Below are 72,089 nucleotides of genomic sequence, written 5' to 3'. Positions count from 1 at the left end.
ATGCGCACACAAGATTCGCAACCATTAGCTACCTGAACGTCTGTAATGAAACTTTAATCATAACAAAACTGATACATTCGTCGCTACATATAGATTGATGACTTATCTGAACGTAATGTACAGTATTAACGTAATGTAATTTACGTGTTGTGTTAACGTAATGTAATATACGTGTTGTGTTTACGTAATGCAATATGCGTGTTGTGTTAACGTAATGTAATATACGTGTTGTGTTAACGTTATGTAATACACGTGTTGTGTTAACGTAATGTAATATACGTGTTGTGTTAACGTAATGTAATATACGTGTTGTGTTAACGCAGTGGTTCTCAACCTGTTTTTGCCACATCTTGGAATACATGCAAAAATAGCGGCACACCTGGCTTAATATATATGAAAAATTTATGACACAGATTAGTCATAGACACATAGAATGACTGCAACTAATTAATGAAAAACACAACTATGAACTTACTTTATTACAGTGTTTCGAATTTCATCAGTCAAATAGCTGGCTTCTTTAGCGAGAAATTTCCTAAGTGTGCCGTTAAAAATTTTGCACACTGGTTGAGAATCACTGTGTTAACGTAATGTAATGTTATATGCATGCCGTATTAACGTCGCGTAATATATGTGCTGTATTAACGTCATGTTATATGCGTGCTGTATTAACGTCATGTAATATATGTGCTGTATTAATGTCATGTAATATTATGTGATGTGTTAACGTAATGTAATATACGTGTTCATATTTGTGTTAATGTGATGTAATCATTATATTTATTTTAACGTCATGTAATCATTATATTTATTTTAACGTCATGTAATCATTATATTTATTTTAACGCCATGTAATCATTATATTTATTTTAACGCCATGTAATCATTACATTTATTTTAACGCCATGTAATCATTATATTTATTTTAACGTCATGTAATCATTATATTTTTCTTGTGTTACTTGGTATAATATTAATGTGAGGAAATAAATACAACCTTTTGGGTCATTATCTTTTCAGATACGCTTAACTTGGCTCTAGGAAAATCGTATGAACCCGCTTCTGATTCAAGAATAGCAATATTACTGGACGGTGACATGGACACAACTACCGACCTAGGACAGTCAAACTTTACAAGTTTTTCTATTGACATAGCTGAAGAAAATGAATTTTACGATATTAAAAACGTTATGGTTTTCTTTAATGAATATGGTGGTAAATATATTTAAAAGATTTATAATATTAAATGGGGGGGGGGGGGTCGAATGGTTAGCACGTGCGCGCTGTATCATACGATCTGTCATTGAGTCAAGTGGCGTGGTTTTGATTCTTCGGTCCTCTGCCCAATCGCATGGGTATTCTCCGGGTACTCCGGTTTCCTCCCACTGCTAAAGACCCCTACGCGCAATCGGGTTATTGAAATAAAATTGAACCATGTGTTGGTCCCGAAATGACCTAGTTTGTGTGTCTCTCTCTCTTATATTAATTTCAATATGCATTATGTAAGATTTCCAAGATGAATAACTGACTGTTCTCGTTGTAATAGTTAAAAATTAGATAATAAAGGGGGAATATGTTGAACATTTAAGTCAAATTACTTCATTTCTGAGCGGTGTCATGGCCATTTAAACAATAGTTTAGTCTCGATTGTTTTGCTACTGTTGTTACGATAATAGCCAAAGTCTCGATTATCCATTGTTTAATTATATTATTAACAGGCAATCATGTTTAAAACCGTTGAAAATCAAAACCATCCGATGAACTAGAGAGTTCATTATGGGCTTGACATGTGAATAAATGTCTAATTAATAATTAATAATTTTTAATCCACACGAATGATCTGCATAAGGCAAATTTACCTCTTCCATAATACATCTTTGACAGGGGCTTACGATAATGCCACACCAAGTCATGATGCATTTGCAAGAAATTGTTTCTTAGTATTTTGGATAAGGCATAAACCGAAGGAACAGATGTGAACCACATGTTCATAAATATTGAATTATAACTATTATTGATATCTTCACGGTAATATTAAAATGGACCAATATCCAATTCTTATTCATGTCGTTTATTTCGAAATATTATGGATGATATTTCCACGCTTTGTAACTATGGAACCAGTTTTCAGATCAGTTTTGGATTTCTGAAGGATCGGCGTTTTGCCCAACTACACGTCATTCTAAATGGACCTATGTTGACTGGACGTCACACTCCATTTTGCGTATTTTCATACTAGTTCATTTCGGGACTAACATGGTTCAGTTTAATTTCAATAATGTGTTTGTGTGTAGGGGTCTGTAACAGTGGGGGGGGGGGGGCTGAAGGATCTCACTACAGGCTAGAATGGAAACCACACTACTTGACTTTATAGAGAAATTGGATTAGTTGTCTAAACTATATTATTATGGTACAAATGTATTGAAATAATTCGTTTGCGGGTAGGGGTCTTTTGTTAATTAGGTGCAGGACGGGGGCCTGGTAAGGAACAACGTATAGTCGTTTGGTTGGGACGAAAACACGAGGCCTCCTGTACACATTGATGTAAACGTACGAGAACCATTGTGAGCAGTTGGAATTCGATCTGAGTAGGCCGTGTCGCCGCTTTCCGGGTAAAATTGCCCTCATAGCACACTCGATGGCATATCCCTGTTTTCATTAGCCCAGTCGGAACTAAACTGTAGGACGTTAAACTTCATTTCATTTGTTTGTGCTTCTAATTCTAGAGATACACTTAACCACACTGAAAGTTTGTTTATATCGTAAGTTTCAACATGCTAACTTAAATCGGACCTGTGCTGAAACAGATAAACCTGGTGGAGTGATCGGGGATTTTATTCATGATGTTTCTTTTGATGGTCAGCTGGCTAACCAGGTTGAAATAGTTGCCATCATGGAGTCAGGTACCCTTGGTCGGTTTGGTGCCGATGAAGTGAGTGTGTACGGCCGGAAACGCATCCGTAAGTTTAGCTATTTGTTATTGTGGGCATATATTAATAATAAGACGGAACCGCGCAAGCAATTGATAATAATGTTATAGTGTATCTTTGTATATATTTTATTATATAATTTTAGTTAAAGTAGTTATTGACCAATGTCCGAATTGATATCTCACTAATCTGTCAAGTCTTTTATAAACATCTTATTTGCAATTTAACATTTTTTATCAAATATTATTATATAATAATGTTAATCCTAAGTATTGTATATATGTTCTATATTCTTCTGTAACTTTAATCTGGTGACCGGCTCGCAATAGCGATACCCATCTCGTTATTGTGACCGTAAGTCAGTTTATTAAAAGTAGAACTTCAACTATTTATCTGAGTTGTTGTCGTTAGTGTTGGAATAAGCTACAACCCCCAGAAAACAACATCTCGGCAACATTAACTAGATTGATGCACAACGTTATCGGGATGTCTAGTTTAGTTATAGTAGGCAATAATCATAAAGAACTATAAGATTTGTGAACTAAGTTATGGGGTACCCACTTTAAAGTAACAGAATCTGAGTTTCTCTCATCCAAATGATCAATTACTTTCACTTCTCACCTGGGAGAAAATTACTTCAGATAAATACTTCTATCGTTGACATACACAATCCTACAAGATCGCAGATAAAGGGTCAATGATGTGAGATTAAATGACGAACGTCGATTATTCGGAAGTATTCGGTTTACGGTCAAGACCATGTGAAAAAAAATTTGATGACGAAATATTGAAAAACTGTGATTCTATTGAACTTATTTAATTTCAAAACACTGCGGTTATAGAGGTTGCCAGGTAACGCTATTTCGGTAACAATAGAAATAGGGTTTCTCTCGGGTAACCATAAACACAGTATCCTTCGGGTAACCATATACATAGGTATGGTTTTTTTTTAAAAATGTATTTGGTATATTATATATTTTAGTTGATTGTGGAGAACCATTGTTTATTTACGGCGCGGAAGTAACAACAGATGTGAAAGATCATCTACCTGTTGGCCATTATAAATGTCGAGATGGGTTTTACCAGACTAAACAGTTTGATATGTCTTTTTGTGACCCATATTTCGAGTGGGTTTCCAGACCCCAGCAAATAGCTTGTACAGGTATACCGACCATCTACTCATTTAAATTAAACTTTATTTGTCCAAATACAAACGAGTACAACACATAAACAAGTGCACATAAACACGAAATGAAATGGAATGGGGGTTTAACGTCTTACAGTTATTATCCGATTGGGCTAATGAAGACGGGCATACACCATACAGTGTGCTGTGAGGGTAATTTTGCCCGTAAAGCGGCGCTGAGAGCTACACTTATATCGAATTTCAACTGCCAAGGGATATTTTACGTGTCAGGCAATGAGTGCACAGAACCTGGGTTTTTTCCTCCCATACGAACGACTAGACAGCTGTCCTTGTCATGTCCTCCGTCCTTCACCACTGATAAGGGTAAACAATGCTGGAAGCACGAAGCCAGTTAAAATTCGAAATAAGAGGAAGTCATATCGACGCTGTCCGGGCAAAATAATAATAATAATAATAATAATAAAAACTTTATTTAATGAGGCAACGTATTTAGTTTGCAAAAAAAACAACTAATCTTCCATAGGTCCCTCCTAAACTACAAAGACATATATACATGTAATATCAGGATAAATTTAAAATCATTAGAAATGCAATAGCATTTTAAAGTGGGAAGTTTGATAAGTCACTCCCAAACTACAAAACATATACATTATACAAGTAGAATATAGGAAGAACACTATAATTACACACAAAATAAAATAGAATGCAGTTGCAAGTTAAAAATAATAAGTATGTCATCAGTTGAATATTATGGTTCCTTCAGTGTGCAAAATAAATGAGTTTTCAGTTTAATCTTAAAATTTTCAACATTTTTACACATCTTTATATCAAAAGGCAGATTGTTCCATAAAAGACATGCAGAATAATGAAAAGTACGTTTCATGGATTCCGTTTTGCATTTTTGAAGAAAAAGAGATTTACTGGTCTGTGAACGGAGCAAGATATCCGTTTTAGAAACAAGAGATTTTTCAATAAAATGGAAATTTAGATAAAGTGGAGTATTAAATGTAATAATTTTGAATGATAAGACAATTTTATTGTAAAGAATCCTCTGTGTAAGGGTAAGCCAACCGAGTTTAGTAAATAAAGAGGTGGACGTAGTTTCAATCGGTGCATCAAGAATAGCTCTTGCTGCCCTCTTTTGTAATTTTAAAAGAATGTCTAATCTACTTTTGGTAGCATTTCCCCAAATAATAGAGCAATAATCAAATATTGGTAGTATGTAACTGTTATAAAACAAAATTCTTGTCTCGTAAGGTAAATGATCTTTTATCTTATTTAGGAGAAATATTTTTGATGCAAGTTTTTTAGACATATCTGCTATCTGTGCTTCCCAATTAAGGTCTTGGTCAATTTGAATTCCAAGTAATTTTGCGGTAGTAACCGTCTCAATTTTCTCACCATGGAATGATAAAGTTAGGTTTTTCTGATTTCTTTTGTGTTTTGTTGAAATCAGCATTGATTTTGTTTTCGAAGGATTGATTACCATCCCATTGTTGAAATCAGCATTGATTTTGTTTTCGAAGGATTGATTACCATCCCATTGTTTTCACACCATTTAGCAACCAAATAGAGATCATTTTGGAGATTTTTGGCGATGGATAAAATATCTTTGTGTGAACAATGCAGGGTACTGTCATCAGCAAACAAATCTATCTGACTTGATTCAATATTGAGTGGGAGATCATTTATAAAAATTAGGAATAGGAGAGGACCCAGGATCGAACCTTGTGGAAACCCCGCATTTGACTGTAGTAATTGAGGAGGTAATTGATCCTAAACATACTTTTTGCTTCCGTGAGTCAAGATATGATTCAATCAAAATTTGTGAATTATTATCAAATCGATAAAGATGTAGTTTTTCAATAATAAGCTTATGATCAATGAGATCAAATGCTTTGCTAAAATCAAGATACACTATACCACTCATCGCACCATTATCGATAGCATCAAGCCAATTATCTGTCATTCGGATCAGTGCAGTAGCACATGAATGATTTGATCTAAATCCAGATTGGTAATATCCCTTCATAGCACATTGCATAGTGTCAGTAGCCCAGTCGATGCTGACCAGTTAGACGTTAACTCCTATTTCATTTCATTTTATGTCGTCTAAAGAAGAAGTAAACATACCCTGTCTCACCCGATAGAATTGGACCAGGAAAGTCTATGATAACTTTGGAAACACAGTGCAATCTGGAGACTCACCACCATAGCACCTCGACTTGAATTCCTAGTACTGATTTTAAAAGACAAAATAAATCTGTTTGTACATCTATCATTGTATGTAAATCAATATTATTTTGTTTTGTTCTTGGAACAGATGAACCACTTCTAGCTTTGGATGAGGCCTTAACACCTGTACAATTGTTAGATGGTGATGACTCAACTTGCATCACATTAGCCACCGGCACAGCGGTGGGTTCATGGATCGAATTTAAAGATTCACAATATGTCGAAATAGATGATGTGCATATTACAATTAACGGTGAGTTATCTTTATTTAATGAGAGAGAGAGAGAGAGAGAGAGAGAGAGGGATTTCTTTACCATTGGCAGGAAACCAGAAGTACCGGAGAAAACCCACGGGGTTGGATCGGCAACTCTACTACTTGTAACGTACAAGCGGTGAATTAAATCCCCGCTACCTGACTCAAAGACGGAGAGAGAGAGACAATTGGGGTTTAACGTCCACTCGACACAAACTAGGTCATTTCGGGAATAACATATGGTTTAATTTTATTTCAGTAATTCGCTTGCACGTAGGGGTCTTTAGCAGTGGGAGGAAACCGGAGAAAACCCACTAGGTTGGACAGGCGACTCAAAGACGGACATTCTGATCTAAAGTGCACGCGTCATGACATTTGTGGGGAACTGCCGATTTTTTCACAACCCGAAAATTGCCAGATTTAACTTTTTTTTAAATTTCTGAATAAGAACTACTCTCTTATTTTCTCTTGATTTAATTTTACAGATGGAGAAAATTTTGACCGTGTTTCTGTTTATAGAGAACTTGATGGGGGCTACACACCCTGTGATCGAGTCTCTACTTTCGACATTCATCAAACAATCAATATATTCAACTGTAAATATCAGAAAGCTGGGGGAATTGTGTTTTCAAGGGCAGATCCAGTTGGAACAATGTCAATCTGTGAATTCAGGGTGACCGGTAGAAAATTTGATACAGGTACGATTCAGCTTGGTCCCAGTTTAAGGAAAACAATAGATCGGTGACGGTCCTGCACATTTTAGCAGATATAACGTGATATGTGGATTTTGTGTTGAGTTAGGGTAAGAGTTAGGACCTGCAGATTTCGTTGACGTCTCGAGATTTAAGCAGGGCTAGCCCTAACCATACCCTAACCCTAGACCATGTCTAAACCCTACCCTAAGCCTAGAGCACAAGCCACATAAGACGCCATATGTGCAGGACCGTCTCCGATCTAGCGTTCTCCCCAGTTTAGTTATGATTTATATCTAATGCTGTTACGGTATTCGATACCCAAGCTGTAATGGTAATAACCAACGGACTTAACTGTATCTTGACTACCCAGGACACACGCGGTAGTATACAAGTCCGTGTCCTTATTAGTTGACAGTTAATTTGTGAATAATCTCTTTAAATTAATTTGATAAATCGCCGACCTAAAATCCATTTTGAAATAAGGCAAATCCGTCAAATATAAGCAACATTGTATCTGCTTCCGGCAATTGCTAGCAAAATTGGATTTAACGTCCACGCGACAAAAAGTAGGTCATTTCGAGACTAAACGTGGTCCAATTTCGGGGTCATTCATGGTAGTGGGCGGAGACAGGAGAACCAGGAGAATACCCACCAGGTTGAGCATGTGACCATGGGATCAAAATCACGTCTTTTAACCCAATTAGACTATTTGACCACCCATACCTGCAGTGAAATTATATTATTGAATGTTTCAGCTCTAGAATGTTTTAGAATGGATGATGCCAGTGACTATAAAGGATCTATTAGTAGAGGTTCATCTGGTAAAATTTGTCTACCATGGGCAGGCCAGAATACTTACCAAGCCCCCGAAAATTACTGCCGTTCTTTCACCTATCCGAAACCCTGGTGTTTTGTAGACAACTACGCCACCTGGGAACATTGTCCTGTTGTTAAATGCGGTAAATAATCTCTAGTAATTGTAATCAATCAAATGTGGTAAATGGACTTTAGTAATTGTAATTAATCAATTTAGTCAAAAATGCTGAGTATACTTCTAGATGCGTGTGAAGTATATATTCCGCGTCCACATAACAAATTTGGAAAGGTATGTTGGCCCCTATGTGTATAACAGATGTGAAACGGAGTAGAAAAATAGTGTACTATTTTATCTTCGTTGATTGGCATTTAGTTATTGAACATATTAACACAAGGTACAAGTTTATGGATAAGGACGAGATTATCCTCGTCGAAACGTCGCTTATTATTAAACTCAGTAAGTGTGTATCCATAAAATTGTACCTTATGTTAGTATACTAATTGTTGGATATTGTCTCCATTCGGGGCAGATATCTATTTTCAAAGTAGATGGTTGTCTGTGTACAGAATGTCCGTACCGTTGCGGACGTGTCTTGGCATTTGGAATTCGATGAAATATAATTGAGACGCCGCTGACCTGACAACATGTCTTCTATTTCGTGTTCTCGTATCAATTATCCTTGTTGGTACAGTATCTGGTCTCATCAAACATCCTATCCATACCTGATGTTAGGTCCAGGAAACACTCCGTTAAAATAGCTGCAGAAATAGGATTGTCGACGCAAAAGCGGTGGGTGGGTGGAAACACAAAAATGTAAGAAAAGGACGCCAATTCAACAGAACACAAAGAGTGCATATACAACGACATTCCTCCATCCAAGTAAGGAATTTAGCGATGAGTGAGGATTGTTGGTAGATCACGAGACATTTAATAATAATAATAATAATAATAATAACTTTTATTTAAGAAGGGTAAAGGATTAGGCTGTAGAAGATTTTCTGCCATCCTGCCCTTCATCAAAAAATATAATACGAAAGATGATAGCATAACAAATAAAAGAGAAGAATGAACAGGGGTATAAAATAATCAGGATTAAATTATAATACAAAAGATGACAGCACAAATAACACATAACAAAACATATAACTTACAAAACCAAAATGCATAAAAATGTGAAACAAGGAAAAATTACCTATACATTATTTTTATATATGGACATGGAAGGTATCAGTATTATTCGTTGACAGTAAGATATTTAAAAAGTTGTTTGTTGAAAGAATTTAAGTTAGCGGTGAGTTTTAAGTAAGATGGTAAAGAATTCCATAGGTTCGAGGCTTTTTAAACGGATGCTGTTTTTTACAATATTAAGCAGAGTGATTATTTTGTTATTAAGGTTTTAGATGAGAAATGAAATGAAATGGGGTTTAACGTCCTACTGTTCTGCTCCAAACTGGGCTAATGAAGACGGGCACACGCCATACAGTGTGCTTTGAGGGAAATTTTGCCCGGACATCGGCACTACGGCCTACTCTTATATCGAATTCCAACTGTCATGGGATCTTTTACGTGCACGCCAAAGTGTACACCGGACCTTGATTTTCCGTCCCATCCGAACGACTAGACAGCTGTCCTTGTCAGGCCCTCCGCCCTGCATCACTGACAAGGGGGGGACCACGCCGGAAAATCTGGATGAACTTTCTCAGCCAATGCAGGGATATAACACCCGACCTCCAAGCTAGCGAGCCAGCGTCTTACCCACTTAGCCACCGTGACCCCCTTTTAGTTGAGAACGTACAACTTATATCTAACACTATGACTTTTTTCCTTCAGAGCATTTTTGTAAGCTGCGATCTGATGGGTTTGATTATAAAGGTCAACAATCGTTCACCGTATCAGGACATCAATGTCGTAATTGGAATATATCCGAGTCTTACTACGGACAAGTCCCCGCGGAGTTATCTTTTCCTGATAGTGATGGAAATCATTCGTTTTGTCGTAATCCAGGAAACTGCCATAGTGGACCATGGTGTTATATAGAAGGGACGACTGATGACTTTGAGTTATGTCCCATTCCAAACTGTCGTAAGTATTTCGTTTAGTCTGTTCACTATGGAAGCCTATAACTACCATTCATAATTTCTACTTTTCGCCTCTTCAGAACACGAAAGTCGAAAAGTCGAAAAGTAGAAGTTACGACAAAATGTGAGGCGACAAGACGGTATACAAGCCAAAATCAACTCGAAAATATTCACACAGAAACTTATAATTGCATATTCTAAAAATAAAAATCTGAACGACATCCTAGTGCACAGTAAATTAGATTAAATAAGACCAGTCTCCACCCTGACCCAAAACAAACCATATATCAAATCCTATGCCTAACCGTACTGTCGACTTTTCGACTTTTCTACTTTTCGCCTAGGAAGTTGTTGTAGTCTCTGCCTTCCAAGTCACATTTGAATACGCGCATACAGACATTTTTGTTAACGGGAATTGCGCGTATTCAAATGTGACCTGGAAGGCCTGATGGCGATTATTTTATTATCTCGATCAAGCTTAGATTGTAAGTTTTATAATATTATTACTGACGGCTGCATCAAATTTTCCGTAACATAGGGATCGAGATATTAATAAAATAATCGCCATCATTACTAGACTCTATCACACCAACATTTTTGTTAACGGGAATTGCGCGTATTCAAATGTGACCTGCAAGGCAGAGACTACAACAACTTCCTAGGCGAAAAGTAGAAAAGTCGAAAAGTCGACAGTACGACAGATCATAGGTCGCTAATAGCGCAGTGTGTTAATTTCCTAATTTCTACTTTTCGAGTTGCATTTTGGCTTGTATAGCGTGTTGGGGCCTTCTTACTGACATCAATAAATACAAAAATATGACTAAGTCGAAAGTCGACAAGACGGTATACAAGCCAAAATGCAAGTCGAAAAGTAGAAATTAAAAAAAAACGGGGGGCGCTATTATCGCGGTGTGTTATTTCTTAATTTCCTATTTTCGAGTTGATTTTGGCTTGTATACCGTCTTGTCGCCTCACATTTTGTCGTAACTTCTACTTTTCGACTTTTCGACTTTCGTGTTCTGAAGAGGCGAAAAGTAGAAATTATGAATGGTAGTTATAGGCTTCCATAGTTCACCGCCCTGGTGACGTGTTTTGTTTTCACTGTAAAGTTGATATCGTTCAGTAAGCAACAAAGATCTTTTATAAATGAATATATACTACACTAGCAGATCAAAGACGTCAGGTTCTATACATAATGTTTATTAGTTCATTAAAATTGTTAGAAATCAGACAGAAGTCATGAAGTGTGTGTTTTGTCATAAAGGTGTTAAAATAATACACACCACTATTGTCCAATAGTGATGGCTGTTATAAATAGTCACGCTTTTACACTAGTAATGACTGACATCTTTTGCAGCTAGTTACACACCTTCTAATTAAACATACATTATGCAAGAGCTAAATCAGTCTATACCCTTATTTACATGACAAGCTCCAAATCAACTCTGTAGACCCTCTGATGGCTTGGATTTAACAGTCGTCATTAAATCAAGAAATGGCCAACCAAGATAACGTTTACCGTTAGTCACTGACTTCACTACCTGAGACTTCCGATGAAAGGCCTACCAAGTGAGGGTACCATATCTGGTGATATTATGAAGCATCTTGCCATATTCGCAATCCGGGTTCGGACATGGTGTGGATGGTAACACAGGATGACTATATTCAATAAAGATTCGTGGAGAAAACGATAGCAAGTCTAAACATCTTTGCTACTAGGCCTAATAAGATGCTCGCGCGCTCTCTCTCTCTATCTCTCTCTCTCTCTCTCTCTCTCTGTTTATATTATTTATGTATAGCTGAAGGTTTTAATACTCAATACATGTTTATTTCTTTTATTTATAGCTGAGGGATTTTTGTCTGTAAATCTGATGAACTGTTCTAGTTTACAACCTATGTTATTACAGACAGCATATTATCATGATTCTACGGATGATATTCAGTTTGTTTACAATTTAACACTAGACTATGATTATACCCAACAATACTGTCAACAGGCCATACAATATGTTATATATGGTTACAGCTCGTCTCATTACCCACAGTGGATTCAGATACATATATCTTGTGGTGAGTAATACATGAGTTTTATTTCCGGTGTGGGTTCCCCTTGTCAGTGGATTCAGATACATATATCTTGTGGTAAGTAATACATGAGTTTTATATACGGTGGGGTTTCCCCTTGTCAGTGGATTCAGATACATATATCTTGTGGTAAGTAATACCTGAGTTTTATATCCGGCGTTGTTTCCCCTTGTCAGTGAAGCTGGATGGAAGGCCTGACAAGGAAAGCTGTCTAGTCGTTTGGATGAGACGAAAAGCCTAGATCCCGTGTACTCTTTGACGTGCTCGTAAAAGGTCCCTTGACAGTTGGAATTCGATATAAGGTAGGTCATAGCGCCGCTGTCAGGGCAACATTTCCCTAATTATCCCGGTCGCAGCAGAACAGTAGGAGGTTAAACCCCATTTATTTCATTTGATATACCTGATTTTAAAACAGTAGTTGGGTTCGGGTTCGTTGTCTTACCATACACACGGGGAAGCAAACCCTAAGTCTACGAACAATAGTTTATGTCAGAGTTATGGTTATACCTGGCTCATAATACACTAAAATAAACATCGTTGAAACGCAGCTTTTTTTATAGAAAAACAGTAATTGTTATCCATGGAACTGTTGTGTTTATTTTAGAGTGTCCAATTACTAAATGCCATTCAAACAGTATCGCATAGTAGACATTGGATATTGTACCATATATGGTTATACCTGGCTCGTTATACACACTGGGTATAGTACCATGTATCATCTAATACTTTACACATAATTTGTCTAACAACGTCATTGAGATCCCCTGATCCCCTACAGCTAGATCTTCATTTAGACAGCACAATATTTAGTTACACCTTTATGTTTCCTTATTTAATCTATGAATGAATGGTCTTCCTTTTTTGGAAACAACCTTGGCTATTTCAGTCAAGATATTGGTGAATATAGGTACCACGTGGTACAATTGACTTTGTATGTCAATGTTGATGACTTATTTAAGCTTAAGAAGATGATGAACAGAGCGAATCGTGGTTAAAATGACTTCTTTACAAGCGTCTTTAATTATTGTCGTCAACATGTCTAACTAATAGAAACGATGGGCATATGCATTGGGTGTATGGTTGTGGGCGAAATATTTCCCGGAGAACTGCTTTTTTTGTCCAAATGCCAAGGATTTTTTTACGTGTATACCAATGTAAATTGTCCGTCCCATCCGAACAGATTCGAGTGAATAATAAAATTGTTTCCTATTTTATAGTTATTGGAGATTTAATTCCATCACAAGTAAACACATCTTATTGTATGACATCATCAGCCACAAGTTCTGATATAACGTCAACATTAATAGAAGCCTCAACAACATCATTGCCCGTTATTACGTCAACAACTTTAGAAAATACGCCATCTTATGACTTGACATCAATACCATTAGATGACGTTTCGGTCACGTTACTCGACATAACCATATTTGATACATCGACAGAACTTCCGGGATTCTCATCAACTCTAGATGTAACTTTTCTTTCTGAATATATAACGATTGAATTGTGTTCAACGCCATATACCTCAGACTATCCTACTTCATCAACTCTATCTGACTTCACTTCATCTGTATCTGAAGCAAACCCAACGCCGCTTTACGTCACGTCAACTCTATCGGACTTCACTTCATCTGTATCTGAAGCAAACCCAACGCCGCTTTACGTCACGTCAACTGTATCTGACGTCACTTCAACACCGCTTTACGTAACGTCATCTGTATCTGACATTACTACACCACTCCAAACCACATCCTCTGTATCTGATGTCACTTCAACACCGATTCACGCCACATTACCTGTATCTGACGTCACTTCCACACCGATTCACGACACATCAACTGTATCTGACGTCACTTCAACACCGCTTCACGACACATCAACTGTATCTGACGTCACTTTCACACCGGTCCACGTCACATCACCCGTATCTAACAACACCAGTAACAATTGTAGTTGTAGATGTTATAAGAAAAGCGATTGGAACATTAGCCAAGAAGTACTGGAAGAGCGTATAGAAAGTTTAACAAGGCCCTTAATTGTCCAAACTGATACATTATCGGCTAATGTTCGTAAATATATAAGTGTTGAAGATCCGCGACCATCTGCTACCTATGTTGGATCCGCCGCCATATTTATATTTACTATGACGTTTGTTTTCATTATTCTACCAGATATTATAAATGTTGTTTATTTTTTAAAGAAATCAGCCGTGGCGACTAAAAGGAACATAACACTTCTTGAATAATATCGATATTTCTTTTGATCCTTGTTACAGGAATACAATTTGTTAATGTTTATGCTGAGGAAACACCCAATCTAATTAAAATACAGATCTATATTTCGTTTCGTTTTTTTTAAAATATATTTGAAAATCAGAGGTCAGGGGTCATACGAGCTTTTTTCCCTATGACGTCAGACATTTGATTAACCAATCAGCATTGACGTTACTACTGGATTACACACAGTTCCGTGCAAAACGCGCCTAAAGCTCGCCGTAACAGACCGTTTCATTGGCTAATCCCTCACGCCATTCAGAACACGTCAATGATAACAACTTTTCCAGATCCTAGTGTAGTAAAGACAAGTAAACGAAAAATTTTAAACTATAAAAACGAAACGAAATAGGATCAGATTGGGTAACGCTTAGATAAGTGAGGCTATCACATTAACAAAAAACAACTTCAAAGAGAGAAGAATTTAAAACACATGTACTATATAGATCTGTATTTTAATCAGATTGAGACGTATTGAAAACACGTGTACTATATTACAGGTAAAACACGTGTACTATATTACAGGTAAAACACGTGTACTATATTACAGGTAAAACACATGTACTATATTACACCAACCTGTCCATTTATTTTTTTATGGTTGACTGTAAAGACACATTATAGATATAATCATGGATATTTTAAATCTTCTTGAGCAAAACCTTTTTTTTTCACTTTTTTTAAATTGTTTGTTTATTTGTGTTTTTCTGAGTATGATGTCTTGTCCATGTATTTGTTTCTGTGTAAATTATGTGTGGTGCAGTCCCACTGCATGTACTGTTAATTATTACATTCGAGTAACCATTGCCATTTGAGTAACCATTGCCATTCGAGTAACCGTTACCATGACACTACGTTTGCTTCGAGTAATCATGACACTATGGGTTTAGTTCCCGTAACCGTTATTATGACGGTATAAATTTAGTTCTAGTAATCTTGATGCTATAAATTAGTTCGAATAACCGTAATTATATAGGAAGCTATAAATTTCGTTCGTATAACATTATTTATAGCACTATATAGGCTAAGTTCAGTGTGTACATTCTGTGCTCCAAACGATATATAACCAAAATTCCTAAATTTGTAAAACAAATCTTAGCACTTTCAAGGTCATACGACGGAGATGTTTCACTTTTTTGTTCTATTTATTTTGATAAATAGCCGATTGTATAAATGTATAAAACAAATAACCTGCCCACCTGTATACATTTATGAAATAATAAATTATTTATTCTCCAGATGACCCCAGACCAGTTAAAGTCGACTAAGATAAAGTTCCATACGGTGTACATATGGATAACACCAGTTTACCTTTATACGGGAGTTGGCAGGCCGAATGGTTAGCACGTTCGCGCTGTATCATAAGGCCTGTCATTGAGTCAACTGGCGTGGTTTCCCATCCTCGGTTGTACGTGACTAGGAGTAGGATCGCCTGTCCAACCTCGTGGGTTTTATCCGGGTCCCCCGGTTTCCTCCCACTGCTAAAGACCCCTATGCGCAAGCGAATTATTGAAATATAATTAAAACATATGTTAGTCCCGAAATGATCTAGTTTGTGTCAAGTCGACGTTAAACCCCATTTTTTTTCTCTCTCTCTCTCTCTCTCTCTCTCTCTATATATATATCTTACCTTTATACATGTGGATGGAAGGATATATAAAGCACGACAATATGTAAATGAAGTGAAATTAAATGGGGTTTAACGTCCTACTGTTCTGCTCTGACAAGGCTAATGAAGACAGGCATATGCCACGCAGTGTGCTATGAGACAAATGTTGCCTGGGCTGGGGCACTAAAGCCTACGCTTATATCTAATTCCATCTGCCACGGGATCTTTTGCCTGCCCGCTAATGCGTACGCGGGGCCTCGGTTTTTGTTCCATCCGAACGACTAGACAACTGTCCTTGCCAGGACGTCTGTCCTGAACCAATTACAAGAGGAAACCACGCCGGAAAATCCTAATGAGCTTTCTCGGCCAACACCGAGAGCGTAGCCGCGATCGCAGGCTAGCGAGCCAGCGTCTTACCCACTAGTTCCAGTTCATACATGTGGGTGGAAGTATACTAGACCGGAGGCTCAGCGCGGGGGGGGGGGGGGGGTCCATCAAATGGGCACAAAACCAGACCCAACTTTTCTAGAGTAAAATGTTGCGTAGAATACGATGCCGAGTGGTAATCAGTCCGCCGTTGGGGCGTTTTCGAGATATTCGGGGTCAAAGGTCAAATGAGTTCATTTGCACTGAAAGTGAATGCGCAGTCATTCTTGTATTATGAAAAGAAGCTGAAAATGATCGAAAGTAATCGCACTTTCAATAAAAATGTAAACTTGCTAAATTCACCTTTAGTCTTAGTGACCCTGGAGGTCAAAAGGTGAAATTTACCGTTTTTGCACTAGGAAGATTTAAAGCAATAAAATGTCAACGTAAAATATAAAAACTAAAGCGAAACCTGTTCTATTTAATAATAGGAACATTTAAAATTTATCTTTAGGTGGTCTTAGCACCGAAGTTTTACTTTGGAACGTCGAAAATGATCTTGCACAACAGAACCAAAACGCTTCGAAACTTGTTTCAAAAATACTTAAAAACGGTCAAATAGAAATCTCTCCGATTTATTTTCACAACGATTGTTATACATAATGATACTAGTTATCTGAAAAACAATTGAATAGTTTCAGTGTTGGACTCAAGCCTGCAGGCCGCGTGTATTTCCGAGAATCCCAGTCTAGGAAAACCGACGTTAATCTGTGACGGGAAAACACGTATCTGACGACGAGATTAAAAGTTTACAAATTTTTTATGAGTTTTTATGCATTTCGCCGGAACATGGACGCAGATAAAACCGACGAATGCATTGTACATAGTAGTTCACAGGATATATATGTCGTATTGGTGAATGTTAGCGGGGAAAATTTTGGCAGGCTTTGTGACGCGGCCTGCAGGCCGGAGTCCTGCCATGAAACTGTATCATTATGTATAGCATTCGTTGTAAAACTCACTCGGAGAGATTTTGATTTAACAGTTTTTACGTATTTTTGAAACAGGTTCCGAAGCGTTTTGGTTCTGTTATGCATGATCATTTTCGACGTTCCAAAGTAAAAGTTCGGTGCTAAGACCACCTAAAGATACATTTTAAATGTTCCTATTATTAATTAGAACAGGTTTCGCTTTAGTTTTTATATTTTACGTTAACATTTTATTGCTTTAAATCGTCGTAGTGCAATACGGGTAAATTTCAACTTTTGACCACCAGGGTCACTACGACTAAAGGTGAATTTAGCAAGTTTACATTTTTATTGAAAGTGTGATTACTTTCGATCATTTTCAGTTTCTTTTCATAATACAAGAATGACTGCGCATCCACTTTCAGTGCAAATGAACTCATTTGACCTTTGACCCCGAATATCTCGAAAACGCCCCAACGGCGGACTGATTACCACTCGGCATCATATTCTACGCAAAATTTTACTCTAGAAAAGTTGGATCTGGTTTTGTGCCCATTTGAAGGAACCCCCCCCCCCCCGCGCTGAGCCTCCAGACTATACATATCATATTTCAGTATGTAAATAGTCTATATATACGTCATGTGAGTAAAGTGTTTAAATAATATATTTTCCTTGTCTGAACATTTATCTTCAAACAATGGTTATATCACTCAGATAATGAATGCCCTGAAATATGATCAACGCGACAACCAAGTCTACACGCTTGTTTATCCAGACAGCTGTCATTTCATAAACCTGTTGCCAAGGAAATAAAATAAAATGAAATAGAATTTTATAACGTCCTACTGTTCTAATCCGACTGGGATAATGAAGACGGGTCTACGTCATACAGTGTGCTATAAAGGTTTTCGTTCCATCCGAACAACTAGACAATGACATCGTCAGGCGTCCTGCACCACTGAAAAGCGGAAACCGCACTGAAAAATCCTGTTGATGTTTTCTCGGCCATCAACGGGAGCGAACCCGATGCCTCCTCGTACGCGAGTTATTTCTGACAAGAAATGAAAAATGAAATGAAATGGGGTTTAACGTCCTACTGTTCTGCTCCGAACTGGGCTAATGAAGACGGGTGTACGCCATACAGTGTGCTATGAGGGAAATTTTGTCCGAACAGCGGCACTATGGCCTACTCTAATATTGAATTCCAACTGTCAAAGGATCTTTTACGTGCACGCTAATGTGTACACGGGACCTCGGCTTTTCGTCCCATCCGAACGACTAGACAGCTTTCCTTGTCGGGCCCTCCGTTCTGCATCACTGTCAAGGGGTAATCTGGTTGAACTTTCTCGGCCAAAAATTTAATGAAACGAAACAATAACTATACTGACACCGAGAGACAGGATGATTAAATTCAAAGAAATAAATAAATAATAATGATAATAATAATTTATTTTTTACAGTTAGTCACAAACGGACTTTACAGAATTAACACAAAATATAGAACAAACAAAGAAAAACTGAATAGCTATAAAAATACTTCAAGGTTAAAAAATTGAGGAATAGTATTCTTTAAAAAGTAAATTGTTAAGGAATTTTTAAAAGATGCCAAGGTGTCTATTGTACGGATGCTAGGTGGTAAATCGTTCGGGAGAATGGGTGCGGGATCCATGGAAGTCACACCCGTCATACTCCGGTACATTTAACCGTTTTAGTTTAACATTACTTTGCATTAGAGCGAACCAAGGGACACAGGATTATGTCTATAGTTGTGGTTTTTTTTTTGGGGGGGGGGGTATTTAATGCGTGCGCGTTGCATCATAAGGTCTGCCATTGAGCCAAGTGACATGGTTTCGATTTATCGCTTGAACGTGACAAGGGGTAGGGTCGCCTGTTCAGCCTCGTGGGTTTTCTCCTGGTTCTCCGATTTCCTCCCACTGTGTTAAACCATTGGCGTTTTTGTGAGTCGATTAGATTAGGTTTTGATTTGCTAGTACGATTTGGTATGATTTCGATTTGATTAGCTATGGTCCACAAATGTGAAATTTGATAATTACGATTTGGTACGGACACCGATCAGAAAAAAAAATTGTCTCTGCTAATTATTGATGACTTGTTAAAGACAGATGAAGGTTATCTACCCAAAAAAGGAAAAATTGTTGCCGTTAGAAACAATCTCCTTTGTCCAACAAGTTCAAGTATTTTTTGGAAAACTGAAGTGACAAAACATGTAAAAAGTGTCCTGAGAAAACCTAGGATCGAGGAATATATTGAAAAAACTGTAAATGAATAAAATTGCTTAGAGGTGATCTAACATTCTTGTGGACTATAAAGTTAACATTAAACACGTCAAATGCGTTTTAAAAAAACATTTTTTATGGAGAAAAACAACAATAAGCATTAAAAATTACTTACGACGTCGAACATTCCGCCATTTTGAAAAAGTCAAATCAACTCGCCTAAACACCTCCTGGGACGATTAGGTCGATTTGCCTAATCAGTTGAGTTAAGTCGTCTCACAAATGTAACGATTAGCATAATCAACTTGGTTCACAAATGCGTATAATAGCTAATCGGTCTAATCTAATCGGTTCACAAAAACGCCTCATATGTTAGTCCGAAAAGACCTATAGTCATTTGTGTCGGGTGGACGCTAAACCCCATTATTTCGCTCACCCTGTAGATCAATTGTTCTATCGTTTTGTCTGTCAATCACGTGTTCAGTTACTCAGTCTGTAGATTAATTGCCCAGTTGCTATGTTTGTAGATCAATTATCCAGTTAATCCCTGTAGACCAATTATCCAGTAGCTAATACATATCAAGTAAACCCATCCTTTTGATTAGTGAACCATCACCGACTGTATTCTGTAGATATATCAACATACTTCTAAATTCATCAATATTAATATAGGTACCCTGTAATACAAACAATATAACCTTTATTTCATACAGGTCCGCTGTAATATAAACAATATAACCTTTATTTAATACAGGTCCGCTGTTTAATAAACAATATAACTTCTATCTAATATAGGTTCCCAGTAATATAAAGAATATACAACAATATAACCTCTATATAATATAAGTTCCCAGTAATATAAACAATATAACCTCTATTTAATATAGGTTCCCAGTAATATCTATCTAATATAGGTTCCCAGTAATATATACAATCTCTATATAATATTGGATTCCCAGAAATATAAACAATCTCTATATAATATAGGTTCCCAGTAATATAAACAATCTCTATATAATATAGGTTCCCAGTAATATATACAATCTCTATATAATAGAGGTTCCCAGTAATATAAACAATCTCTATATAATATAGGTTCCCAGTAATATAAACAATCTCTATATAATATAGGTTCCCAGTAATAAATAAACAATCTCTATCTAATAGAGGTTCCCAGTAATATATACAATCTCTATATAATATAGGTTCCCAGTAATAAATAAACAATCTCTATATAATATAGGTTCCCAGTAATATAAACAATCTCTATATAATATAGGTTCCCAGTAATATATAAACAATCTCTATATAATATAGGTTCCCAGTAATATATACAATCTCTATATAATATAGGTTCCCAGTAATAAATAAAAAATCTCTATATAATATAGGTTCCCAGTAATAAATAAACAATCTCTATATAATATAGGTTCCCAGTAATATATAAACAATCTCTATATAATATAGGTTCCCAGTAATATATAAACAAGCTCTATATAATATAGGTTCCCAGTAATATATAAACAATCTCTATATAATATAGGTTCCCAGTAATATAAACAAGCTCTATATAATAGACGTTCCCTGTAACATAAACAATATATGAAGGTTTTTAATTCATTTTGAGCGCGTGGTCATAATAACTATGCTATGTTCAGAATGGATGATTGGAAACAGTACATTACACCCCGAGATAATAATATTCTGTTTTATAATGCCGAGGAAAGATCGATCTTTGTTTTGCAATTGTCCCGCAAAATAATTACACACAATAATTCGCTAGCGCCTATGGATCGTTAGCAGTTTAAGGAAACCAAAGAGATCGGAGAAGGCGACTCTACGCCTTGTTATGTACAAGCGGAGAAACAAAACGACGCCACTTGATTCAATGACAAACCTCGTGATCTAACACGCATGCGTTACCCCCTCCTCCCCTTTAAATTGAATAAAGATAATTACATGAAGGTGACGTTGTCCACCATTAGAAACGTATGCAGCTCTACCGTGCACCGCTCGTCTATTCTGGAAGGTTATCATGTCCCCAGGCTGAAGACGTACTCTGTACTATAATAAATAATAATAATAATTATAATTAAAAATAATAATAATGATAATTAATAAGAAGAATAATGATGATGATGATAATAATAATAATAAGCTTTCATATTTATCGTCACTTCCAGTCAGGTGTTATGGGGTCAAGAATCATAACAGAAGAACGGGAATTGTTAAAATCGGCAAGAATGTTTCTAAGTTATGGCGAGAAAAGATTGAGCCGCGTATGAGATCATTAAACATATTTCTCCAGCAAAAGATAAAAATAATATATAAAAAATATAGTTTATATTCTTAAATAAATAAATATTAAATTGGCGAGTTTTACCTTATAAGGCCATGTACGAACAGCTTGAACCAGCATCTGAAAAGCTTTATAAAATGGTTCGACGTCTTGCTGGAAGTCAAATAAAAACAATGATAACGTCTCGTGTTAGGACTATTCATCACACGACAGTTCGTGTTATAAGGTTTACTCTTATTCATATTAACTTATTCATAGTATTAAGCAATGATGGTCTGACACATTCTTCAGTTCTTTGTAATAAAATGAGTTACTCCCCTTTATTAATAAAAAGGCGTTGATCCTAGGGGGAATTCTGGGATGGATTGAATTGTAAGATGGTTGTTTGATATTTAGCCCTTCTGCTTGTCATAAATAATCCTGGCCGTCGTGTGGTCTATGAGCCCTAATAACACACTAGTATTTTTGGCCATCGAGTGGCCTATGAATCTCAATAACACACTAGTATTCATGACCATCGTGTGGCCTATGAACATCAATAACACACTAGTATTCATGACCATCGTGTGGCCTATGAATCTCAATAACACATTAGTATTCATGACCATCGTGTGGCCTATGAACCACAATAACACACTAGTATTCATGACCATCGTGTGGCCTATGAACCTCAATAACACACTAGTAATCCTGGCCATCGTGTGGCCTATGAATCTCAATAACACATTAGTATTCATGACCATCGTGTGGCCTATGAACCTTAATAACACACTAGTAATCCTGGCCATCGTGTGGCCTATGAACCTCAACCAATATTCTAACATAAACGACAGGATGTAATATAAATAATATGGCTTAGTTGATATTCAGAAATAAATATGTATTTGTGTTCTAAATAAACATACCTCATCAACTTGTAGAGGACCATTGACGTTTTCGTGGTAAGCAATGGCAACAACCTAATAAACAGACGAAATGAAAATTATTTGAACTTTGGTCAATTTGATCATTCATATAAACCTCCCAGGTTAACACAGGGATTGAGATCGAAACCTTCTTGTTAGCGAGGCAGCCTCTTACATACTGAGACACCACGGTATCCGTTGGTAGCGATTTACCCAATGAAAGTTACCACTGTTTGTCGTGTATTTTGTACACGGTAAACAGTCCATTTGCTGATTACAACATTTTGCCTATACCCTTTTTTAGAATTTTGTCTAATGGTTTGGAGTGTCCGTACTTGGTTTTATTTTATTTATACTCATTCGACACCACGTTACGACCAATTAGAACAATTAAAATGCCAGGAATTTCCATTTAGGCCTTTAATAAAAGTCCATAATGAAGTCACCGAACTTAATTGGGTAATAAATTTTCAAATCTTATTAAACTGAAGATCCGCCCCTACCCACCCCAAAAGGTTTTTTTATTCAAATTTTGATATAATAAAACCAATCTGATTAAAATACAGATCTATATTTACATTTTTTATACTTCCGATAGCCTACACTACATGACGATCTGACAAGTTGTAATAGACGGTCACGTTGACGTTTCTAGTGGTTCACCCACAGTTATGGCACCGCACACCAAGATCTCGCCGTAACAGACCCTTTCATTGGCTAATCCCTCACATCAACCAGAACGCGGGTTATATAACAAGTCTTTCAGATCCTAGTGTAGTGAAGACAAGTAAAACGAAATAGGATCTGTGTTTTAATCAGATTATAATAAAACTCACATGTCCATAATTATTGACATGTATAATGGGTCGTCTAATCTGTAAATGGACAGGAAGTTCCCTGTAATAAAATCAAGAATAGAATTAGAGAGAGAGAGAGAGAGAGAGAGAGAGAGAGAGAGAGAGAGAGAGAGAGAGAGAGAGAAAATGGGGTTTAACGTCCACTCGACACAAACTAGGACAGGAAGTTCCCTGTAATAAAATCAAGAATATAATTAGAGAGAGAGAGAGAGGGGGGAGAGCGAGAGAGAGAGAGAGAGAGAGAGAGAGAGAAAATGAGGTTTAACGTCCACTCGACACAAACTAGGACAGGAAGTTCCCTGGAATAAAATCAAGAATATAATTAGAGAGAGAGAGAGAGAGAGGGAGAGCGAGCGAGAGAGAGAGAGAGAAAATGGGGTTTAACGTCCACCCGACACAAACTAGGACAGGGAGTTCCCTGGAATAAAATCAAGACTGTGGTAATTTGTTAATCATTAATATTCGGTGAACTTATATTAATGAAACAGAAACATACTATTCACCTGATCTTGTACCATTAATTCGTGTTAATGTGTAACACAATTGGGGATTGATGCCATATAGAAGGGTGATATGACATGAATAAAATAACAGCCTGACCTAAAAGGCTTTGTTATGGTTGATTCCGTTCCCGGTTATAGTTCTAATGAATATTCCGGATATATTCAAATCCTTTATAATTTGCCAACTCTTAGCATTTAACCAATCAAATTGCTATATTTTGGTTATCGGGGGTATACAATAATAGATCCAGTAGCGTTTTAAAGATGGCAACATTTATCATTATCTGCAGTTAGGCACTCTGGCTAGTCCGTGGGACTAGTTTCTTAGTCCCAGTCTAAGACCATTTAGAACCTCAACGTGAAGTAAAGAATCAGTGGCCGTGGTGAAGGCCAATGCTACATATTAGTTTTGGATGTTACATGTTTTAACTATTTTACAAATGAATAGCTAATTATTTTGGTATTTTCCTTTGCATACATATTAGGGTTAGGGTTAGGGTTAGGTTCGAGTATTGGAAAATGAAATGAAATGAAATGGGATTTAACGTCCTACTGTTCTGCTCCTATGCTGGGCTAATGAAGACGGGCATACGCCATACAGTGTGCTATGAGGGAAATTTTGCCCGGGCAGCGGCACTATCGCCTACTCACATATCGAATTCCAACTGCCAAGGGATCTTTTACGTGCATTCCAATGTATACACGCGACCTCGGTTTTTCGTCTTGCATCAAGTTGCTCATTACAATATGATTCATGGCAACCTACTATTTCAAATGATGAACAGTATTTTGGTGATCAACTGCCAGCGCAAGAGAAAGGGAAAACCATAAAAGTTCATATATTTTATACGCTCGGATAAAATGATTTAATTACCAAACATAAACTTGTTGAGTGTTGGAAGATATTCTGTGTTAATAATGATTCATGCCATATTTTAAGCCAGAAAAAAGAGCTGCGATTATCTAATTGAGCTCTTACATAATGCATCATTATGTAAAACATTCAATTATTGAACAAACCTTCCTGCAGCATCTCCATAGCCGTGAGTTTCGTACGTCACAGGCACCCGACATAATGTTTTAAATTCGTCTGGATGTTCTTGCCTGAATACGTCTACAATATGATGAATATCAGCGAATACACTGTCTCCACCAATAATTTTATCATCAAATCTATAATATATATATCCATATAACATACAGGTTGGATAACCGCGGTGGCTCAATGAGTAAGACGAACACACCAATAATCTTATCATCAAATCTATAATATATATGGGGTGTTGGGTGGCCGAATGGTTAGCACGTGCGTGCTGTATCATACGGCCTGTCATTGAGTCAACTGACGTGCTTTCGAATCCCCAGTTGTACGTGACAAGGAGTAGGGTCGCTTGTCCAACCTCGTGGGTTTTCTCCGGGTTCTCCGGTTTCCTCCCACTGCTAAAGACCCCTACGCGCAAGCAAATTATTGAAATAAAATTAAACCATATGTTAGTCCCGAAATGACCTAGTTTGTGTCGAGTGGACGTTAAACCCCATCTCTCTCTCTCTCTCTCTCTCTCTCTCTCTCTCTCTCTATAATATATGTATCTATATAGGATGAGAGGATGAAATGGGGTTTAACATTACTCGACACAAACTAGATCATTGCTAGACTAACATATGGTTCCGTTTTATTTTAATAAGTCGCTTTTGCGTAAGGGTCGTTAACAGTGGGAGGAACCTGGAGTACCCTGAGAAAACCCACGAGGTTGGAGAGGCGACCCTATTGCTTGTCACGTACAAGAAGAGGGGAATCGAAACCACGCCACTTGACTCAATGACAGGCCTCATGATCTAATGCGCACGCGTTTACCATTCTGCCACCCATATATATCCATATATAATCGAAAAGTCTAAAATTAGGACTCGCGGTAATTCTTTTTGAAAGCCCTGGTCTCAAATCCCAAAAGTACGTCAATTAAAAAAGAATTAAAGGGCCAGTGCCAGGTGTTAATCACGTGCTTGTTTCGGTATGGTTGAAAATAAAAGTGAGATACGTGTGTGTATCCTTTATTTATGATTTGGGGAGCGTTTGCATTTTGAAATTATGCTTGATTGGGAAGCTGTGAGATGCACACCTTTAAATTTCGATTCGAAATAATGAAATTCTTTGTATACCGCATTTCGTGATTTACAATCAATGAAAATCGTCTCTGCATTATACAATGAATTAAATTGTCCCTACCTTATACAATGGACCGTCCCTACCTTATACAATGAATTGCCCCTACCTATATAATGACCGTCCCACCTTATACAATGAATTGCCCCTACCTATACAATGAACTGTCCCTGTTTTATACAATGAATTATCCCTACCTTATACAATGAATTGTCCCTACCTTGGAAATGAATAGTCCCTGCTTTGACAAGTGACAACGAATCGCCTCTACCTTATACAATGAATTATATTTAACACATTCTACGAATCGTCTCTACCTTGTACAATAAATCGTATTTACCATAGACAATAATGCTCTATAAACAATGAAGTACTTCCTACCTTATACAGTGAAGCAACTGTATTCCTGGTGGTGATTCATACGTTGGTTGATCCATATGTAATTCTAAGACTATCGGTCTATAAGCGGCATTACTAGCATTTGGCACATCTATTACATCAAACGTCTGCAAATGACAAAAGAAGGTGGTGGTCGTCAAATTATTAAAGACTATATAGCATTTTAAAACAGAAAGACCAGATGTTAAGTTTACAGAAAAAATATAATAATCTTACATCTCCATATATGGTATGTTGTGGTAAGGCCACTCGTCTTGCTACCTGAAATAAAAATGTAATATTAAAATATTCAATCATATTCCACATGCTGCAGTATTGAACAAACAAACACTTTCGCGTGACCGTACCACATCCACTGCTATCTACACACTCCCATACACACCCTCACCACATCTAAACACTCTCTCGTACCCTCACCACATAGACAGACATCTACTCACTCTCTCGTACCCTTACCACATCTACATACATCTACTCACTCTATCCCACCCTTACCACATCTACATACATCTACTCACTCTATCACACCCTTACCACATCTACATACATCTACTCACTATATCACACCCTTACCACATCTACATACATCTACTCACTCTCTCACACCCTTTCCACATCTACATACATCTACTCACCCTCTCACACCCTTACCACATCTACATACATCTACTCACTCTCTCACACCCTTACCACATCTACATACATCTACTCACTCTCTCGTACCCTTACCACATCTACATACATCTACTCACTATCTCACGCCCTTACCACATCTACATACATTTACTCACTCTATCACACCCTTACCACATCTACATACATCTACTCACTCTCTCACACCCTTACCACATCTACATACATCTACTCACTCTATCACACCCTTACCACATCTACATACATCTACTCACTCTCTCACACCCTTACCACATCTACATACATCTACTCACTCTCTCACACCCTTACCACATCTACATACATCTACTCACTCTCTCGGACCCTTACCACATCTACATACATCTACTCACTCTCTCACGCCCTTACCACATCTACATACATCTATTCACTCGCTGGCACCCTTACCACATCTACATACATCTACTCACTCTCTCACACCCTTACCACATCTACATACATCTACTCACTCTCTCACACCCTTACCACATCTACATACATCTACTCACTCTCTCGGACCCTTACCACATCTACATACATCTACTCACTCTCTCACGCCCTTACCACATCTACATACACCTATTCACTCTCTCACACCCTTACCACATCTACATACATCTACTCACTCTCTCACACCCTTACCACATCCACTCACTCTCGCATAGTCATACCACTAAACTAATTTGCCAATTTCGTTGTACTGGTACGTGCGTGTTTTAACGCAATTAATCCAGCAGTGTTTTTTACACAATTTATAAGATCTCCATTAGAAAAGTAGAAACTGGAGAATAGGAAATCGACGGCAAAATAAGAAACGCAAGGTCGGGTGGGGAGAAATGAAACAAAACATATAAGCTAATTTGAAAGTGTAGGAAGGAGAGTATATTAGTAACAATATAAGCCAATTAGAGAAGGGGTGGGGAGAAGGAATATGTCGAAGCATCAGTAACAATATAAGCGAACCAAAACAAGATAACTACCTTCAGCAATTGATCTAGTTCTGTTGGAACATTTCTAATCATACATAATCCTCGATCACCCAGAATACTTAACCATCTGAAAATAACAAATGTTACATTGGTGTTATAAAAGAGTTTGGCTTCTCAAATCACGGATTGTAATTAAACCCGGGATACACGAGAAGCTAATCTGATCAAAATACAGATCTATATTTCCTTTCGTTTTTTTTTTATTTTCAATGGTTTCTATTACATGAAAATTTGACTGGTTGTAGTGGAAGGTTGCGTCAGAGGTCATACGATCGGCTTTTGACCTATGACGTCAGATATTCGATTAACCAATCAGTGTTGAGGTTTCTAGTGGGTTACCCATAGTTCTATGTACATCACGCCAAAACCTGGCCTTTACAGAGAATTTCATTGGCTAATCCCTCACATCATCCAGAAAGCGGGTTATATAACAATTCTCCCAGATCCAAGGGGAGTAAAGACAAGTAAAACGATATTTTGAACTATAAAAAACGAAACGAAATAGGATCTGTGTTTTAATCAGATGAATGAGCGACGGTTGAGATCACCGGTAGAATCACATATAGCAAATAATCACCTCAGATCTGAACTGTATCAGCACAGAGGGGAGATATCATAAAGGGGGCCCAAACGTATCAGCATATAGAGGTTGGTTCTAAACCGTATCAGTATATAGCAGATGTGTCAAAACGGTATCAGTGTATAGAATATAAGTCTAAAACGTATCAACGTATCAACAGGGGTGTAAAAACTGTATTAGCACATCGAAAAGACATCTAAACTGAATCAACATATAGCAGGGGTGTTAATTCTGTATCAACATCTCGAATGGGACCTCTAGGCAGCATATAAACGAGGAGTCTAAAGTGTATTAGCATATAGAGGAGGAGTCTAAACTGAATCAGCATATAGAGGAGGAGTCTAAACTGAATCGGCATATAGAGGAGGAGTCTAAACTGAATCGGCATATAGAGGAGGAGTCTAAACTGAATCGGCATATAGAGGAGAAGTCTAAACTGAATTGGCATATAGAGGAGGAGTCTAAACTGAATTGGCATATAGAGGAGAAGTCTAAACTGAATTGGCATATAGAGGAGAAGTCTAAACTGAATTGGCATATAGAGGAGAAGTCTAAACTGAATTGGCATATAGAGGAGAAGTCTAAACTGAATTGGCATATAGAGGAGGAGTCTAAACTGAATCAGTATATAGAGGAGGTCGAGGAGTCTAAACTGGGTCATTGAATCAGTTGAATGATTTATAAGAATCTGGAATTACCTTAGATTGTAATAGTTTGTAATAATTCTCGAATTACTTACTGATATAATCCGACCTGTGATTCCATCACTTCTTTATAGTCAATTTCAGGGATCTTAGTCTAAAAAACAAACAACCAAAAATACAGGATTAGTATTTTATTAATATATGTCGTCTATAACCAACCCAGCCATTATACTCATTTTAAAATAGAATATCAAAAATATTGGGATACAAAACATTATTATGGAAAGAAATGTGTATTAAAATGGAGACGAAAGTGGACAGGGATTTTATGTTTTATTAATTTGGTAAGCTATTTTAAATTTGGAGGTTTCTATGGTTACAGAAAATATATAGTTCCAGTTGATAATATAATGTTAAACCAACAAAAGCATTAACCTCTCGAAGCTGACCTTCACTCTAATTCTTGACAAGGTCAAAGGTCAAAGTTCGAAATACGACAAACTGAAAGTCAGAAAATGAAATCAAAGCTACTGAAATAAAAACATAGTAATGAAAACAAACAAAAATTAAAAGTGAAAAATGCTTAAATACAGGCAGAGTATTAACGAGAAAGTTTGATGTAGTCCGGTCGCCAAACCCAATTTTTCGAGTGAACCTGGAAATTACATACAAAGTTGTTTTTATGATTAATTTTAGTAGCCTATGATGTCCTCTTTCAGAATCTGCCGGGTGAACCTCGGTCACCCTTGAGCGTTTTGAGAAATTCAAGATGGCGTCCAAGACGGCCGCCACATCAAATAATCCCCTATAGCTTCCATGGTATTTATTCTAGGATGATAATTTTGGTGTCTAACCGTATGTTTTTGGGGTCAAGGAATACACTGAAATCATGTATTATGTTGTGGGGTGATTAGATGATATTAAAACCAAACATGCCAGACAATATGGACATAAGAGCGTAAGGGTGATAGGATAACACAACATACATCCCTATCAGGGCATTCAGGGCCACATGGGTCGGTCCTTAAAAGGGAGGCACAAGCTGATTGTTGAAAATTTAAAACAACAAATTCTACCCGCAAAACAGGAACATAACTTCCACAAAACTAGATAATATCCAGTTTAATACTTTAGTCGTGTTTATGGCTGCAACCTGAGACAGCACAAGCGCAAAATATTGTATATTTTAAGCCCTCCCTAGTGCAGCTACAAGCACACGTACTACATGAGCTGTCACTATTGCATCCACATCTGATGAGCCACATGGCAGACTCCGGACCAAGTTTACCGGTTGTGATGTTTTCAATTTAGTGTCCTTCTCCCAGCAATACAGTTCCGGGTCAAGTTTCGACGGATTCCGATCTTCCAGTGAACGCCACTCAATAGCTTAGCGATGTCATATTTTTAAGTTCACTGCAAATGCATCATTCGTTGGAGCTTGTGTCTCCATTTTCGGGACCGACCCCTGTGGCCCCGGAGCCCCTGATAGGGCTGTATTTGGTGTTATCCTATCACTCATACGCTCCTATGTCCAGAAATATATAGTTTGTCTCTAGATTTAGTTTGGTTCGGTGACATACGGTTAGACACCAAAATTATCATCCTAGAATAAATACTATGGGAGCTATAGGGGATTATTTGATGTGGCGGTCGTCTTGGACGCCATCTTGAATTTCTCAAAACGCTCAAGGGTGACCGAGGTCCACCCGGCAGATTCTGAATGAGGACACCCTAGGCTACTAAAATCAATCATAAAAAAAACTTTGTATACAATTTCCAGGTTCAGTCATAGGTCTGCCGGACTAATGCTCAGAATTAATATGTGATGAGAGCGATTATGCGAAAGAGGTGCGCTGGATTTGTGTATAAAGTATTGTAATTTTAATTTGTATCAACCCTTTTTTTTGGGGGGGGGGGGGTACTGAATAATATAGCTGGAATCTAATGCAGCTGTGTGGCAGCATTTAAATTAAGTTTGTCCATGTATCATAATCACCCCTTACCAACCACTATACGCCTTTAACTATTCTACTCGACCGACCTAGTGTACTTCCCCAATCACCCTACACTACCAACAGTCCCCGGTTCAAACCACCCTACACCACCAACAGTCCCCGGCTCAAACCACCCTACACAATCAACAGTCCCCGGCTCAAACCACCCTACACCACCAACAGTCCCCGGCTCAAATCACCCTACACCACCAACAGTCTCCGGCTCAAACCACCCTACACCACCAACTGTCCATGGCTCAAACCACCCTACACCACCAACAGTCCCCGGCTCAAATCACCCTACACCACCAACAGTCCCCGGCTCAAACCACCCTACACCACCAACTGTCCCCGGCTCAAACCACCCTACACCACTAACTGTCCATGGCTCAAACCACCTTACACCACTAACTGTCCCTGGCTCAAACCACCCTACACCACTAACTGTCCCTGGCTCAAACCACCCTACACCACCAACAGTCCCCGGCTCAAACCACCCTACACCACCAACTGTCCCCAGTTCAAATAAATAATAAACACAGTGGTTCAATTAAAACAAATTATGGATTCGACCAAACCATTCTCTAAAAATGGGATGCAAATGAAATGAAATAAAACGGGGTTTAACATCCTACTATTCTGTGTCGAGTGCGCTGATGAAGACAGGCATCCAGTGTAAGCGACATTTTTCCGAGTAAGCGGCGCCAAGGCCTACTCTTATGTCGAATTCCAGCTGCCAAAGGATTTTTTACGTGCACGCCAATGTTTACGCGAGACCTCGGTTTTCTGTCCCATCTGAACTACTATGCGTCTTCCCATTTCCTGTACCACTGAAAATAATGTTTCATAGCTAAATGTCATTTGTGCGTGGACCTGTTTAAGTTTATTTACGCCGTTTTTAAATGCCGCCGATGGCCATGTTGCGCCAAAGCGAGCGTCATTCATCACCATGGTACCTGCCGCGTTGTGTGTTTCATAACTTGATGTATTTACAAATAATTTATACATTACCAATTACCCACAAACCCCATAGGAAGGCTGTGTTTGCAATAAAAGGTAGGTGGGGTCATTCCCATGATGTTTGTCTCGGAAGTTTGAAATATTTCAGTCAATCAATACATATTTTAATTTATCACCCAATAACACATTCTACAGTAGATATCGCTTGTGTGAAAAATTTCATAATCTACTGAGCGACATCTCCTTACATGAATTTGATTGGTCAATTAAAAAGGAACTACTTTTGTTTCATTTTCAAAGAATAATTCATTTTTTATTAAAAGTAACTTCTTTTTTTTATTAAAAAGAAACTATATTTATTTAATTGGCTTTGATGAAAACATTGGGTCGACCATATAAAGGACTTTGCAATGGTTGAATTGCTGTATCACTACGCCGTAATGTAATCAGGATCAGTAAAAGTGAAATCTATAGCTAACAATTGTATATATTTATTTGTACATATAAGAAAGGCTTGGGTGATAAATAAAATCTCCTACTCGTCTTTTTTGATATAACAACATATTAACACTCGTCGATAAAGTAAAAAATAAAACTCAGCGAAGCTTTCATTTTTTACTTTATCGACTTGTGTTGATATCTTTTATCATCAAAAAGACGAGTAGGGGATTCTCTATAGACAACGAGGCCTAGATTATCTCATAAACACATTGAAAACTTTAAAAACGGCTTCTTTATCATACTATCTAGTTTTATCGTTCAAGTATTCAAATAATGTTACATCAACTTACATCAGTAGTAAAATTCATTCGAGCCGCGTTACTTTTTCGTTCTATTTCTCCATCCGAATAACAATATGTCTTTAGATAGGACGAAGGGAGATAACCCTGGTGTGTTTTATCTCCTGCCTTCCAGATCACCTTTAATACATTTTCCTCTGAAAGAATAATACAATAAAATACAACACATTATACAAAAGTAGGACGTTAAACCTCATTTCATTTCATTATATGTCTATATCGCAAATTATTGGATCTTGTAATTGGTGGTAATATTTAAACTAGATAAAGGGAGACAACAAACCTGATCTTGTAATTGGTGGTAATATTTAAATTACATAAAGGGAGACAACTAACCTGTTATATCTATATCTATTATATATAAATCATCTATTGGTATTTCAGTCAATGCTACAGTTGGTTGACCAGATACATCTATCTTACAAGATGGACAATGACAAGTTTGTCGTAACCAAATACTGTGAAATCTAAACAAAAAGGAAAATCAGAACATAACTTTTCATGTAGAACTATAAGTTTTGTATTCATACAATCTGATTAAAACACAGATCCTATTTCGTTTCGTTCAAAATTTCGTTTTACTTGTCTTGACTACACTAGGATGAGAGAGAGAGAGAGAGATGGGCTTTAACGTTCACTCGACACACACTAGGTGATTTCGGGACTAACATTTGGTTCAGTTTCATTCAATAATTAGCTTGTGTAAAAGGGTCTTTAGCAGCGGGAGGAAACCGGAGGACCCGGAGAAAACCCACGAGGTTCGACAGGCGACCCTACTCCTTGTCAGGCCCTAACCATTAGGCAACCCACCCCCAGTGAGTTGTCCTTACTTTGATCGTTTTCCGTCCTTCCAGATAACTTCCACCATTTTACCGTCATTTATTTTATTAACTTCTTGTATTCTGTCGTCGCCAGCTCCTTTAAACTACGATGATAAAAATAGTTTAAATAACAGACAAAAAAAAATATTTCCTGCCACAAGTTTGTCACATCACTTGATTAAGGGATAATCCATTTACAGTTTGTATTTGTCGTTATTTACCATAAACATCGAAGCCTTGGATTATTCTCTGCCAACTTCCTTTTCCACCGTTTGATGACAGAGACTACTGCCAGTTCAAGTTTGATGACAGAGTCTACTGCCAGTTCAAGTCTATCAATAATCTCACATGGCATCAACTTCGGAATCATTACATTTGGAGGTGATGTCCATGGGATTGAGTATTATTCAGTATTGTTCTAGTAGACTGAATGTCTCTTCTTTCCATACATACCAAATAAGTCATCGCTTTATTGGAAATAACTACCTTATAAAAAACTTTCGTATGAATTTATATACAATCCACAATCTGATCAAAACACAGATCCTATTTCGTTTCGTTTTTTATAGTTCAAAATTGTGTTTTACTTGTCTTTATACTACAAAAATTTCGTTTTAAGTGTCCTTACTACACTAGGATCTGGAAGAGTTATATAACCCGCGTTCTGGTTGATGTAAAGGATTAGCCAATGTTGTGGCGAGTTCTTGGATGTGTGGACAGACCTGTGGATATCCCGCTAAAAACATCAACGCTGATTGGTTAATCAAATGTCTGGCGTCATAGGGTCATAGGTATGACCCCTGACGCCACCACCCACTACAACCGGTCAGATCTTCAAGAGTGAAGGCCATCGAAAGTTTATAAAAATAAAATAAAATAATCAGATTGTATAATCTACGGACGATAGTCAATAATATTAAAATTATTTGGTGATTTGACCCACCTGAGCAGGAAACAGGACTTGTCTATCAACCATTTCTTGATGAATGGAGGTCCGGTTTTTTGGTTTAGAAGTCGCCATTTGAGACATACTTGCAGATCCTGCTAACTTGGTAATCTTCTCTCCTGCTAATGAACAAATCGATCATCAATATACAAAGATACCGAATATATTTCAGGACTTGCTTCAGGCTTGAATGTCAACCACTGTTGTCGCGTATCTTCTGGCTTGTATAGCACTATAAGATTTTCAAGTTTGTAATAAACTGTTTAGTGAGTCCACATACGTCCATTTAATAGGGCGGGGCGCTTTATCCAATACTACACAATATAACACCTCAATATCATCACATACTACCCATTACTACACCATAATGGTGCAAAATGGGCATATTAATTGATTTTTTTTTTAAATGTGAGCTATATCGCGGGAAATAAACTTCAAATGCGATTACCGATATCTGGCCGTTCCATTTACCTCCCTATACCACACAAAACAAGCAAATAATAATCCAATACGACCAAATACTTATCAAATACTACCAAATACCACCCAACATTATTATATAACAATCTAATATCGTCAAATAGCAGCACATCTGTATAATAATTGTACAATAATCTGAAATAGTTAAGCAGTTATTCCCCTTTACAACCGGGGGGGGGGGGTTGGATGGCTGAATGGTTAGCGTGCGCGCGCTGTATCATAAAGTCTGTCATTGAGTCGACTGGCGTGGTTTCGAATCCCTGGTTGTACGTGGCAAGGAGTAGGGTCGCCTGTCCAACCACGTGGGTTTTCTCCGGGTCCTCAGGTTTCCTCCCATTGCTAAAGACCCCTACGCGCAAGCGAATTATTGAAATAAAATTAAACCATATGTTAGTCCCGAAATGACCTAGTTTGTGTCGAGTGGACGTTAAACCCCATTTCTCTCTCTCTCTCTCTCTCGCTTTACAACCGATAAATAGATTTTAGATTGATGCTCAAATTAATCATCCTGTTCATCCCATTGTTTAAGACCCTTTAACGTAAGCGAGTAAATGAAATAAAATTGAACTATATGTTAGTTCCAAAAAGAATTAGTTATTGTCGATTTGGTGCTCTCTCTCTCTCTCTCTCTCTCTCTCTCTCTCTCAAATACACTGTAGCACTATCGTCGTTGCGACATTGTTTTAAATTAATAGACAAGGAATAGAGGAAAAAGATGGTTTAAACAACATTTTTATCTTTACAAATTATTCTCTATTGTCAGTATATTAGCTATGGTATGCGTTTATTTAAAACGCAAATTAAGTGTTTATGTAATTGTGTGCGAATAACAGGAAAGAGGGTCTGGGTTCAAGGATAGATTGTGTCGAAAAACATGTGACGGAAAATTACGATTGCATCATTTGGCTTGTTTGACCAATCTCTATACTTATTTACATGATATTTGACTAATTAGATAATTGAACGTCCAAAACCCACAGCTACAAAACTATCATACTGGTGAGAGTTCGCTAGACAACAGACAGATTCTGGAAGGGAAAAGATGTAACCATTCTATCAGCAGACTCGCCCATATCACCTAAGAAATTCCATTTGGATGAAGGAGGTGACAAATTATTTAGGCAGCAAAATCTACCAATATATGTATATGTTTTGATAGAAATGAAAATGAAATAAAATGGGTGTAATGGCTTGGGGACCACGGTAAGACGCTGGCTCGCTAGCCTGGAGGTCGCGTGTTCGATCCCGGCATTGGCCGAGAAAGTTCATCAGGATTTTCCGACGTGACTTCCCCTTGTCAGTGGTGCAGGATGCAGGGCCTGACAAGGACAGATGTCTAGTCATTCGGGTGGCACGAAAAACCGAGGTCCCGTGTATACATTGACATGCACCGTAAAAGATCCCTTGGCAGTTGGAATTCGATATAAGAGTAGGCCATAGTGCCGGTCCCCGGCCAACATTTGCCTCATAGCACACTATATGGCGTATGCCCGTCTTCATTAGCCCAGTATAGGAGCAGAACAGTAAGACGTTAAACCCCATTTCATTTCATTTTCAGTGTAGGATAAAGCACGAGACTGAGGTTGTGCTGGGGAAAGAAAGACTGGAGAAATTAACCCGAGAAAAATAAAAACCGAGGCCTGCAGGACGAGGTTTTTCTGTCGAGGGTTTTTTCTGAAGTAAGAAAAATCTTATATCATGTTTTCATATGGAAAAAAACCTACCCTGGAAGAATAACCCGGTACAGGTTTAAAGAAAAACTTTCAGAAGAATAACCCTCAATTTGCCTGTATATATCCAAAACCTCCCCCGACTTTCAGACCGCAAGTTATTCCGGGCATAGAATATATACCCCAAAGATCAAAGAGCTTTACCGTTACAGGTTTATAATTTCGCGTAACGGCCTATTGTTCTGTTGTTCTGCTCCGACTGGGCTAATAAAGACGACAGGTATTTATAAAATTATGCTTTTACTGTATAATATTGTATAATATTGTATAATATTGTATAATATTGTTTATTGTATAATATTGTAGAATATTGTATAATATTGTTTATTGTATAATATTGTATAATATTGTATAATATTGGAATAAATACTCTAATAATATGCCCATTTTGCATTTTTATGTCTAGTATTGGGTAGTATGTGGTGATACTGGAGTTGTATTGGGTGGTATTGGCTGGTATTGGGTAAATCGTCCAGCCGCATACCTAAATGCTGTATTCACCGTTGTTTTTGAACCAGATGTTATCCAATTCAGACCAATAATTGGCGACCCCTACTGCCCATCTAACAGACTATCAAAATCACAATGATATCTTACTTATCAAATGTTAAATCTGTTATTCGATCGATCGAGAGAGAGAGAGAGAGAGAGAGAGCGAGTTTAACGTCCGCTCGACACAAACCAGGTCATTGGTTGCATTTTATTTCAATAATTCGATTGCGCGTAGATGGGGGGAAACCGCAGGACCCCGAGAAAACCCACGAGGTTGGAAGGCGATCCTACTCCTTGTCACGTACAACCGGGGAATCATTTATTATTCGCGATTAGATTTATTTGGGTAATAAATTAACACAAAATCTAACATCTAAACCCTTCATTATTTCTACACATCGTTCGTTTCTATATTTAAAATAGCAAATTCAATATAGAAGCAACTAAGTGCAAATCGCATTCTTGGGCGTTCTAGCATGGTGTAGCGAAGGAAAGAACCGCTTGTAACTCATCTAAAGAAACAAATATTGTGTAAACGTGCTCCATAACTTGTATGACATTATATACATGTAAAGTATTTATTTAAAGGCATAGAACCGATTTGAACCCTACGAACTCATTGAACCCCATACGTTATTGATCTACGATATAAGATATACTGTCTACTACATATATACACGTATTTAATTACGGACGTAATAATTTCCACATGTAGTAAAAATGTTCTTGATTAAATAGAAATTTCACAGTTGGTTATACGAGGGTGTATAAGACCCTGTGCTTTCTGTAGTTAGCAGAGATGCGGAGAAGAGACGCAGACGAGAGACGAGCGGGGAGGAGCAGAAAGGAGCAGAAACCGGCGAATGGGCTCACCCGAATTCAGCCGCTGCCGTGGCAGGAGGACGGAATGGTTGTCTTAATGTACCATGTTAATGTTATCGTATATATTCCCGATGTAGTTTAGTTCCTGTTGTATTTATGTAACTGTTTTGTATACCTGCTGTAAAAAAATGATATATTTACCAAACTGATATCTGTTATCACTAAAATAGTGTTACAATATACCCCCAAATCAACGATCTTATGCGTGCACGTAAAAGATTCCTTGGCGATATAAGAGTAGGCCGTATCGCCAGGCAAAATTCCTTCATAGCACGCTGTATGAGCGGCTTCATTAGGACGTTAGGACGTTAAACTCCATTTCATTTCATTTCATGTCATCTACGGCATACTAAAAATAGTAAATCATTCTCTTAAGCTAGGAAAATATACACCATTGCGCTAGATGGAGATCTCAGGCCCTTAGATTAGGTTGTATGAAAGTAGCATTACACCTTTCATCGGGAAATGAAAATGAAATGAAATTGGGTTGGAGGAAACCGGACATACGACCCTACTTCTTGTCGCGTACAACCTAGGAATCGTAACCACGCCAGTTGACTCAATGACAGACCTAATGATACAACGCGCACGCACTAACCATTCGGCCATCCAAACCCCCGTAATGGGGTTTAACGCCCTACTGTTGTGCTCTGACTGGGCTAATGGAGACAGTGTACTATGGGGGAAATTTTGCCCGGACATCGGCGATACGGCCTACTCTTATATCGAATTCCAACAGCCAAGGGATCTTTAAAGTGCACGCCAATGTGTACACGGGACCTCGGTGTTTCGTTCCATCAAAACGACTAGACAGCTGTTCTTGTCAGACTCTCCCGCCGTGCCACACTGACATGGGTAAACCACATCGCAAAACCCCGATGAATTTTCTCGGCTAATGCAGGGATCGAACACGCGACCTCCATTTAAAATAATGTTTGATAACAGGACCATCCTGACATCAAACAATTACCCCCGAACAAAATTGGAAGATGTTTAGTTAATTAAATGAAACGCATCTTAACCTCAGCTATCACAAGGACCGACTTCTATATACATGTATTAAAATGCACCGAACATTGATGTAAATATTGCGACCATGCAGCGTTAAACATTATTCATTTTTTTTATTTTAATGTCTTCATGACACAAAAATCCTATATTTTTTATATGTTTTGACTTCAATAGATGTCGCAAATATTACATTAAACATATATTATGCAAGAGCTAAATCTGCCTATTGCAGGTCTTTCTTTAGGCCTGAAATGTTATCTTAATTATTAATTAGACATTAATTAACTTATCCAGATCATAATCAACTCTCGATGTCATCGCTAGTCTGCGATGTTTATTTCATTAGGTTCCGATTTGCTGTTCGACTTCCATTCATAATTAAATCATTCGACTTTAGTAATGATGACCGAGGCTAGGCTGTAAATTCAATCGCTAATCTCGGTTAGAAGAGTACGAAACTATCAACTAGATTGTAATTGAACACAGCTGATAAACATCTGACCATTGTAGTAATGAACATTGCTGACAATATCTGACAATTGTATTAATGAACATTGCTGACAATATCTGACAACATGTCTACTATATCGTAAAAGATTTTACGGGCAGCCTCACATTCTGTTACTGAATGTATGAAAGTTATAAAAATTATTCACGCCGCATTCCATTGAGGTAATTTAATATCTTTGTTGGGTTGTCCTAGTTATCAAACATTTACAAATATCTAACTATAAACCTGCTAGAATAATAATAAAATAATGACGCGCGTTTTAAAGTCCCTGCTTTTCTACAACAACAGGGTTAATGAAGTCGGATACATGCCATGCTGTGTGAGGGGATATTTATTCTACCCACAGAGATCCATAACTCTATAATAACAATAACATCATTTATATTCATCAAGTTTTGTTCCATTTATAAATTATATAGTTACATACTAAGTCCTAAACAACAGAGTTATCGCCAATGACTGATCTAGATTGATATCTTCACGCTTACAATGTCCGTATGTAGGTCTTATCGTTTTAGAGGTTTCAAGTTTTCCGTCAAGAAGGTAATGAGAGAGAAAGAGAGAGAGGGGGGGGGGGAGAGTATATGGGGTTAAACGTCCACTCGACACAAACAAGGTCATTTCGGGACTAAGATATAGTTCGATATGTAGTGGTCTTTAGCAGTGGGAGGAAACCCGACAACCCGGAGAAAACTCACGAGGTTGGACAGGCAACCCTACTCCTTGTCACGTACAACCGGGGAATCGACACTACACCAGTTGACTCCATGGCAGACCTAATGATACCAAATATTGTTTTTACATGTATATCATTGTATCGTTATATTTCATATTTTATTATTGTTTGATGCGCTATCATCGCTCGGGGGGGGGGGGGGTGATCGTATGGTTCGCGCATGCGCATTGTATCATAGGGTCTGTCATTGACTAGGGTCGTGGGTTTTCTCCGGTTCCTCCGCCCCGCCCCCCCCCCTTCTAAAGACACCTACCATAAGCGAATTATTGAAATTAAAATTGAGCCATAATATGTTAGTCCCGAAATGACCTAGTGTGTGTCGAGTGGACGTTAAACCTCACTTTTCGCTCTCTCTCTCTCACTCTCTCTCTTTCTCTCTCTCTAATATCGCTCAATATTAAGCAGTAGTAGTATTCTATAGAGTTATATAACGTTCAGTGTCTATAATGAGAATATTCTGTTCTAGTTTAATCTGGCCTTGACATATTATATATGCCTCGTGTTTACTGTAACAGTTGAAACAGTCTGTTCTATTTTTACTGTAGGTATTTCAGATCACCTTGACCTGTATTTGTTATGATTGGCATGTACTTTTAGTTTGCCTTCAGTATCCAGCAGATAACGCCCGTGTCCTTAGGACTATGCAATGCACTGGTAGCTTTTACCTGGTTCTAATCCTTTAATATGATTTTATATGCGTTGTGCTATATGCGGTTCATCGGAGCTTATGCATGTATCATTGTCCTGCTGAACAATTAAGTCAAACAGCGGAAATACAGACTATTCAGATACGCTAACTGATATCTTAAATATCTCATGAATAATTTAAAATACGCATTGAAATCTATTGATCCAATGTAATGTATAATTGACTAAGCCGGTCATACATGTAGATTATTTAAAATGCAATACCCGTGTATAAAACTGTATTACCTGTATCTAAACAATATACTTGTACTTATCACACGGTTTAACTGGTGAATATAGTTTGGAGGATAACATATTTTTGAGCTTATATAATATAGTCTTTCATAATGAAAGCTGTGCCTTATATGCTGAGAAAGTCGCTGTAGCAAGTGTACATCAGAGGTTCCTCAACAATTTGCATTATATAACATACTATAATAATAATAATAATTGATTTATATAGCGCCAACAATTCAACTCAGCGAGCTGCTATCGGCCGCTTTACATAAGTACAACTAATATAAAATTACAACAATCACAACACATTAAGAATGGGTTCGAGAGAATCATGCAAAATTTAAAAAAACCGGCACAAGCGGTGTCCGGCGATTTTGACCAAACTTTGCAGGTTTGGTCATTGGGTACCCCTTATACCCCACATGAAATATGTGGGTCACCAACCTTGTAGTTACGGAGAACCAGCTATGGCCATTTTAGAGTTAAAAAAACGTCATTTTTTTTTTTAAAAAATCCCAAAATTCAAATATTTCCCATACATTGTCTATTGATTTTTTTTTTATGAATGATCATGTGTACTACTTCAATATATATGACTATTAAATTTTTCCGAAACCATTTGAGGCTATGAGGAATTTATTTTGAGACGTAGTTTTTGCTATATGCCAAAACATATAAATTTCATGATGCTATATCTCACCCACTGACAATTCTATTAATAATGGAAGTTGAGGACTACTAATACTAATATTTGGTTTTGACAAAATGACTGGCACGGATTTCTTTCATATTAAATTTGATGGTCGAACTTGAAGAAAATGACTTCATTTTTGACATCATTTTTCCAATAAAATCATTTATTGCCTGGATTATTAGGCCTGATAATGCCCCATGCAACCGCCTTCCAGCAACTCTGTGTAGGGCCGGTACAGATGATTCGGGAGTTCCACAAGGATCAGTCCTTGGACCTGTCCTTTATGTAATGTATACTAAGAATTTGGGACAACTAATCAATAATCATGGTTTCTAGGACGACATTCTTATGCAGATGATACACAGCTGATCGCAAGTTATTCCCTTTTAAAAACTGTTTCATTCCCTAATTATTCTGAAATCAAATTGTGTTCACATGACATTAAAGATGGGATGACAAGAAATATGTTGAAATTAAATTTAATAGAATTAAGTAAATCAGAATGTATTTTATGTGGTCAAAATAAACATCTGAAAAATACAAGTTCAAATGACGTGGTTGTACGAGATGCAATATTTTTACCATGAGACACTGTGAAGAGGTTAGGTGTCCTCTTGGGGTCAAATTTGAGCATGGACAGTCATACTAGTGAAATTTGTCGAAACTGTTATCTTTGGTCCGGGAACTTTATTAGCCAGGAAGCAGCTGCTACACTTATATGTTCTTTGGTATTCCCAAGGATTGACCACTGTAACAGCGTGTTAGTAGAAACATCTAGTGCCAATATTAAAAAAAATCAACTTGTAGAAATACCGCAGCTCGAATTCTTACCAGATCATCAAAACACTCTCATATTACTCCTGTTCTGAAATCAATCTATTGGCTGCCAATCATCTTCAAAAGTCTGTCTTTGACGTATCAGTATGTGAAACATTCACAGTGAATGGCTTAGCTCAAATATAATTATCTAACTTTATGCACATACAAGTTCCCCCGAGTAACCTCCGGCCGAACATACATTCATCAGTTTTGTTGCTCAAGGTGAAAATTAATATCATTTGGATACGGATCGTGCTCAGTGAAAGCGCCTTAACTGCGTAACAGTCTCCCAGAGATCATTAAATCATCTCAAACCTTTTCTTGTTTTAAAGCAAGACTTATCAAGATTAATTAAATTAATTTAATTGTATGCGCAGTGGACATGCTTCTGTACATGGAGTACATGCGCTATATAAATGTACATATTAATATTATTATTATTATTATTATTCGTCAGGTCGAAGTTAGATTTGCACTCCAGCATCCAAGATGGCGGATGAAATCAGCTGTCTTTTGCACAAATAAAATGCGGTTTAGTAGCCAGTTATCCGAAAGAAACTATAATAGCATATTCCTGAAGCAATAGCCAGAGAAATGCCGCTCTGGCCATTGCTGGATTGACTTCTGATACTTACGTTTTTGGGGGAGTGTCTATTCTTCCCGTTCAATCAAATCGCTCCTAAGTAAAGTCTTTCTTTTAATCTGGGGTCTTCCCTAAAACTTTGGACAGTGATTTAAGGTATTAAAAACGGAGAAAGTTTTGTTTGTCTCCAAACAGTATTGTTTACATTGTAGCCATGTTGATAGCCTAGTTTGTCACGCAATTAGTTTTTCTGCAATATTCTGCTATGCACCGGTTAATTGGGCGTAATAAATTTCGTGAATCATGACGTAACGTTATGTTAACATATTTGAAACTCTCGTTTAAACCAGAGTGATATTGTTACGCAGTTAGGTATTGGTTGTTAATCGGACTATTGAGTCATAATTTGGAACATAAATTTGCTTTCATTACGGCAGTGTTGAGTGGGATTAGGTCTAATCAAACTAAACACTGCGGGGAGTATGCTAAAATAGTGACCTTACACTCATATACAATTTGTTTTTTGTCTTTTTGAAATATCGCTTGATTCGTTTGTGAAGTATAGACAGATGTATATGACTAGTACACTATTTAGTCTTTACGATTTGCTGTTCCAAAATTCATCATCCTTCTACTAGATCACGAGGTTATATTGCCGAATTAATAAAATGTTGACAAATAGTCTAGAGAGATTTATTGTATTTACCAAGAGCAGCTCTTTTGGCATTTACAGTAAATTAAGCTTTTCAAACTTCATCGTTTTAAAATTTTAACGGTGTAATTGTGAGCTCAGTTTTTGTGATTAGATACTTATTGGATAGATAGATAGATAGATAGATAAATTTTAGCGGTGTAATTGTGAGCTCAGTTTTCGTGATTAGATACTTATTGGATAGATAGATATATAGATAGATAGATAGATAGATAGTAATAAATATTTGTAGTTTTGATAATGGAACATTTTTTAAACTTGAATTTTTTGATGAAAGTATATAATCTGCGTTTATATCTATTTGTTTATTTCTATTTTTATTATGGCTTGCTCTTAATGGAACTGGAAACCACGTTAATTTGGTTTCAGGTGCCATGTTACACTTTTCAGTGTGTAAATAAAGCGGTTTATTTTTCGTCATTTTTGTTGAAAATCGTTATTTTTGTACAAAAATGGAAATTATTTACTACTAAACGGGTCGCGTGCCACCCAATTTTTTTTCTTGATATTAATACTATAGATCATTGCCTTTTCAGTCAGCATTCCAAAAAAATACTTAAACCCGCAGTGGGTGTTATATAGATAGAATAAAATGCCATACTTAAATTGAGCTATTTTGGTACCTTGCAGCAATAAGTCCCTATACCAAAAACCGCGCCATGAATATCCATCAAACTTTCAGAATGTATACTCACTAACCATATCTACTACGCTATAAAGTTTCATTAATCTACTCGCCGTAGTTTGGTTGTACGAAATAATTGAAAAGTGGCCTGAAAATGATGATTTTTTTGGCTTTTTTCGGTCTTAAAATTTCAAAATTTTTTCTACGCTCTACAAATTGTTCGATTGATCTAAAATTGTGGCAGTGGGGTTTGGAGGGGTTACCCATCATACTTAAAAAAAATGGTGAAAATCGGTCACCCACCATGTGCCGGTCCCTGCATGGTTCTCTCGCAAACGCATTCTTAATCCATAAAATAAAAGACATAAACAAAAAACGGATATACTACAATATCAACAATAGAAAGATAAATTAATCACCTGTTCTTGTTCGATCAGTTGAATGTTTCTGCTGTCTGCTGGTCATAAAAATGCATCTTTGATTAGGTTGGTGGAATTTTAGAATTAAACGACGAATTATTCTTGTAGACATTTTTGTGATGCGGATGCCAATAAAACACAGGACTTGCAAACAAAAGGTCCAATATTGGTTGTTTCGTTTTGGTAATGATAACAGGAAAAATACCACTTGTAGCAATGTAAGACAAAATATATACCGAGCACAACGATAGTCGTATACCAATAGAGTTTGCTTGACTTCGAGTTGTTTTGTATAGCTGTTGCCTGTCGGTATATGTATTCAACTAATACGTCACTCTATTCCCTGGTCGTTCATGGATGACTATGCACACAGTATTAAACGCAATACGCTATTCGTTATTAAAAAATCTTTAAAGGAATGTAAACTTTTAAATAGTTCAAGTTCTATATTACATGTATATCTTAATTATATCTATGAGGTTAAGTGCAGCTATGGGGGAGAGGGGGGTGGGGCAAATGGTTAGCGTGGTTAACTGGCGTGGTTTCAATTCCTCGGGGGATCACGGTGGCTAAGTGAGTGGGTAAGACGCTGGCTCGTTAGCCTGGAGGTCGGGTGTTCGATCCCTGCATTACCCGAGAAAGTTCATCCAGATTTTCCAGCGTCGTTCCCCCTTGTCAGTGATACAGGACGGGGGGCCTGACAAGGACAGCTGTCTAGTCGATCGGCTGGGACGAAAAACCGAGGTCCTTGACAGTTGGACCGTAGTGCCGCTGCCCGGGCAAAATGTCCCTTATAGCACACTGTAATGGCGTAAGTCCGTCTTCGTTAACCCAGTAGAAGCAGAACAGTAGGACGTTAAACCCCATTTCATTTCATTTCGAATAGCCGGTTATAGGTCACAAGGAGTAGGGGTGGCTGTCTAACCTCGTGGGTTTTCTCTGGGTCCTTCGATTTCCTTCGTCTGCTAAAGACCCCTACGCACAAACAAATTATTGAAATAAAATTGAACCTTATGTTGGTCCCGAAATGACCTAATTTGTGTCGAGTGGACGTCAAACCCCATCTCTCTCTCTCTCTCTCTCTCTCTCTTCTGTAGACGTTGACCGTAACCACAGTATTTAGGGTGATAAACAAGGTCACGGAGAGTCTGGTAGGTTCAGTGAGTTAGAGTCTGTGTTAAGGTGGCTAAATCTGTTTGTCAAGGTCGCCGAGATATAAATACGGTTAGGGCACGGGATTGTTCACGAGATTGTAGGTTAGGTTTAAGCACTGACCTAGGATGATGAAAAATTAGTTCGTGATATTTCCTAGGGTTGCATTGGAGCTAGGTACAAGGTTAGGGTTAAAGGTTATCATTTGGCCTTATCATTTAGCACTAACTTTGAAGGTTCGGTAATTAAATACAGTATTTACTCGGTAAGATTCATTTGTGAACGGTGTGATTATGAATGCCCTATTCCAACACGAGAAGCTTACAGACTTACAGATTTTAACATTGTGGGTCTGGCTTATCCCTTTCAGATTGTCAAACCTTAACATTATGGGCCCACAATAAAATCTCTTGCTATCTTTTATGTATTTTTGCGCTATGTTAAATATGTTAAAATTGGTATCATCTGAGAGGTCGGGTTTGCCTGATAACATTAGGTTAATTGTTACACTTTGTTTGAGGTGGTGTAAATTATTTTGGAGAATTGTTCTTTGGACAGAGTAGGCTGGACATATGAACAAATAATGGTAATTATCTTCGTGTATAGAATTACATCCAGGGCACACCTTTGTTTCGCAAATAAATTGGAAATAATTTCTACTTGCCGACTGTATTTGGAATTTGTATCATTTCTTTTCACTGGATAACTAAATCTACACAATGAAAGATAGAGTTGACTCGATTGCCAAGGTCCGTGGTTAACCAGATAAGGATAATGTTGCCTGGTTGAGCGAGACTTTTTAAACCAGCACAAAATGATATGTTTACCAATTCCTCTTTAACAAGGAAGGACTGCGTGTATAGATGCCATGTTTTTCAAGGCTTTATTTTAGTTTAAACATATGACTTTTACATTTTATGTAAGTTTTACATTTATGTAAGCGTAATTTGTTCATGGCCGGCATATCCATACAATTAAAAAGTGATTTGATACTCGATTTGGAATTTTAAGAATACGAAAATAAATAATTTTAGAAAATATTGCGTAAAATATTTTCAAGATGGCTATGATTAAATAATATCACCCATTATATATAAAGCAATAAGTATAATGTGGGGTCACAGTGGCTAATAGGGTAAGACGCTGGTTCGCTATAGCCTGGAGGTCGGGTGTTCGATCCCTGCATAGGCCGAGGAAGTTCATCCAGATTTTCCGGCGTGGTTCCCCCTTGTCAGTGATGCAGGGCGGGGGGCCTGACAAGGACAGTCGTTCGGATGGGACGAAAAACCGAGGTCCCGTGTACACATTGGCGTGCACGTAAAATATCTCTTAACAGTTGGAATTCGATATAAGAGTAGGCCGTAGTGCCGCTGTCCGTGCAAAAAGTCCCTCATAGCAGACTGTATGGCGTATGTCCGTCTTCATTAGCCCAGATCGGAGCAGAACAGTAGGACGTTAAACCCCATTTCATTTCATTTTATTTATAAGTATTATGTATGTAACATGTGCTACAGGTACATAATATACGCCTCGTGGGGGTTTTCTCCGGGTTCTCCTGTTTCCTCCCACTGCTAAAGACCCCTACGTGCAAGCGAATTATTGAAATAAAATTGAACCATATGTTTCTGTTGATTGGACGTTAAACCCCATCTCTCCCCCTCTCTCTCTCTCTCTCTCTCTCTCTCTCCTCACACACATAATATACGTTCACGTACAAACGATTAAAACGACAACAACTGCACAATTCTAACGATAGTTCGAGAACTGAATGCTGAATGACCTAAATACAGACAGCCACGTTTATCCATTTATGCATAGAAATATCATATTTCTATGATGCATAGAAATATCATATTTCTATGATGCATACGTTGTACATACATAATAGCAGTGTGTTATTAACGGCCAGATGCACACATAGAAAATTAATGTTACGTTAAAAGCAGTTTTTGGTTATTGATAGTGCAGTACGTTATTTAATACCTGGTTATAGGGTAAAAACAAACTAACAATGAGTCATCCAATTGAGGAGTAATGAAGGAATGTAATAATTAACTTGGTTGCATCACCCGAAATCTAATTCATTATTCTACTGGTAGTGTATAGTTCCGCAAACTGTATTATTGCGGGAATCCATGGATATGTGGGGGGTGGCTGAATTGTTAGCACGTGCACGCTGTATCATGAAGCCTGTCATTGAGTCAACTGTCGTGGTTTCGATTCCCCAGTTCTACATGACACAAGGAGTAGGGTCGCCTGTCCAACCTTTTGGGTTTTCTCCGGGTCCTTCAACTGCTAAAGACCTCTACGCGCACGCGACTTATTGAAATAAATTTTAACCATATCTTATTCCCGAAATGACCTAGTTTATGTCGAGTGGACGTCAAACCCCATCTCTCTCTCTCTCCATGGATATGTTAATATGTCTGGTAGGTATTAACGACAGTGTGATGTCAAGTCCTCCATATAAAATAATTAAAATATCGTCACCAAGTTTCATCATCAAGTTTTTTCTAGTAAAACAATAGTCTTCATTATATTCATATTTTATTCAAATTGTACAAAATATATTTGCCAAATAATACATATCTTCAACAAATAATCAATTCTTTCTATAGACATGACAATAAAAATAGAAGTAAATCACGGCAAATATAATAATCAGTTGTTTATAGACATGACAATAAAAATAGACATAATACATAGACGTAAATCACAACTGATCTTAACAAGAAGTCTAAATATACAATATAATGGACGAATCATTTTCACAACATACATGTGACGTAGTGTTTTATATGACGTGGCGTATAATCTGATGTGGTTTATGTATTGTTTAATGGTCGAGAGCGAGACATTAAGTAATATATTGTAACAACATGAGGGCCGTGAGTCCCGAATGTTTTTACAATATATTACGCAATGTCTTAAGCTCGAGACCATTAAACAACTTAAAATACAGACACTTGCACGTGCTTTGCAATGAAATACGTCACTCGAGTTCAATATTTTACCAAGTTACGCTTGGCACATTGCCCGTACGATTATTTGAAATAATGGTACTCCAACATCAAAGGATGACGTCGCATCTGTATTTTGATTATACTTATTGGGCTGACAAGGAAAGCTGTCTAGTCGTTCGGATGGGACGAAAAACCGAGGTCCCGTGTACACATTGGCGTGCACGTAAAAGATCCCTTGGCAGTTGGAATTCGATATATGAGTAGGCTGTAGTGCCGCTGTCCGGGCAAAATTTCCCTCATAGCACACTGTATGGCGTATGCCCGTCTTCATTAGCCCAGGTTAGGAGCAGAACAGTAGGACGTTAAACTCCATTTCATTTCATTTCATTTGTTCAGATATTAGTCTTTATAAAAGATGATTTATAAATAAATATTATATATTATATATGTAATCTGATAATAAACAGCGATATATACACCGTTTAATGTAAACGATGATTAAATTAAGAATGCATTATGTTACAGCTAAATCTGTCTATTGCAGGTCTTCTGTTTGGCTTCAAATATAATATAATATTATTTAGACATTTATTAAAATGGCAGGCCTATATAAATTATTATTGGGGGCGAATCTATTTGCAGCGGGGGGTCCCCTAGGTACGGGCCTGCAAAGAGGTATAAACAGGGAATGAATCTGGGGACAGGCCGTAAGCATCCATTGCGTATTACCGTCCCTGGCCTGTAGTGGTTCGGGATTCACTAAATCTATAGAGAAATTGTCCAATTGTTATGATGATAGAACAATTATCCAGTGGTTAAGTCTTTAGACCAATTATCCAGTTGTCAAGTCTATAGACCATATCCTATTGCTATGTCGATAGACCAATTGTCCAGTCGGCATGTCTAACGATCAACTATCCATTTATGTCAAAAGATCAACTATCCAGTTTTGCTATAGAACAATTATCCAGTTAATCCCTGTAGATCAATTATCCAGTAATTAATACATATCAAGTAAACCCATCCTTTTGATTGGTGAACCATCACCGACTGTATTCTGTAGATATATCAACATACTTCTAAATTCATCAATATTAATATAGGTCCCCTGTAATATAAACAATATGACCTTTATTTAATATAGGTCCCCTGTAATATAAACAATATACAACCTCTATCTAATATAGAAATGAAATGAAATGAAATGGGGTTTAACGTCCTACTCCTATACTGGGCTAATGAAGACGGGCATACGACATACAGTGTGCCATCAGGGAAATGTTGCCCGGGCAGCGGCACTATCGCCTACTCTTATATCGAATTCCAACTGCCAAGGGATCTTTTACGTGCATTCCAATGTATACACGGGACCTCGGTTTTTCGTCTCATTCGAAGGACTAGACAGCTGTCCTTGTCAGGCCCTCCGTTCTGCACAACTGACAAGGAGAAACCACGTCGAAAAATCCCGATGGACTTTCTCGGCCAATGCAGGGATCGAACACCCGACCTCCAGGCTAGCGAGCCAGCGTCTAACCCACCTAGCCACCGTGGCTCCCTATCTAATATAGGTTGCCGGTAATATAAACAATATACTACAATATAACTTCTATATAATATGATATAAACAATATACAATATACTACTAAATAACCGCTTTCCATTATAAACAATATAACCTCTATCTAATGTAAACAATGTACCCCCCCCCCCCCCCACCACCACCGGGTTTTAAAGTAGGAATGTTGTTATTGATTTATAAGCAACCACGACCAGCCTTTACCTGGGGTTAAAACATATTATATTATAGTTATCTACACGCTATGAAATCTATAATTCTTAATGGTACATTACGGGAGATTAGATAAAGAGCTGACAGTTCTCACTATAATAGTTAAAATCTAGATAATGTAAAGGGATTTTACTGAAAATTTCAGTTAAATTGATCCAATCTGAACCGAGATTTTAGCGATTGAATTCTCGGCCTAGCCCCGATCATCATTACTAAAGTAATTGTTATTACATAAATAGTGTTAGTGTGTTACTGTCAATTACTAAATGCCACTTAAAGATGTAAAGTCGGTATGATAAAAATCATAGCCTTGAAGTCGAACAGTAAATCGGATCCTAATCCAGTAAATATCACAGGCTAGAGATGACATCAAGAGTCGATTATGGTCTGGATAAGTTAATTAATTTCTAATTAATAATTTATATAACATTTCTGGCCTAAAGAAAGACACACACCCTCAAAAGCTCAAGTATGATAAGTGGCCAGAGAGGGATTTCTCGCGCCATTGCTTCAGGAATACAGTGTGTGTGGACATTACCTGGAGGTGACGTAATCCACCATTAGAAACGTATGCAGCTCTACCGTGCAGCGCTCGTCTGTTCTGGAAGGTTATCATGTCACCTGGCTGAAGTCGTGCTCTGTACTATAAAATAAATAAATAAATAAATAAATGAATAAAATAACTTTCTCCGTCAACACAGTACAAATATCATAAAAATAGAATTTAATTTGTATGATAAACAGTAAAATACTTCCATTTACCTTATAAGGCCATGCGTGTACAGCTTGAATCAACTTCTGATATGCTTTATAAAATGGTTCCACGTCATTCTGGAAGTCAAATATATGAAAAACCGTAAATGTTGCTAGTTTAAAAAAATTTAAAAAAAACATCCATGCAAGCAAGAATAGGAGCACAGAGATTGTTATTCACCAAGTTTCAGGGGACGGGAGTCTTTTCGATTTGTATTTCATATATTGTTACTCTTATGTAATTTTGCTGTAGTCTCTATTGTTAAATAGGTATTATGATATAGATATACAGTTTCTTAAAACAAGGAAGCCAAATTGTGAAGGTAATGTTTGAGTTCGAAAACACTGGTTGTTATGTCAAATAAAACAGTTGGGTGATGGCAATAGTAGTACTTCATGTGTATTCCATATATTGGTACTCTTCTCTTATCTCGATATAGCCTTTATTGTTATGAAATGAAATGAAATGGGGTTTAACGTCCTACTGTTCTGCTCCTAAATTGGGCTAATGAAGACGGGCATACGCCATACACTGTGCTATGAGGGAAATTTTGCCCGGGCAGCGGCACTACGGCCTACTCTTATATCGAAATCCAACTGCCAAATGATCTTTTACGTGCACGCCAATGTGTACACGGTACCTCGGTTTTTCGTCCCATCCGAACGACTAGACAGCAATTGTGATGGTAATGTGTGAGTCCACATTGTGGTCGTTATGTCAAATAAAACAGTAGGGATTTAGTGGGATAGCGATACTAGTATTTATTTAGTAATGCTAGGTTCTCCACTGTCGTGCGATGTGTTACGATAGGATTGCCCCTAAAGAGTCAAAGATCTGCTACGCGTAGATACGTTCGGATACGTTTCGATACATTTCGATACATTTCGATACGATCAACACGATTGCTAAGTCTGACCTCAATATATGATAAGACCTGATAGGATCACCACGATTACTCCACGATTTTAATCGTAGCACGAATAATGATAGTGCGAACCTAGCATTAGTAACCGTTAATAATTAGAAATACTATCAGTCACAAAAGCATAATGATGTAAGAAATATACATACCTCATCAGCTTGTAAAGGACCGGTGAGGTTTTCGTGGTAAGCAACAGCAACAACCTAATAAACAGAAGAATGTAGAATCCCAAAAGCATTGTTCAATACAATCATGAACATAAACAATATTGCATAATTTGGAAACACACTCAAATCTGGTTAAAACACAAACTCCAGTTCAAGAATAAAAATCGAATATTGACTCTCAAAGTCAAAAGATAAACGTGTGGTTGCCTCCTTGTTGTTAGAAAATGACATAAAATGAAATGGGGTTTAATGCCCTACTATGCTTTACCGTCTGGGTGTTACATTACTGGTTCTTTGAATCGGGTTCTTGGTGACAACACTGGTTTAACTTCATATGATATGTTTATTGTTCATCAAACATATCAAGTACAAAACTTGTTCTAGTTAAAGACTCCCAACTAACTTGTATGGGCGCTCTCCGGTCTTAACTAACTTTCTATCACTTCAGATATCAGCTTATGATCGACGAGATTATGCAGCTGGATATATACCAGATTAAGCGTTCAGTACAGATTGCTTAACAAGACAAATGACATTACATAACACGGGACAGCTATAAATTATTATGGTAATGACTAATGAGTGCCATTTGGACAACCATCGGTGTCAATAGCCGACATAAGGAAATTTTAATCAATTCGGCTTTCATGAGTCATGATGGCACGATAACGTATCCATAATATCTGTCATTATGTAACGTGGGCTAATGATCACAGTCATACAATACAAGGGTTGTTGTGAGGAAAGTTTGGCACTGTCAAATATTCTTGTACGTGCTTGTCAATGTGCATTCGCGATCCCCATTCCTGTCCTCCGAGAAGGGGAACTGCAACAAAGTCCAGCTGAACCTTCTCGGTCCACACCACACCAGGTATCTCCAAATTGCCGGGCCAACGTTTTATCCCCCCACCCCGGGTTATTCGATGACAGTTACATCAATAGCAATTAGAACAAACCCATGACGTCCCCAATTGGTAATTAGATGCCAATCGTCATTAAGCCGTAGATATTTACCATTTAAATTAAGATATAATAAAACTTACATCTCCATAATTATTGAGACTTATACTTGGTCGTCTAATCTGTAAATGAACCGGAAGTTCCCTAAAATAAAACAAGACGAAATTAAGAACTACGGCCTACTCTTATATCGAATTCCTACTGTCAAGGGATCTTTTACGTGCACGCCAATGTGTACACGGGAACGACTAGATAGCTGTCCTTGTCAGGCCTTCTGTCCTGCAGCACTGACAAGGGAGAACCAAGCCGGAAAATCGCCGGAAAATCGGGATGAACTTTCTCGGTCAATGCAGGGATCGAACACCCGACCTCTAGGTTAGTGAGCCTGCGTCTTACCCACTTAGCCACTTATAAAAAAGGCGCATATTATAAAAGCTAATAATAAAATATTGCTATAACATTAACAAGCCCATGCATACTTCTGATTGAGTAAAATAGCCGTTTGTCTGACAAATAAAAGAACACAAGCCATACATGATTGGAGTTTGTATTGATCAGAGTTCAAACTTACACAACAATTTTTAACCTTTTTAATATTATTGACGCAATCATCAAGTCGCCTCTATGATTGTTTATGTTGTCGTGCAACAATATCCTTTGTTCGACTATATAATCAACTGTATATATTTTATATTTTCAAATTAACTAACATAAACGTGTTGGGATGTATATCCAATTCCTGACGATTAAGTTAATAACTGAATTATTGAACAAACCTCCCAGCAGCATCTTCATAACCGAGAGTTTCGTATGTCACAGGCACCCGACATAAGGTTTTAAATTCGTCTGGATGTTCTTGTCTGAATACGTCTACAATATGATGAATGTCAGCGAATACACTGTCTCCACCAACAATTTTATCATCAAATCTATAATATATATATATATATATATATATATCCATATAGCATACAGGTTGAATAACCGCGGTGGCTCAATGAGTAAACGAATACACCAACGATCTTATTATCAAATCTATAATATACTAAGCAGCAAAAGAAACGTCAGGCTGGTATGTTACTCTGAATAGACGCATCAAATCTATAATATACATAACCATATAGTATACAGGGTGGATAACCGAGGTGGGTCAGTGAGTAAAACGAATACACCAACAATCTTATCATCAAATCTATAATATTCAAATCCCTCCTACCTTTACAATGAATCGTTTTAAGGTAAACAATAATTTGTAAGGTAAATCATCTCAACTTTAAACGACATAACATCACTAAGTAGTGTGGAGGCTACTTTCAGGACATAACAACTCTACCCTAAACAACTAATCGTCTCTACCCGACATAACATATCTACCTTAATCAATGAATCGTCTCTACCTGACATGGCAGAGAACATCTACGGCTTGCCCTATAACTTTATTCTTACATTGTGTGTAGTTTGCGTCTTGTCCGCGAGTTGATCAAATCGGTTACGTTTGCGTGTAGTGCGACGCTCCTGTACTTACTATCAAACAATGAAGTAGTTTCTACCTTAAACAGTGAAGCATCTGTATTCCTGGTGGTGATTCATATGTTGGTTGATCCATGTGTAAATTTAAAGCAATGTTTCTATAAGCAGCATTACTGGCCTTGGGTTGGTCTTTAACAGCAAACGTCTATAATAATGGGGTTATAAAAACCATTACATGAATATATGTTTTTTTTTAGGGAGATGGGAATCTATTGCTAAGAGTAAGATTACCAAATCCGAAATAAGACTATTGAAATGGGAATCGACAATGTGTGTGTGTGTGTGTGTGTGTGTGTGGAGGAGGGGGGATTTCTAATTAACATATTATGAAGATTACTTTCCATTTTGTTATGAGTAATGCAATAATAATCCAACTATATTTAACCTAAAATATGTTATCAAGGCCATTTACGAAATTATGATTTCATGTTGTAAACGTTAAAAATAACTTTATGATATTCTATAAATAGGCCTTTATCTTCTTTGATTGGCATTTAGTAATTGAACATGTTAACACAAGGTACAATTTTATGGATACACAGTTACTGTGTTTAATATTAGGCTTGATAAAGAAGAGAGTATCCTCGTCGAAACGTTGCTTAATATTAAACTCAGTAATTGTGTGTCCATAAAATTGTGCCTTGTGTTAAGGCCTTTATCTGTTGAACGAAAAGGTATAATAATCTTACATCTCCATATATGGTATGTTGTGGTAAGGCCACTCGTCTTGCTACCTGAAATAAAAATATAATACTAAAATATAAAATCATATTCCACATACTGCAGTAATGAACACAGGACAGATCTTCATGTAGTGTAGGCCATCGAAAGTATAAAAAAAAGAAACGAAATATAGATCTGTATTTAAATCAGATTGCCATTTAGTACGCATCTCGGACAAAGAATAAAAGCACGGGACGAAGGGGTATTGAGAAAAGGAAAAAAGGCAAACTAGGCTTTAACAGTTGACGCCCAGAAATACCAGCCTACCTTAAGTAATCTCCATATAAGAATGGGGGTTGGATGGCTGAATGGTTAGCGTGCGCGCGCTGTATCATAAAGCCTGTCATTGAGTCGACTGGCGTGGTTTCGAATCCCCGGTTGTACGTGACAAGGAGTAGGGTCACCTGTCCAACTTCGTGGGTTTTCTCCGGGTCCTCCGGTTTCCTCCCACTGCTTAAGACCCCTACGCGCAAGCGAATTATTGTAATAAAATTAAACCATATGTTAGTCCCGAAATGACCCAGTTTGTGTCGAGTGGACGTTAAACCCCATTTCTCTCTCTCTCTCTCTCCCATATAAGAATGTGAAAGATGTAGAAGAATACAAAGACATAAAGAAAACGATATAAGAAAATAATAATAGGATAGAATTTACACGAGAAGAAAACTGGCCTACCTTCAGTAAATGGTCTTCTACCGTTGGAACATTTCTAATCATACATAATCCTCGATCACCCAGAATACTTAACCATCTGAAAATAACAAATGACACATGGATGTTGTAAAAGTTCCACAGTCACAGTTTATTATTCTTGACAGACAGGTTATACTTAATACATCATATACAGGTTATACATCGTATATAACTAGACACACTGGTTATACCTAATACAAGCAGGTTATACCTGATACAAACAGGTTATACCTATTACATGGTACTCAATTTGCGATCTACGGTGGTAGTCTCTGATAGCGTTCATTACAGCAATTGGTTTCATTCTTTTCTTCCTCGAAAACGTATCAGATATATATATCTGAGAGAGAGAGAGAGAGAGAGAGAGAGGGGGGGTCGGGTTTAACGTCCACCTGACACAATCGAAGTCATTTCGGTGGTAACATAATGGTTCAATTTTATTTCAATCAATCGCCTGCGCGTTGGTTTTTTTACGGACCTTTCTCTTTGTCAAGTACGACAGGGGAATCGAAACCACGCCATTTGACTCAGTCACAGACCTTCTGATCGAATGTGCACGTATTAACCATGCGCCCCCAACCCCTCCTTTCTCAGAATATAGCCTAGGAGTCTGATCTGATATAAACTGATTGAAAACACAGATCCTATTTCGTTTCGTTTTTATAGTTCAAAATTTACCTGTGTTCACTACACTAGGATCTGGAAGAATTGTTACCATTGACGTGTTCTGAACGGTGTGAGGGGTTAACCAATGAAGCAGTCTGTTACGGCGAGCTTTGGGCGTGTTTTGCACGGAACTGTGGGTAATCCACTAGTAATATCAATGCTGATTGTTAAATCAAATGTCTGACGTCATAGGGTCGAAAGGCGCTCGTATGACCTCTAAGGCGACCTATCGCTAAAACTAGTCAGATCTTCATGTAGTGTAGACCATCGAAAGTATAAAAAAACGAAACGAAATATTGATCTGTGTTTTAATCAGATTGAATCTGACACATTGCTATACAGACGTGTTTAAGCTCTGCGTCTGTCAAATCAGGGCAGGTGGGTAATTCTGAACTTCTTAAAATACAATGATGAAAGTAAATGGAACAAACTTAAAGGAGCTAAATCGCTAATATTTGGGACCTAGAAACTGACACAAATGGGTAGCAACGCATATAATAATGTAATATAAATGTATATAAACTGGTTTGCATTTAATCGTTTCTGTTGTTACTGTAATTTCTAATCAGTTATGTTCAACGAAATACTCCAGAAGTCTGAATCGAATGGCAATCTCTAGCGTCTGGTTATTCCAGTCTACATCGATAGTATTTATTGCGCATGCTCTCTAGATAAGAACATGGCGTCACCGATTCACATGACTTGTGCAATATGTTTAGCCTCGTTCTTCGAGCCCCTTGTTACAAATGGCGCTGAAACGCATTATGGTACACGATTCGTGTACCAAAGATAAAATGTTTATTTTGTCTTAAATATTGGATATCAGAAGGCAATCTTTTCTCGGTAAGATCACAACATCAATGTTGATTTAAATTGACAAATAATTCGTGTTTTCAATGTCGAAGACTTTAGATGGTATTGAGTTAGAGACTTAGCTACTTTAACGTTTACCCTACAGGATAGAGTTGGAGAGAAGTTTTGTAAATTCGTATCAGCTTTAAATTTGATTACTTGAATTACTTACTGATATAATCCTGTCTGTGTTTCCATCACTTCTTTATAGTCAATTTCAGGAATCTTAGTCTAAAATAAACAAACAACCAAAAACACAGGATTAGTATTTTATTAACAGATGTAGTCTTCAACCAACCCAGCCCCTCCCACTTGTCAAAAAGGATAAAGAACATAGATGTTTATACATAGACCAAGAAATAAAAAAACATTACATGATATTCTGGTAAAAAAAAAATATATTGAAAGGGAAACGGAAATGGGCAGAGATTTTATTTTTTATTATTTTTTTTTTAATTATTATTATTTGGTGGGTTATTTTAAGTTTGGCTGTTTCTATGGTTACAGAAAATAGTTCTAGTTGATAATATAATGTTAAACCAACAAAATCATTAACCTCTCGAAGCTGACCTTCACTCTAATTCTTGACAAGGTCAAAGGTCAAAGTTCGAAATACGACAAACTGAAAGTCAGAAAATGAAATCAAAGCTGCTGAAATAAAAACATACAATGAAAACAAACAAAAATGAAGTTAAAAAAAATATCTTTGATAAATGATGAAATACAGGCAAAACATTAGGAAGATATTTTCAGTATTTATTAAACTAGTTTATGTGCGATTAAAGATACATTAGTTAAGATTTTAATAAAGAGTTGGCCATTCTTGATATACAAGTTCGAAATCTCATTCAGATTACTTATTCGAAATGAAGTTATCACTGTGGAAGTTTGGACTAGAAATAGACATAAACTGTCTTCGCACCGTTTCAGATAATTTGATTGACAGACGATAAGTCCGCTCACATATTCCCAAGTATCAAGTAACATTCTCAATGCCTACGTTACCCTCGATTTCATCGGCAGTTTCCGGGAGTTACGTCAGTGATTAACGACAAATGTTAGCTTGGTGAGCCATTTAATGATTTAATTATTAAATGGGCGACTGTTTAACTCCAAGCTGTATACAAGCCACCCGAGGGTCTACAGAGTTAATTTTGGCTTGTTATGTAAATAAAGGTCTAATTTATAATTTTTATAACATTTAAAGCCTATAGAAATACTTGCACTGGGCGGATTTAGCTCTTAACTAATGTATCTTTATGTGTGATTGTTCAGATCCGATGGTTTTCCTATATGACTGCCATTTGTCATCAAGGTTGTTTTTATACATAAAGCGATAACACATCTTTAACTAATTAACTGAATGGCAAATGATAATATATCTTTAACCTAATTAACTAGGTTGTAAATATTAATGCTTCTTAAACTGGATGGAACTGTAATATTTAAAATATGTTTGTCCCCCTAATTTAACTTCACACAATCAAGCTACCCTACCCAACCACCAAACCATGCTACCCCACCCAACCACGCTACCCTACCCAGTCACCCAACCACGCTACCCTACCCAGTCACCCAACCACGCTACTCCACCCAACCACGAAACCACGCTATGCCACCCAATCACGCTATGCCATCCAACCAAGTTACCCCACCCATTCACCTAAACACGATACCCTACCCAACCTCCCAATCACGCAATGATGAAACTCCACCCAATCACGCTACCACTCTACTCTACCCTACCCAACCACCCATCTACTACACCCTACCCAACCACCCATCTACTACACCCTACCCAACCACCCAATCACGCAACGCCACCCAACCACCCAACCCCACCCAACCACGATACTCCACCTAACCACTCAACCACGCTACTCCGCCCAGCCACGCTACCCCGCCCAACTACGCCACCAACATCCCCCGTCTTCATTAGCCCAGTTCGGAGCAGAACAGTAGGACGTTAAACCCCATTTCATTTCATTTCATTTCCACCAACATCTACTCCAGTAACAAAGACGTCCAAAAAAAAGAGGAATGGTAGGTTCGGTCTAACCATACTCTGAAAGTGGGGTATAATCGCTGTGAAAACAAATCGCTAGCTTCTTTCAATTTTTTTTAATTTAATCATTTTTTCGTTAAATTATTCAAATTATATTATATCATCAACTTACATCTGTAGTAAAAGTCATTCGAGCGGCGTTACTTTTTCGTTCTATTTCTCCATCCGAATAACAATATGTCTTTAGATAGGACGAAGGGAGATAACCCTGGTGTGTTTTATCTCCTTCCTTCCAGATCACCTTTAATACATTTTCCTCTGAAAGAATATAATATCACAATAAAATAATAATACAGAATAGTAATTAAAAAAATAATCCACAAATCCTGAGTACTCATTCTGAACATAATGTCGAATTGTGTGATATGTACAGTTGTGGGGGGGGGGGGGGAGGGGGGGGTCGAATGGTTAACGCGTGTGAGTTTGATCACAAGGTCTGTCATTAAGTCAAACGGCGTGATTTCCAATCACTACTAGTACGTGACAAGGAGAAAGGTCGCCTGTCAAACTTCGTGGGGTTTTTCCTGTTTCCGCCCACCGTCAAAGACCCCTACGTGCTAGCGAATTATTGAAATAAAAAAATGAACCATATGTAAGTCAAAAAATGACCTTTTTTGTGTCGATTAGATGTTACCCTCTCTCTCTCTCTCTCTCTCTCTCTCTCTCTGTTATTACTGTGCGTTGTATAGCAAATTGTTGGGAAATCGAAATTGCGGGGTTTTATTTGAAGTGTTGATAATTATATTCGTTGAAATCGTAAAATAGCCGGAAAAGCACATATTAAAGGAGCTTAATCCCTATTCCTTGGCACCGAGAAATGGACACAAACTGGTCGCAACGGACATAATGTAATATCAATGTATATAAACTGATTAACATTCATGCTTTTCTCTTTTAACTGAAATTTCTAATCAGTTATGTTTGGCGAAATACTCAAAGAGTCTAAATTGAATGGCGTCTTTGGCGTCTGGTTATTCCAGTCTACACCGGTAGTATTCACTTGTGGGGTATGTTAAGTCTTATTCACCGAGTCGCTTCATTACAAATGGCGCTCGAAAGCATTCTGACACGCCAATTTTAAAATGTTCATTTTGTCTTAAATATTGGGTATTAGAGACCCATCTTTTCATGGTAAGATAACAACATCAATGTTGATTTAAACTGACCAGTAAGGTTTGTTTACAATGTCGACGACTGTGGACGATATTGAGTTTAAGACTTTCATCCTTTAATAAATATAAACTGTAATGATATTTACAATCAATATTTAATACTTTTAATTATGTTCTGTGAATTCCATGAACAGTCCCAATGTTACATGTTTTTTGGTTTTTTTTGCGTCAGCCATTTGGGAGCCACGGTGGCTAAGGGCTAAGTAGGTAAGGCAGTGGCTCGCGTGTTCGATCCCTGCATTGGCCGAGAACGTTCATCAGGATTTTCAGACATGGTGTCCTCTTGTCAGTGGTGCAGGACGGGGGCCTCACATGGACAGCTGTCTAGTCGTTCGGATGGTACGAAAATCCGAGGTCCCTTGTATACATTGGCATGCACGTAAACGATCCCTTGGCGGAGACAACCGATCTGTTAGATCTTGTAATTGGTGGCAATATTTAAATTAGATAAAGGGAGACAACTAACCTGTCAGATCTTGTAATTGGTGGCAATATTTAAATTAGATAAAGGGAGACAACTGATCTGTTTCTCGGTGGTAATATTTAAATTAGATAAAGGGAGACAACTGACCTGTTCCTCGGTGGTAATATTTAAATTAGATAAAGGGAGACAACTAACCTGTTAGATCTATATCTGTTATATATAAATCATCTAATGGTATTTCAGTCAGTGCTACAGTTGGTTGACCAGATACATCTATCTTACAAGATGGACAATGACAAGTATGTCGTAACCAAATACTGTGAAATCTAAACAAAATAGAAAACATAATTCTATTTTTCAATCAACAATATATTTATATCTTCAAACGTCACTTATGTGATGGCAGGTGCTAAATTTTAATCTGTACACTTACTATTAATAAATAAAATGAAATGGGGTTTAACGTTCTGACTTGGCAAATGATGACCGGTATAAGCCATGCAATGTGCTATGCGGCAAACTTTTCCCGGACAGCGGCGCTACAGCCTACTCTTATATCCAATTCCAGCTGCCAAGGGATCTTTTACGTGCAAGCCAAGGTGTACACGGGATCTCGGTTTTTCGTCCCAACCGAACGACTAGACAGCGCCATTGTCAGACCCTAAGTCCTACATCACTGACAAGGGGACACCACTGCGGAAAATCCTTTATTAATACGTCCATCGGTCCTCGGCATATTGTTGTCCATCGTGTACATCTTGTAGACTCCAAACCAGCTGATTTGGCAAGTGTAATTTTTGTTTCAAGTTATTAATGCATTGCAGATAGTCATGGACTGACACTTGTGAAGAATAATGACGGTGGCAGGAATCACAAAACTTACTTTGAGTGTTTTCCGTCCTTCCAGATAATTTCCACCATTCTACCGTCATTTATTTTATTAACTTGTTGTATCCTGTCGTCACCAGCTACTTTAAACTGTAATAACATGTATTATATTTGCAAGAGTACTGGATATTTATTTTAGAAAGGTGATAGAACAACATACGGGCAGTGGCGGCATTTGCCCCCCCCCCCCCCAATTAATCTGGTCTGCCCTCTGTTTGCCCCCCCCCCCCCATAATTTTAGAAAAATAAAAAAAAGTATTTGTGATACGTTTCGGTAATCAATACCCTACGGTGATTAAATCCCACATCCCAACTCAGTCATAGACTTGCATGTTGTACAGCCTGCTGAGTGATTTCTTAGAAGCCCACCCTGATGTAAAGCTACTATAATCAATAACATGTGAATCACTTGAAAAGTGCTTTTTATCCTCCTCAAAGTTTTTGGGTATAGGTTCAACGCGGCGAGAATATGCATTCACTAGAAACACCCACTCCGTTCGTTTGACACCTCCCTCTCTGTTTGGATAAGCTGGTGATTTGGCGACGAACAGCATCTGGTCAGCTCTATTTATCTCGACGACCAGTATCTGAAATACTGCCAGACTGCATTTCCGACAGTCTATTTCTCAAAATATTGTGGCGAAAATATTCATTCACTTTCACTCACTCCGTACGTTTGTCACTTTCCTCTCTGGTCGGATAAACCAGTGATTTGGCGACAGGCGGTATCTGGTAAGCTCTATTTATCTCGACGACCAGTGCCTGAAATACTGCCAGATACTGCACTTCGGGCAGTCTACTTTTCAAATTTTCGGGGGCTTCGTTGAGGTTCGCAAGTCCGTTCATTTGACACTTTCCTCTCTGGGGTCGGATAGACTAGTGATCAGGCGACAGACGGTATCTGATCAGCTCTATTTATCTCGACGATCGGTGACTTACTGAATACTGTCAGACAGCATTTCCGGCAGTCTATTTTTCAAAATTTTCTGGGGGAGGTCCTCCGTAAGGACTCGGTACTTTGGCGCTCGTGAGTGGGTTTCGTCGAGGTTCGCAAGTCCGTTCGTTTGACATTTTATCTCAACGATCAGTGTCTGAAATACTGCCAGGCTGCATTTACGACAGCCTGTTTTTTCCAAAATTTCTGTGGGAGGCTCCCTACCCCTAGTGCCTTTGCCCCCTTAACCTTGGACTTTGCCCCAGCTTTGCCCCTCTAACCACGGGCGGCTGGCGCCGCCACTGCACACGGGGTGTGGGAACAACGAACTTGATATATTTCACCTTAGTGTAGCCGAAAAGAACAGACAAGTTTTCTAATGATTTAACCCACCTGAGCAGGAAACAGGACTTGTCTATCTACCATTTCTTGATGAATCGAGATCGGGTTTTCTGGTTTAGAAGCAGCCATTTGAGACATACTTGCAGATCCTGCTAACTTGGTAATCTTCTCTCCTGCTAATAAACAAATCGATCATCAATATACAAAGATACCGAATTGATTTAATTATCACAGATAACTGATTGGCTACCTACTTCAAGATGGAATTTGGATGTTACTAGCCCATTTTATTTATCAACCGTATTCAATTGAATCAGTTTTATCAGGTAACTTCTGGTTTATTGGTTAAAGCCTAGGATCACATCTTACTTTAAAAACATAAACTTTTGTAGTTTGTATATCAAATTGCTTATCGACATACTTAGCCTAAGCAAATAATATCCACCGTCGCACTTAGTCACGACACAGGTCACGTGTTCGATCCCTGCATTAGCTGAGAAAGTTTATCGGGAATTTCCGACGTGGTTTCCACTTGTCAGTGGTGCCGGGCGGGTGGCCATACAGGGATAGCTGTCTAGTCGTTTGGATGGAACGTAAAACCGAGGTCCCGTGTATACATTGGCGTGCACGTAAAATGTCCCTTGGCATTTGAACGCTTACTGCTAGCCCTTGGGTTGGGGATCACGTGGCTAAGTGGGTAAGACGCTGGCTCGCTAACCTGAAGGTCGGGTGTTCGATCCCTGCATTGGCCGAGAATGTTCATCCAGTTTTTCCGGCGTGGTTTCCCCTTGTCAGTGATGCAGGACGGAGGGCCTGACAAGGACAGCTGTCTAGTCCTTCGGATGGGACGAAAAACTGAGGACCCGTGTACATATTGGCGTGCACGTAAAATATCCCTTGGCAGTTGGAATTCGATATAAGAGTAGGCCGTAGCGCCGCTGCCCGGGCAAAATTAGCCCAATTTTGGAGCAGAACAGTAGGACGTTAAACCCCATTTCATTTCATTTCATTTCAGCTCTTGGGTTAATATGTTAGTCCCGAAATGACCTAGTTTGTGTCGAGTGGACGTTAAACCCCATTTCTCTCTCTCTAGCTCTTGGGTTAGGGTTAGGGTTTACATCTCGTGACCTTGATACAACAATCTACAGGTGACAAGGAGTAGGGTCGCCTGTCCAACCTCGTGGGTTTTCTCCGGGTCCTCCGGTTTCCTTCCAATGCTAAAGACCCCTACGCGCAAGCGAATTATTGAAATAAAAATTGAACCATGTGTTAGTCCCGAAGTGACCTAGTTTGTGTTGAGTGGACGTTAAACCCCATTTCTCTCTCTCTCTCTCTCTCTCTCTCTCTCTCTATATATATATATATATATATATATATATATATATATATATATATACATATATATATATATATATATATATATATTGTGTGCCCTAAACGCAGGATTGTTTGTGTGTAGTGCGGTCCTCGTACACCTACTATTAACCATTTATTCTCGTGGCAATCTCATAATCGGTGGCTGAGATACTGAATGAATTAGACAATGTCTAGCATATATTCGTCACACGTTAAAATGGAAAATCGAGACTTCGTTTGTTATCACAGCAATGTTAATCGAGACTTCGTTTTTTATCACAGCAATGTTAACTGACAATCGAGACTAGTGACGCTATTTATTGCCTAAACTTCAAACATGCATAACTTCGCTAATAATAAAGAAATTTGACTGATTTTTTCAATATATTCATTTTTCATTATCTCTTTTGAAACTATTATAGCACGAACGATCAGTTCTGTATCTAAATCTTATATAATGCATCTTAACAGAATATTTGAGAAAAACAAAATATTGGAAAATAATTCTCTAAAGCCCTGCATTTGCCGAAAAAGTTCACCCAGATTTTCTGGCGTGGTTCCCCCTTGTCAGTGATGCAGGACGGGGCATGACAAGGACAGCTGTCTAGTCATTCGGATGAGACGAAAATCCGAGGTCTCGTGTACACATTGGCGTGCACGTAAAAAATCCCTTGACAGTTGGAATTCAATATAAGAGTAGGCCGTAATGCCGCTGTCCGGGCAAAATTTCCCTCATAGCACACTTCATTAGTCCAGTTCGGAGAAAAACAGTAGGACGTTAAACCCCAATTTATTTCATTTCACTATAAAACCAAATTTGAGAATAAAATGTGACAAAAAACTGTACGGGCGGAGGGCGACGCGACGGGTTCGATGTACTAACTACTATTGGAATTACTCCAATAATAATAGGTGTATACTCATTTCAGAACGGGGAGGTTGGATTACCGCGTTCTCGTTGTATCATAAGGTCTGTCATTGAGTCAACTGGCGTGGTTTAGATTCTCCGGTTGTATGTGACAAGGAGCAGGGTCGCCTGTCCAACCTCGTGGGTTTCCTCCCACTGCCACAGACCCCTACGCGCAAGCGAATTATTGAAAAAAAAATTGAATATAAATGTTAGTCCCGAAATGACCAAGTTTGTGTCTAGTGGACGTTAAGCCCCATTTCTCTCTCCCTTCCCTTTCATAACGACAGAGTGTACTCTATCTAGAGTACACTGTTACTCAATGATCTATACATAGCTTATCAATATGTAGGTTAAAATATCCTTATAAAGGTCGGCCAACTGATAATTTTTTGCCGATTTTAAACCAAATCATCAAGTATGTCGCATACGCTCAAAATAATCACAAGGTTTGCCGTTGAGTCAACTGGCGTGGTTTCGATTCCCCGGTTGTACGTAACAAGGAGTAGGGTCGCTTGTCCTGGCTCTCGGGTTTTTTCCGGGGCATGCGGTGTCCTCGCACTGCCAAAGACTCCTACGTACAAGCGAATAATTGAAATAAAAATTGAACCATACGTTTGTCCCGAAATGACCTAGATTTCAAAAATAAAAGGTATGCCAAGAAAATTTGATTTTAACACTGGTTTCTTAACGTCCACTCGACACAAGCTAGGTCATTTCGGGACTAACATATGGTTCAATTTTATTTCAATAATTCGCTTGCGCGTAGGGGTCTTTAGCAGTGGGAGGAAACCGGAGGACCCGGGGAAAACCCACGACGTTGGACAGACGACATTATTCCTTGTCGCGTACAATTGGCTATAGTAGTTACATACTGATAGTATATATGTAACAAACTCGGGGCATGAATACGTGTTAATATATTGTATCGGGGTATAATTTAGGAAAACTAAACGGAAAATAATCTCAAGATAGATTCAGACAATTAATGGACCATTGGCTATTCAGTCGAGGTAATCTGGTTTTTAATAAATTGTTTTTTTGTTAGGTCATCAACTTTCATTTTATAAACCGGAAAATTTTAAATTTTATAGTAGGTGTGTATATTAAAAAAAATAAGGGCCAACTTTCAATATTACAATATTGCGTAATCTATCCCTTAGATGTGTACCTCTTTCTCAGATGTAATACCGTTGACAACCGATGTAATATCTTTTGTCGACATTCATGTTTTTTTTGTGTATCAGAATCCATTTAGTAAAAGTAAAATTTGAACAACAAAAACGATATTATATTTGCTGTACGACATTATATGAAGTTCGTGACATTTATATACCTAACAGCCGGTCCTTATGCTCGATGAATTGAACGTTGCTTTACTTAACGTACATTATGCTAGAGCTAGATCTGCTTAGTGCAGGTCTTTATTTAGGCCTGAATGTGATCAAATTTATTAATTAGACACTAATTAACTTATCCAGATCATCAACGCTCGATGTCATCGCAAGCCTGTGATATTGAGCGGATTGGACTACATTTTTTTGAAAAATAATTAAACGTAAAAATGGATAATAGAGACTTTGTTTTTTTTTTATCGTACCGACGTTATAAATGATGATCGAGGTTAGGCCTAAAATTCAATAGGTAAAATCTCGGTTCATTGTGAAGCGATTTGACTGAAATTTTCAGCATATTCTATTTACGTTATCTATTGTTTTAACTATTATAGCGAGAACTGTCAATCCTTTATCTAATCTCCCATAATGTCCCTTTAAGGGCCGTATAGCTCTATTGTTTGGAACCTTAAAATAGACTAAAATGGGACCCAAACGCACATATTAATGTCAAAGGCGTGTATATAACGTGTACTATGAGTGTATATAAAGTGTATATAAAGTGTATATATGTGTATATACAGTGTATATTACACTTTATATACAGTGTATATTACACTTTATATACAGTGTATATTACACTTTATATACAGTGTATATACAGTGTATATACAGTGTATATAAAGTGTAATATAAAGTGTAATATGGGTGTATATAAAGTGTAATATAAAGTGTAATATGAGTGTATATAAAGTGTATATAGGGTGTAATATGGGTGTATATAAAGTGTAATATGAGTGTATATACAGTGTATATAAAGTGTATATAAAGTGTTATATGAGTGTATATAAAGTGTATATAAAGTGTTATATGGGTGTATATAAAGTGTTATATGAGTGTATATAAAGTGTATATAAAGTGTAATATGGGTGTATATAAAGTGTAATATGAGTGTATATACAGTGTATATAAAGTGTTATATGAGTGTATATAAAGTGTATATAAAGTGTAATATGGGTGTATATAAAGTGTAATATGAGTGTATATACAGTGTATATAAAGTGTTATATGAGTGTATATAAAGTGTAATATGGGTGTATATAAAGTGTATATAATGTGTAATATGAGTGTATATAAAGTGTATATAAAGTGTATATAGAGTGTAATATGGGTGTATATAAAGTGTAATATAAAGTGTAATATATGTTTCTATAAAGTGTATATAGAGTGTAATATGGGTGTATATAAAGTGTAATATGAGTGTATATACAGTGTATATAAAGACGATATTATATTTGCTGTACGACATTATATGAAGTTCGTGACATTTATATACCTAACAGCCGGTCCTTATGCTCGATGAATTGAATGTTGCTTTACTTAACGTACATTATGCTAGAGCTAGATCTGCTTAGTGCAGGTCTTTATTTAGGCCTGAATGTGATCAAATTTATTAATTAGACATTAATTAACGTATCCAGATCATCAACGCTCGATGTCATCGCAAGCCTGTGATATTGAGCGGATTTGAATACATTTTTTTTTTTAAATAATTAAACGTAAAAATGGATAATCGAGACTTTTTTTTTTATCGTACCGACGTTATAAATGATGATCGAGGTTAGGCCTAAAATTAATAGGTAAAATCTCGGTTCATTGTGAAGCGATTTGACTGAAATTTTCAGCATATTCTATTTACGTTATCTATTGTTTTAACTATTATAGCGAGAACTGTCAATCCTTTATCTAATCTCCCATAATGTCCCTTTAAGGGCCGTATAGCTCTATTGTTTGGAACCTTAAAATAGACTAAAATGGGACCCAAACGCACATATTAATGTCAAAGGCGTGTATATAACGTGTACTATGAGTGTATATAAAGTGTATATAAAGTGTATATAAAGTGTAATATATGTGTATATACAGTGTATATTACACTGTATATACAGTGTATATACAGTGTATATAAAGTGTAATATAAAGTGTAATATGGGTGTATATAAAGTGTAATATAAAGTGTAATATGAGTGTATATAAAGTGTATATAGGGTGTAATATGGGTGTATATAAAGTGTAATATGAGTGTACATACAGTGTATATAAAGTGTAATATAAAGTGTAATATGGGTGTATATAAAGTGTAATATAAAGTGTTATATGAGAGTATATTAAGTGTATATAAAGTGTAATATGGGTGTATATAAAGTGTATATAAAGTGTTATATGAGTGTATATAAAGTGTATATAAAGTGTAATATGGGTGTATATACAGTGTATATAAAGTGTATATAAAGTGTTATATGGGTGTATATAAAGTGTATATAATGTGTAATATGAGTGTATATAAAGTGTATATAGAGTGTAATATGGGTGTATATAAAGTGTAATATGAGTGTATATACAGTGTATATAAAGTGTTATATGAGTGTATATAAAGTGTAATATGGGTGTATATAAAGTGTAATATAAAGTGTAATATGTGTGTATATAAATTGTATATAGGGTTTAATATGGGTGTATATAACGTGTAATATGAGTGTATATACAGTGTATATAAAGTGTTATACAGTGTATATATAGTGTATATAAAGTGTAATATGGGTGTATATAAAGTGTATATAATGTGTAATATGGGTGTATATAAATTGTAATATGAATGTATATAAAGTGATGGACATTCAATTTTTTTATTATAAATTCTAATCTATATTGTTGAGCGTAATACGTCAAAAATGAACAGCAGTCGTTTACCCATGATAAATCCGCTCTACCCTTTGTTTGTTATGATTTTATTGTTTGTGAATCAGACGTGGGAGGACACCATAGGACACGGAGAAAACCCGCAAGGTTGGACGGGCGACCCTACTCCTTGTCACGTACAACCGGGGGATCAAGGTTGGACGGGCGACTAAATGACAGATTTTATGATAAAACACGCACGCGCTAACCAACCGGTCACCCCCCCCCCCCCCACATATAAAACAACTGCACTTCAATATACTCTGGATAAGTGACCTTGCGATACAGTGCACACCCGCTAACCATTCGGGCCATCCGCACCCCTTGCGGTATATAACATACAATCATATTAATAGTGAAAGCTAAATATATCACCTGCTCTTGTTCGATATGTTGAATGTTTCTGCTGTCTGCTGGTCATAAAAATACATCTTTGATTGGGTTGGTGGAATTTTAGAATTAAACGATGAATTATTCTTGTGGACATTTTGATTCTTGTAACACGCAGATCTTGCAAACAAAATTCCAAATTCTGATTTTTGATCAAAGACAATTACACTATCTATGAGTGCACTTGTAACAATTTCAAATGATTAATACGCGACTTTCCGTCGAGACAAAATACACTGTGCACAAAGATAGTGGTATCTATTCACGTTCCTTGACTTGAAGTGCCTGCATGACTGTTGCATGTCAGTATATGTATTCAACTAATACGTCACTTTATCCGACATATTATTATGTCAGTGACTGATAATTGATACACACCCGATATGATAATTGATACAAATACACAGTATTCACCCCAGTGATCACAACTTTCTAACAATTAAAGAAACATGTTTTAAAGATCAACAAACTCATTTTAAAATGAATTCAAAGTAGTCGTTTTCAAGTTCTATTTTTATCTAAG

General features: G+C 37.4%; 1 protein-coding gene across 9 annotated transcripts; it reads right to left on the bottom strand.

The window, feature by feature from the left end:
• Positions 1 to 18,887: 18,887 nt before the first annotated feature.
• On the bottom strand, positions 18,888 to 71,868 carry LOC126816613 (gamma-butyrobetaine dioxygenase). Of its 9 annotated transcripts, none has more exons than XR_007678464.2 (16): positions 71,552 to 71,858; positions 64,892 to 65,016; positions 63,560 to 63,654; positions 62,872 to 63,002; positions 61,193 to 61,338; positions 59,572 to 59,666; positions 59,188 to 59,246; positions 57,480 to 57,555; positions 56,771 to 56,815; positions 56,102 to 56,226; positions 55,328 to 55,480; positions 54,635 to 54,695; positions 53,574 to 53,627; positions 52,511 to 52,579; positions 52,287 to 52,391; positions 49,527 to 51,067 (listed from the first exon to the last, which is right to left on the bottom strand). XR_007678464.2 is itself a non-coding variant. In XM_050543303.2 (15 exons), exons 1-15 carry the CDS (start codon positions 71,661 to 71,663, stop codon positions 20,263 to 20,265), a joined length of 1,464 nt encoding a protein of 487 aa, XP_050399260.2. In that variant the 5' UTR covers positions 71,664 to 71,868; the 3' UTR covers positions 18,888 to 20,262. The 9 variants fall into 9 exon arrangements, 5 of the variants coding, with proteins under 5 accessions (XP_050399260.2, XP_050399263.2, XP_050399266.2 ...); XR_007678463.2 differs by having other exon boundaries at positions 59,572 to 59,637; XM_050543303.2 differs by lacking the exons at positions 49,527 to 51,067; positions 52,287 to 52,391; positions 52,511 to 52,579; ... (7 more) ...; positions 59,572 to 59,666; positions 61,193 to 61,338 and adding exons at positions 18,888 to 20,370; positions 21,653 to 21,757; positions 22,077 to 22,145; ... (6 more) ...; positions 29,801 to 29,859; positions 33,451 to 33,596 and having other exon boundaries at positions 71,552 to 71,868.
• Between the last annotated feature and the right edge of the window lie 221 nt (positions 71,869 to 72,089).

The sequence above is a fragment of the Patella vulgata genome, chromosome 3, assembly GCF_932274485.2.
Source record: "Patella vulgata chromosome 3, xgPatVulg1.2, whole genome shotgun sequence".
NCBI lineage: Eukaryota > Metazoa > Mollusca > Gastropoda > Patellidae > Patella > Patella vulgata.
The sequence above is the reverse complement of the archived record's forward strand: the minus strand, read 5'-3'. Positions and strand labels throughout refer to the sequence as shown.

Excerpts from the sequence above, each read along its gene's own strand:
- LOC126816613 (XM_050543303.2), bottom strand. The coding sequence starts at position 71,663 with ATGTCCACAAGAATAATTCATCGTTTAATTCTAAAATTCCACCAACCC. Across the intron at positions 65,017-71,551 it reads AACATATCGAACAAGAGCAG|CAGGAGAGAAGATTACCAAG; the intron begins GTGATATATTTA and ends TTTGTTTATTAG. Across the intron at positions 20,371-21,652 it reads GTGGACAACGTCACCTTCAT|GGTACCTATATTAATATTGA; the intron begins GTAATTATCTTT and ends TTTGTATTACAG.